The sequence below is a fragment of the Malania oleifera genome, chromosome 4 (assembly GCF_029873635.1).
Source record: "Malania oleifera isolate guangnan ecotype guangnan chromosome 4, ASM2987363v1, whole genome shotgun sequence".
Classification (NCBI taxonomy): domain Eukaryota; kingdom Viridiplantae; phylum Streptophyta; class Magnoliopsida; order Santalales; family Ximeniaceae; genus Malania; species Malania oleifera.
In genome coordinates, this window is record NC_080420.1 from 29095565 (window position 1) to 29167653 (window position 72089).

A 72089-nucleotide genomic window follows, 5' to 3' on the forward strand; every position below is an offset into this window, starting at 1 on the left:
GAGGAGAGAGAGAGAGAGAGAGAGAGAGAGAGAGAGAGAGAGAGAGAGAGAGAGAGAGAGAGAGAGAGAGAGAGAGAGATACTAGCCTGTGGGTGTATTGGAGAAGCTGCACGGCTATGGACCTCCAACAGCAGCAACACAATGAATGGCAAAGTGGCTTCTTGGATCCTTCAATCAATAGCAGGTACAACAACAGATTCTAGGAGCTCCTCTTGGCTTATCGGTAGCACAGTAGCAGGGCAACAACGGTGGCTGGTTCACTGAAGGAACTTGAAGACGCAGGGACAGCAGCCGCAGCAGCAGAGTTCTCGACTGAGGCAGGTTAAAGGTTGCAGCAGGCAACAACAGAAGAAGAAGGTAGAAAGAAGAAGAAGAAGACGACAACAGCTGTGGCAAGGAGTAAAGGCAGCAGGGAGCAGAGGAAGAGAATGAAGGAAAAAAAGAGAAAATAGAAGAGAGGGAGAGAAAGGAGAAGGAAGAGAGGGGGCCGAGAGGTTAAAGAGGGTGAGGGAGAAGAGAAGAGTGAGCTAGGACGAACGGGTATGGCAATAGACCCAGAGAAAGCAAGGCAAAGGAGAGAGAGAGAGAGAGAGAGAGAGAGAGAGAGAGAGAGAGAGAGAGAGAGAGAGAGAGAGAAGAGTTTGAGAGTTAGAGAAGGAGAAGAGAGGGGGTGTGGCTTGCCTAAAGGAAAAAAAAAAAGAAGAAATATATAGGGAGAGGGGGGAATGCCCTATGCAGCAAAGTACCCAGACCCGACTGCATGGCCAAGTCACATCAAGTGGGTTTATATTTTTTTTCCGTTTTCTTTTCCTTCTTTCTTCTTTTTATTTCTCTGTGAACGAGGTCAATCTTGACCCCCCTAGAGCCCGTTTCTCTTGAAGCTTAAAACACGGAAGTTGTATTTAATCTTCACGTTGGTCTTACAAGGTTTAATATCCTGTTTTGATGCTAACAAACAAGCAGAACTTAACATGCTTTGTTTAAGTGATGTATTTTTAGGACTCAATAATGAATGCAAGGTTAAAGAATTCATGAAAGTTTATATTTCAAAGAAGGATGATTAATATGAAGATTAAAGCATGGATTCAAAAATGGATTTAAAGATAAATTTTTAAGATCATGAGAGCATGCGGATTAAAGAGAACTTGATGAAAGCTCAAAGAAAGATGAAACAAGTATAAAAGCATCAAGGAATTCAAGACTTAAAAATTCGAAAGAGTCTAGGAAATTTCATGTAAATACTTCAAAAAATTTTAATATGAATGCATGAACCTCTTAAGTTAATTTATTGGACCTACATACCTTTTAATATACTTGGAAAATATTTTTATAAGGTCAAAAATTGTTTCAAAAAGGTTAGAATCATTTTTGGAATGAAAAGCACCAAAAAGAGGATTTCTCAATTGCTGTCAATTTTTCTACATCTGCATTGATGTACATTTATCTCCATTAAAAAGCCTTTATTTTAAAATGTGTTAAACATGAACGTTTTAGGTTTTTATATTAGCTTTCATTTGACACCAAGAATGTAAAATTTGGAGTTACATAGAAAAATTTATGATAAAAATACTGAAGGGTGCTCGAAACTAACAGCATGACAGACGACTTTCAAGTACTTGACAGACGACTGTCTGAGTGTCTGTGCATTTTGAGACACCTGTCCGTGTTTAGATAGGCAACTACCACCTTACTGTCCCTTTAACTTAACTAGACAGCCGACTGCCAAAAATGGACAGTCAACTATCATGCGGTTGTTTTGAAATTTTCATAACGGTCAAATTTTTAAATAAGTTTGCTTGGGGCTCAAATTTTGTGAAAACTTGTGGAATACTCCAAGTCACTTGGGGATCAAGTTACATACATTTTCAAGTCTATAAATAAGCCTCAAAGATCATTGAATCAATGAACCAAGAATTAAATTCAGCATCTCTCTCAATTGCTCTCAAATTCCCAAAGCTCTCTCTTGCTCTCATCTTGTTTACGAAGTTTGCTGAGGTCTTGCTAATTCTCACTCACCAATCTTGTGCTAAAAATTCTAAATCTTTCAATCATTGAAAGAATTAATCAGTGATATACTTCCTTGAGCTTCAAGTTGAATTCCATATTGTTATTTAATTTGAAGTATATTATAGTGCTGAATTGTTGTACTAAGCAGCTCTTTGTGTGAGCATTCTTTGTACGTTTATTTCATTTTTATCTTGTAGATATTGACGGTTCAAGGTTATTTGGATCGTTGGCTACGGAAGAGGATATTGCTTAGAGAGACGGACTCTAGCCTAATTGAAGGAGTGACCGAACGAGGGTACTTTGTTTGAAGAGGCGGGCTTTATCCTTCTGAAGGAGTGTGTAAACGGTATTGTTCCTCCCGGAAAAGGAACTGAATTTAGTAAACCTTTGGTGTTTTGCCAAAGGCGATGACGTAGCCTGGGTATAAGCCAAACCTTGTAAAAATCCCGATCTCACTCTCTCTTTCCCTTACTCTTTATTTTTCAGCATATATAAATTGCGTGGATGTTTTAAATATCTAAATCATACAAACTACGTAATTTATAAGTTAAATAAACTTAAGGTTCAATTTTGATTTGGGATTGTAGAAACCGAAAGGGAGTATGTTGGTTGATCAAACTTTTGCGGAAACCTCAAAAGGAAGTACATTGGTTGGTTAACACCCAAAGAAAATTAACCAAGAAGTTATTTAAATTCTGAGTTGTTTGGGATTTGAGTTTTGGATTGCATTGAAGAAACCATTTCATATATACAGGGCTTGATTCAAATTTATATACCTAGGGCTGACAACAAAAGCTGAAAGTTGAAACTAATATATAGATTAAATTATGGTTGAATGGTTTAAAGTTTGATATTGATTGGATTGTGTTTATATTCCAAAGAGTGTTGAATCTTCAATTAATCAAATAGTGTTGTAGTTGACTTATACTTGACAAATCATTTGGTTGTTTAGTTTAAACATTGTGTTTGATTGATTTAGTTGAATGCTTGATTACTTGTTTGGCTAAGCAATAGTGTTGTTGATTGGATAAAAGAATCTAAGTTCTTTTGTGATTAAAGAGTTAAACAAACAAGTCAAGAATTTGTTAAAAGAAATAAAAATAAGTTTAAGAATTATCAAAAGGAATTAAAAGAAAGTTTTAAAATCCAATTCACCCTCCTCTTGGGACTACACCTTGCTTTTCAATTTGTATCAGAGCTGGGTTATAGCAAATATTAATTAGTAGCTATAAAAAGATCCTAATGGCACACATAGGAGCAGCTCCCTTCGGAGAGGGTCAATCCTCAACTCGGCCACCCATCTTTTGTGGTTTGAACTATACTTTTTGGAAACAGTATATGAGAATATATCTTCAAACTATGAATTGGAAAGTTTAGGAGGTTGTCATGGAAGGTGACATTCCTTTTAAACTAGTAGATGGAAGACAAGTTCCTAAGGAGAAAATTGATATGATAGACTTAGATCATAAGATGCTACAAGTTAATTCTAGTGCCATGAATGTTTTATATTGTGCTTTAGATACTAATGAATTTAATAGAGTAATGACTTGCAAATCAACTAAGGAAATATGGGACAAATTGGAAGTCACTTATGAAGGCACTATAGATGTTAGGGATAATAGGATCGATATGCTTACAAGTGAATATGAAGCTTTTAGGATGAACCCGGATAAATCCATAACTAATATGTTTTCTAGGTTCACTCACATTATAAATTCCCTAAATGCACTAGGAAAAACCGACACTACTTATAAGATGATAAAGAAAATTCTTAAAGGGCTGCCACCTAAATGGGAATCAAAAGTCACTACAATAACTGAAGGAAGAAACCATAAAAACACTTCCTTAGATGAGCTTATAGGTTCTTTACTCACATACGAAATATCAATGAATGAAAAGAATGGAAAAACTTCAAAGTGTCAATAACCTTCAAAGTGTCAAAAGAAAACTCAAGTAGTGAAGAAGAAATAGATAAAGATGAAGTTGCCTTCATATCTAAAAAGCTAGTAAAAATCCTTAGAAGGAAAAATAAATTCAAAAGAAACCAAATCTGAATCAGATGAAGAAGAAGAAGAAATCAGCAAAAATAAATATAGAAGTAAAACTCCTACATGCTATAATTACAACAAAGCTGGACATTTAAAATCGGAATGTCCTTTACTTAAGAAAGACTCTAAGAAGAAAATGAAAAAAGGCCATGAAAGCAACTACTCGGGACATGATGAGTACAAGTAGTTTGGAAAATGAATCAAGTGACCAAGAGGTTGCTTATACTTGCTTTATGGCTTGGGATAATGAGAAAAGCTCCTTATCCAAATCAGATAATGAATATGATAGTAATGAATCAAATGATAAAAGCATGCCATCTTATGAAGAACTTCAAAATGACTTATTCAAAGTACATAAGATGCTAATCAAAGTAACCAAACACAATACTTTATTGAAAATAAGAATAAAGGAATGATGAAAGAACTAGAATGCCTTAGGACTTCTAAAAGAGAAAAGGATTCAAAACTCATGAAAATAGAAAATAAGTGTGATGCTACAATAAAAGAGTTAGAATCTAAAAATCTTGTTGAAAATGAAAAGGATTTGAAAATCAAAGAATTAGAAAGAAAAAATGAAAAAATGATAGAAGACCTTCGATCCCTATCCTCTATAGAATATAAAAAAGACATATATATATATATATATATATTTATATATATTTATGAATTAGAGGATAAAATTCGAAACTTATCTCTAGAATTAGAGAAATCACAAAAAGAAGGTTGATAACAAGAAAGACATTAAAATAAATGATCTCAAAAATTAAATTGAAGATAAAGAAAAAAGCATTTATAACTTTACAAAAGGAAAAACAAACTTTGACAAAATGATAGGCTCACAAAGAATGTCTCTAAATAAAGAAGGCATTGGCTTTAATGGAATTGAAAATAAAAAGAAAAAGAATCTTTACATGAGTTATTTTTCGAAAACTTCCAAAGATTATACTAACACATCCTCTAATGCCTACACTAACACCATATGCTATCTATGCAAGAAAAAGGATCATATAAAGTTTGAATGTCCATTAAAGAGAAAAGGTGTGAAAACTAAACAAGTATGGAGAATTAAGGAAGCATCCTTTATTAAACCAATCGGACCCAAGAAAGTATAGGTACCAAGATGAAAGACTAGTTCATAATGAAAAACTCCATGGATTAAGTCATTCCCCTTTAAAAATTGAGAAAGTAACTTAATTCATGATCAACAAATAAACTAGTTGGAATAGAAAAACTTAAAGATGAGTTTAAGATCTTATTTTAACAAATTCAAAATGACATTGTTGGTCAAAATCATAAGATGATTTTTTACAAGGCTTAACTTAAGAAAATATCAAATTGAGCTTCACTACAAAAAAACTAGTTTTTAGAGACGAATTCAATTTTGTCACTAAAAGTTGGTATTAGTGACGGTTTTTAGGAACTGTCACTAATAGTTTAAGCATTAGTGACGGGTTTACTAGCCATCACTAATACGACACTATTAGTGACGGTTTTAAAATTGTCAATAATACTTTTGTCACTAAAAACAGCGCGGTAAACAATTTCTGTGCAAAAATTTTTCTAGGAGAATATTGGCGACGATTCTAGGGTATTAGTGACGGTTTCAGAACCGTCACTACTAGTGTTTTTATTTAAAAAAAATTAAAAAAATAAATAATTAAGGATATTAGTGACGGTTTGGGAGAACCGTCACTACTAGTTTTTTCATTTAAAAAATTTTAAAAAAGAAATAATCAAGGGTATTAGTGATGGCTTGGGAGAACCGTCACTAATAAGGGGATATTAGTGACATTTTGAAACTGTCACTACTAATGTTTTCATTTAAAAAATTTTAAAAAAGAAATAGTTAAGGGTATTAGTGACGGTTTTGAAACTGTCACTACTAGTTTTTTCATTTAAAAAATTTTAAAAAAGAAATAGTTAAGGATATTAGTGACGGTTTGGGAGAACCGTTACTAATAAGGGGGTATTAGTGACGGTTTTGAAACCGTCACTACTAGTGTTTTCATTTAAAAAATTTTAAAAAAGAAATAGTTAAGGGTATTAGTGACGGTTTTGAAACTGTCACTACTAGTTTTTTCATTTAAAAAATTTTAAAAAAGAAATAGTTAAGGATATTAGTGACGGTTTGGGAGAACCGTTACTAATAAGGGGGTATTAGTGACGGTTTTGAAACCGTCACTACTATTGTTTTCATTTAAAAAATTTTAAAAAAGAAATAGTTAAGGGTATTAGTGACGGTTTGAGAGAACCGTCACTAATAAGAGGGTGTTAGTGACGGTTTTGAAACTATCACTACTAGTTTTTTTATTTAAAAAATTTTAAAAAATAAATAGTTAAGGATATTAGTGACGGTTTTGGAGAACCGTCACTAATAAGGGGGTATTAGTGACGGTTTTGAAACTGTCACTACTAGTGTTTTCATTTAAAATTTTTTTAAAAAGAAATAATTAAGGGTATTAGTGACGGTTTTGAAACCCTCTCTACTAGTGTTTTTATTTAAAAAATTATTTTAAAAAATTAGTTAAGGGTATTAGTGATGGTTTGGGAGAACCATCACTAATAATAGGGTATTAGTGACAGTTTTGAAACTGTCACTACTACTTCAGACTTCAGTTAACACAAAAAAATCCTAAGGGCCCCTAACCCGCATCGCGGCTCTTACCCTTTCCTCATCTCTGACCTCTTAGCTCTCACTCTCTCAAATCTTAATCCTCTCCTCTCCTAAGTCGCCTCTCCTCTCCTCTCCTCTGGTGCGCTACTACTTGTCGGACCTGCCGGTGCTGCGAGCCTACGAAGTGCGAACGATCCCCAGCTCCAGTCGTCGTCTCCTCCAGGCTCCATGGACCACAGCCATAGGCATTAGTCATCCCCAGCTCTGCAGACGAATTGACTCCACGCCTCTAGCCTCTAGCTGCTCCACGATAAGATTAAGCTCCCTCAGGCCTCAGGGATCAAGCTCCTTCACGATCCACAGACGCAGAGGACCAAATGGGGAGCCGTGGAGGTGAGTTGCAAATTTTTATTTTGTTTTTTAGGTTCTCTGTTACTGGTAGCTTGTTGGGTTTCATTATAATTGAGTCATACTAATGCATGTTTTTGGGATACAATGAGATGCTATTGTTGTTTCTTGATGGGTTTGTGTTGATATGTCAATGTTGCAATTTTAGGATGCAGAGTAAAACTATTGATACATTCAATAAAATATTATGGTATAAAAAGAAAATTTACTAACTGAATAAATATAAATTTTATGATATAAGCATGTGAAATTATTGCAAAATGATTGACATTGCTATTGTTTTGGGTACTGATATACACATGTTTGTGTGTGTGTGTGTGTGTGTGTAATGAGTCCCTCCCGCCCCTTGACTTTTTGGTGATATCTGCTTTATTAATTACATTTAGTTTGTTATTAGAAGTAGATGGGAATCTACGAACCCTTTTCGAGTGCGTCAAACAGTCAAATTATGATTTGGGACACATGCGGACCTTCTTGTAAGGATTGGCTAGTTAAGTTGTTTTCTATACTAGTTTTGTTTGATTTTAAAGATTATCCATATTGGTGGTTCACATATGTTTAGGGTGAGTTTTTTTCTATATTAGTTTTTCTTGATTTTAGAGATTCCAATCCATATTGGTGGTTTACATATATTTAGGGTCTAAATTCTTCCTCGTCATGGAACTTTTTTTTTTTTTTCAAAGAGTGACTGTTTCAGTTTATACAGACCATCATATAAAATACCACATCTAGTTAGGAAGTTAGCTTCATAATCCTTTCAGAGCTAAGCTAACTGACCCAACACCACTTTTTTTTTTTCCCGTAGACCTAAAAATTTGAAGAATTGTGAGGATGTTAAAAAATGTGTTAACATGCCATCAAGTAAAATAATTGTATCATGAGTGAACTACAAATGAGACAGTACCACCTTCTCTCTGCTCACCTTGATCCCCCTCACAACTCCCTATCAGCAGCCCTTTCTATCATTTCGCTCAAAACATCCTCCATAAGAAGCAAATAAAAATGGGGAAAGAGAATCTTCTTGCTTAAACCCCCAGGAAGATCTATAACTACTATTGTACCCATTAATAATCACAAAAAAATAAGCATTAGCCATTAGATAAACAGCCCCCTATCCAATTTCTCCACGTAACACCTGACCCCTTCCTCAAAGGCACTCTATCCAGGAACTCCCAACTAGCTCAATCACACGCCTTCTCAAAATCAGAAAATCTAATTTGAACACAATGCCCTTTTTCTTTGTACGACAAACTTCCTACCAGTTCAATGTCTACTAAAAATAGCATACACAATCTGCCTCTCTCCCACAAAAAACACTTTGTGCAAAAGAAATAGTATTACTAAGGAGGAGGTTAGACTTCACATTCAAAGTCCAGTACTCCAAACTTCAAATTGTGTTGATCGAATTGTGGTACATGTCCAGAATATTAATAGTTTGGAGCTAGAAGTGTTTGAAAAATGGGGAGGTAAGATGCAAAAACCCAGGAGCAACTATGGGGGAGATTGATGATATCTTGTGTCTGAATTTTGGTAGATTTGACTGTGGTGGGAGGTTGCTATTGAATGAGATTCTCCTATTAAGAAGGAGGTTGGGTGCATCAATGTGGAAAGGGAAGAAAAGGAGGTTAAGAAATTAGGAGATATATTGGATGAGAAAGTGATGATTTGAGTTTTGACTGAGGTGGAGGTTTATTGTTGGATGAGATTTGGAAACAATATAGGAATAATTGGGAGTTGTATCATAAATCTCGAAAGTAATATGAACTTTGCAATTTTATAACTTTCTCTTGGCTTGATTTACTTAATGAATTTAAGTTAGTATTTTGAATGACTAAAAAATAGTTTAAAAAGTATATTTATTTTTTACATTGCATTTATAATTATGTAGTTTTTCCCTTATTTTTAAAGTATATGTAATTTATTTATGTATTTTTATCTAAAAATTGAAATTCTGAAAAGGATTACACCTTAATGCCATAAGGCTTATGCCTTGCCTACTTATCACGGGCTCCTTATGTAAAAATTAATTATTGTCATTTCATGAGTGCATCGAAACTTAGACCCATTCAAGAATGGTTACTATACATTCATATCTCATCGTACATGTGGGACAAATCAATTGTTAAAATTCAATTGATTATTAGTCATATTATGTAGACTAATAATTAATTGAACATGTTGATTATTTATTTCATTTACAATTAGTGATGTTTGTATTTCAATCATTATTGAATTGTCTAATGTGGACAGTTTAGGAAGTTGTATTTACATTCTTGTCATCGTTCGTGCTTTCGTCATTGTCATTATATATTTCGATTGCGTCTCTACTTATGTTCTCTGGGTGCATAGTGGGGTGTGGTGACAATTTGTTAGTGATGGAAAACTAGCAGTTGATGTGCACTTCTCCCATCTCGTGTACTTGGAGAGCCATGGGGAGATGCTGCAGAAATTTATAATGACTACGACGAAGGAATTTGAGCGATTGATCGCAATGTAATTGCAACATTCTTGAATGAGATATGATTCGTACCCTTTAGACGGAAGGTGGTTGATTATAGGATTCACAATGCATGCGTCATAAACATTCTGACAATGTAATCAACACCATTTACTTGAACATATTATAGAGAATTAATGAACATGGATAAGAGTTGGATGAACGCTCGGGGTAGGTTTTTGTCAGAATATGTGAAAGGAATATAGGATTTCGTAGAGTTTGCGCGTCCTTGTGCTGACAGTGCTAGTAGAATAAGGTGTCTTTACAAGAAATGCCAAAACATAACATTCAATGTTATGTTTGGCTACCATGGAATGTTCAATGTCTATTTTTTTTCATACAAACAAGTTTGGGTGAAGGCATGGGAAAGGTTGATTAATTAAATTATTGAAAAGGTAAATCGGGTGCAAAAAACATTGAAGTCATCTATTTGTATTTACTTGAGATTTATGTTGTCTTCCCTCATAATTTAAGGTGTTTCTATTACACATTGAATTAGTTGCCCCATTGTCAATTTTTTTTTGGTTGCCTTGCATGGATATGTTAATAGGAGCTGATTATCTAGATATTACAGCTCTCTCTCTGCTCCACCAAGCTACCATTCACGCCTATCCATACACACTGAACATGAGAGAGATAGAGAGGCCTAGAGGGGGGGCGTGGTGGGGGAGTGTATAATTGGCAAATTGGGTTTGCTTTTGTGCTACCCTTTTGCGTTTGGAGTTGGAGCTCTAGCCGTGGAGGCGTTTTGTTCCATCACCATCACCGATTCGCAGACGCGGTTTGAAGCGTGGCCTTCGCTGTAGCGCCGCAGCGGTGGAGGTGTACCGACAGTTTGGTCAATTAAGGAGACTTCACAATAGCGGGCCCACTTCACCATCTATTTGTACCACAACTGTTTTTATTATATTTCCATTTGTTCTAGTTCATTTCCATGACATGGTTCGCTTTACTCTGTAGACTCTGTACCATGGTGTCCATGGTGGCGCCCTCACTGTGCCTTGTCAATGCCATGCTGATTCAATTAAAAAAAAAAAAAACTCGTACAACATATGATCTTTAAGCACACATGGACTGAGCAATCCAATAAGAAAATGAGAAGCATGCATATGCTTGATAGTAAACAACCAATTGATGAATACATAAGACAAATCGCTTTAAAAACACCACTGCTACATCAGATGATCCTCTAAGTGTTTCCAGAATACATGAAGCAAATAAATTCAGTCATTGCCAAGAAGGTGATCACCAATTTTTATAAATAAATAAACAAAGGATTCTCATTTTGGACAACTAAAGAGTTTGTTATCATCCAAATATACTTGTCTTTTTTTGTTGAGTTGAAGAGTCAGCAAAATATCAATATACCATTTTAAAAATGATATTTTGAGACGAGCAGTTTTTGTTTTGTCTTTCTCATGGTCAATAATTAAAATTATCTTTTTTGCATTCTTTGCGCCATGTAGTACAATAACATTGTAGCGTGGTAGGATGAGGTATACAATGATAAATCAACCTCAGTATTTCTGGCAGCCAATAACCATATTCAATTTCTTCATGGATCACTCATTACAATCTAATATTGAGTATAGAAAATAGTGCTACTGTTTGTCCTTTCGGTACTGTAGGTGTTAACCAGAGAAATGCATAATTGTTGGATGTAGAGAAACTCTATAGGTCTTATTATAACTTTTGCTTCCTAGGAGCTTAGGATTGTCTTGCAGTCAAAAGAACATTGAAGTCTATTTATAGCGTATCAGTTTGCCTTTGAACATTCGATTTTCTGTCTTCTGGTGGATGCTGCGACCATATTTCACAGTCCTCGTATGTTCTTGTGCAGATTTCAGCATGCATTGAATTAGTTAAATTTATAGTTCGAATGAAATCCGTTCGTATTTGGTCAAATGATTGAAGTACGTGTAGAAGAACACAACAAAAATAAACTAGAAACAACAAGACCAACTGAGTTATCGAATTACTTGAGAAGAGCAACTAGAGAGTGGCATATACAAGGGTTCTAGAAATGTGATGGCATTGTGGTTGTGGACCAACTCTTGTTTATCATGTTTTGCCAGCCATCGTGTTTAGAATCTTTAGATGAAGGAGAGAGTTCATACTAGTGGCTGTAAGTCTTTAACTTTTGGGTAAATTGAGGTCCATTGATAATTGTTCATTAGTAGTTTATATTTTTAGTTTTTTAGCATGTGTCATCTAGGTGACTAGGTTTGGGGTACTTGATGTGGATTAAAATTTTTACAAATTATAATTTGTAGTATACAATCGTATTTACTTTAGTGGAATATATGAATATTTTTTATGGAAAATAAAAGTCGTCTTCACCAAGTAAACATACCATTAATTTTTGGTTATGTTATATGATTTTTTTCCCTATATATAATTTTAATAATTTTTTTCAACGACAAGAATATTTATGTGTAGAACTGCAAATGAACTAAGTCGCTCACAAGCCACTTGGGTTCGTTTATTATCTAAATGAATAAGTCCCAAGTCAAATTTTACTCAATTTGACTTTTTTTTATGATAATTGACAAGAGAATGAGCGAATCAAGTTGTTTTTCTTCTTATCGAGTCTCTTAATTTTAAATCCTTTTTTCTGTGTGGGTGGTTATGTTAGGAATATACGAACAAATTCCCGAAACCTGTGAGAAACAAAATGAGAAAGAATAACGCCAAAGAAAAATTCAATCACACGCACAAGACAATATTTACGTGGTTCAACAATTTTGCCTACGTCCACGGAGTTGCAGGGATTTCAATATTATCAGGAAGAAAGCACAGAGAGTGTGGCGATACAATTCTCTCACTCTCGCTCTCTCTCGCGGATACAACCACTCAAACCCTAATCACCCGAAAGCACCCTTTTTATATGTTGCGCCTAGGGTTCCGTTCCTAATGGACTAAGCCTTAGGATAGAAATCTCTAATTAAACAGAGGTCAGGTCGTCATCTAAATTAAGACACAACTAGGCTCCACGAAAGCCCAACAAATCTCCCACTTGGAGACTAGTTCAATCACCAATATCAACTGCAATCCTCCTGAAAAACAATCCCTCATCCTTGCAACTCAACCTCCTCTCCTTAAGCTAGAAGACCAACTGAAGCTGCACACAGCTTCAGTTTCTCAATAGTAACACCCTTAGTCAACATGTCTGCTGGGTTCTTAGATCCACATATCTTTTCAAGTATTACTAGCTTATCTTCAACAAGGTAACGGATAAAGTGGTATTTTGTTTGTATGTGTTTCGACTTTGAATGAAAAGCCAAATTTTTGGCAAGAAAAATTGCACTCTGACTGTCACTGTGTAGAATGCCCGTCTTCTGCTTCTTACCCAGTTCCTCTAAGAAACCATGTAGCCAAATCATCTCCTTTCCAGCTTCAATTGCTGCAACATACTCAGCTTCTGTAGTAGACAAAGTAATAATCTTTTGCAAATTAGAAGCCCAAGATATAGCTGTACCACCCAAAGTAAATACAAATCCAGTAGTACTCTTTTTACTATCATTATCACCAGCAAAATCAGCGTCTACATAACCCTGCAGTTTCAAACTTGCACCAGTGAAGCAAAGACATGTGTCATATGAACTCCTCAAATATCTCAAAATCCACTTTACTGCCTCCCAATGCTGCTTTCCTGGCCTACTCATGAATCTGCTCACGAATCCCACTGCATGTGCAATGTCTGGCCTTGTACACACCATAGCATACATCAAGCTGCCAATAGCTGAAGCATAGGGCACCTTGCTCATATGGTCCCTTTCTTCTTCTGTCTTCGGTGACTGTTCCTTGCTTAGTTTGAAATGACTCCCTAAGGGTGTGCTCACTGGTTTAGATTCATTCATGTTGAATCTGCTGAGAATTTTCTTCACATACTCTGATTGTGAAAGCTTCAATGTACCAGTAGCCTTGTCTCTAATAATTCTCATTCCAAGGATTTGCTTTGCAGCTCCCAAATCCTTCATTGGAAACTGTTCTGACAATTGCTTCTTCAGATTATTAATCTCCTCAATGCTAGACCCTGCAATAAGCATATCATCTACATATAGCATTAAAATGATATAAGAATTGTCAAAGAACTTAACATAACAACAGTGATCAGCTTCACATCTCTTGAACTCAATTTTATGCATAAAGCTATCAAACTTCTTATACCACTGTCTTGGAGCTTGTTTTAGACCATACAAGCTCTTTTTCAGTTTGCAGACTAAATTCTCTTGTCCCTGGACAATGAACCCTTCTGGCTGAATCATGTAGATGTCTTCCTCCAAGTCACCGTGAAGGAATGCCGTTTTCACATCTAACTGCTCAAGATGTAGATTTTCTGCAGCCACCATTCCCAGTACCAGTCTAATTGTTGATATCTTCACAACTGGAGAAAATATTTCTGTAAAGTCAATGCCTTCCTTTTGCTGAAACCCTTTGACAACTAATCTGGCTTTGTAGCGCTTGCTACCATCATGTTCGTTCTTTATTTTGTATACCCACTTGTTATGCAGAGCCTTCTTCCCTACTGGCAATTCAGTTAGTTCCCATGTCTGATTCCCCAACAAGGAGTCCATCTCATCCTTCATGGCTAACTCCCACTTGCTTGAACTCTTGTCCTCCAAGGCTTCATCATAACACTCTGGCTCACCACCATCAGTTAGCAGAAGATAATTTAAAACAGGTGAATAACGCTGTGGAGGTCTAGTGGCCTTGGAAGATCTACGGACCGCAGCTACAGGTGTAATTTGAATTTCCTGCAATTCTACATTCTCCCTATTATCTTCACCCCTTTCCTGGACAGTATTTTCAGTCAACTCATCTAAGTTAATAAACTCAGAATTTTTCTGATCTATCGCTGTGACATCTGACACTACAGTTGACCTATCCTTGTACATAACCTGTTCGTTAAATATCACATTTCTACTTCTGATGATTTTCCTATTTTGTTCATCCCAAAACCGATAGCCAAATTTCTTATCACCATAGCCAATGAAATAGCATATTTTGGACTTTGCATCAAGTTTACTACGAGCATCAGAATCAACATAAACATAAGAAACACAACAAAAAACTTTTAAGTAAGAAAAATTTACCTCTTTATCGCTCCAAACCTCTTCAGGAAGTCTAAACTCCATGAGAACTGAAGGTCCTCGGTTTATCAGATAAGCTGCAGTACTGACAGCATCAGCCCAAAAAATTTTTGGTAATCCAGCATGTAGCCTCATACTCCTGGCACTCTCGTTGAGAGTTCTGTTCATGCGCTCAGCCACACCATTCTGCTGTGGTGTCGCAGGAATGGTCTTTTCCATTTTGATTCCATGTGCAGCACAATACTCTCTGAACCCTCCATTTATGTACTCTCCTCCGTTGTCCGACCTCAAACACTTTACTTTCAAACCTGTCTCAGTCTCAACCATAGCCTTCCACTTCTTAAAAGTTTCAAATACATCATATTTATTTCTCAGAAAATAAACCCATACCTTTCTGGTTGAGTCATTAATGAAAGTAACGTAGTACCTTGAACCCCCAAGGGATGCAACAAGAGAAGGACCCCATAAATCTGTGTGCACTAACTCCAATTTTTCAGCCTTCGGTGTTCTGCCACTTTTCAAGAAACTCACCCTTTTCTGCTTTCCTAAGATGCAGCTTTCACACAATTCAAAATCAATAGACTTCAATTCCGGCAGTTTCCCTCTTGACAGCAGCATCTTCATCCCCTTCTCACTCATGTGACCAAGTCTGCGGTGCCATAAGCTTGTATCAGTATTTGCTTCAGCAACTGCAATTGTATCTCTTGGACTTGACGTCATGTATAAAGTACCAGATTTCTTTCCACGAGCCAATACTCTGGCTCCCTTTGTAACCTTCCAAGTGCCACCAGCAAACAACATCGCATGCCCTTCATCATCAAGCTGTCCGATAGAAATCAAATTCCTTCTCAGGTCAGGAATATGTCGTACCTTCTCTAGTAACCAAACAGACCCATTTGGCAGTGACATCCGGACGTTTCCCATACCCACAACATCCAAGGCTGTACCATCAGCCAAATATACCTTACCAAAATCTCCTGCTACATAATTCTGTATGATTTCATGGTGTGAAGTAGTATGAAATGAAGCTCCTGAGTCCAAAACCCAATCATCAAGTGGACTGTCTACTGCAAGAAGTAGTGCATCCTGTACCTCTTCTGTTACAGCATTAGCGGAATCATCCTCACTCTTCTTCTTAAGACTTTTGCATTGTCTCCTAAAGTGACCTGTTTTCCCGCAGTTCCAGCATTGTCCCTTTTGGCCAGGTTTGGACTTACTTCTGTTTCGATTATAGTTTCTGGATTTTGATCTACCCCGATCTGAATTTTGGTCATTACCTCTGCCTCTGGTCTCAAGATTTAGGGCAGAGCCGGATCCTGAGGTTTCGCCTGCATCTCTTCTGCGAATCTCCTCAGCCAGAATTAAATCCCGTATATCATTATACTTCAGTTTTTCCTTTCTAGTAGAATTGCTTGCTGCCATCCTCATTGCCTCCCAACTATTTGGCAACGAAGCCAAAACGATCAGTGCATGTATTTCATCGTCAAAATCAATTTCTACCGACGATAATTGATTTGTGATAGTATTGAACTCATTCAGATGTTGTGCTATAGATGCGTTTTCTGTCATCTTTAAATTAAATAATTTCTTCATCAGATGTCCCTTGTTATTTGCTGATGGTTTTTCATACATACCAGATAGAGCCTTCATCAAATCTGCTGTAGTTTTCTCCTTCACGACGTTGTGTGCAACAGACCTAGACAGAGTTAATCTTATAACTCCCAGTACCTGTTTGTCAAGGAGTGTCCATTCCTCGTCCTTCATAGTAGCAGGTTTTTCTCCTAGAAGCGGTAGATGTAACTTCTTCCCATAGAGATAATCCTCGATCTGCATCCTCCAGAATCCAAAGTTTGTGCCGTCAAACTTTTCTATTCCAGACGCCCTTCCTACTTCCTCTGCCATTACTCCCACTCGAACCTAACCCTAGGCTCTAATACCAGTTGTTAGGAATATACGAACAAATTCCTGAAACCTGTGAGAAACAAATAGAGAAAGAATAACACCAAAGAAAAATTCAATCACACGCACAAGACAATATTTACGTGGTTCGGAAATTTTGCCTATGTCCACAGAGTTGCAGGGATTTCAATATTATCAGGAAGAAAGCACAGAGAGTGTGGCGATACAATTCTCTCGCTCTCGCTCTCTCTCGCGGATACAACCACTCAAACCCTAATTAAACAGAGGTCAGGTCGTCATCCAAATTAAGACACAACTAGGCTCTACAAAAGCCCAACAGGTTAAACAAAACGTGGGAATTAGCTGCATGTAATATTAGATCGAGCTTGTCTTATATAGGAAAATTATATATTAAGTCATAAAGTTCGAACTTCAGTTGAATAGATGATTTAACTTTTGGACTGCATGTTTGGATTAATATATCTTATGAACTGCATGCTGATAGTGGACATTAGGACTGCATGCTTGATTGGAACGCCACCTGTATGGCTGATGCAGTGATGTGTATTGCCCGTTGGTAGATACTTTTAGGTTATTGCATGTTTTAATCTAAATGACATCTGTATGATGCAAAAATATTATGAATTCCATGCTTTTGTGACTTGCAAGTTTGGGAAATGTTCTATTTATAGATGGCATACTGCTGAAAATTTGTTGAAAATTTTAGGGAAAGGAAATAAAAATTCAAAAGAGACCAATTTTGAACTATGTGATATAATTTTTCTTTGATTTCTTGCTTGCTTGGTGGTTATGCCAATTTTGGTTGGAGTCCGTTATTTATGTTTGAATGTTTAAATTTAATTTATGTGCAACCAAAAATTAAATGTTAATTGCCAAAAAAGGAGATTAAAAGTAATATAGGGTCCATCAAAATGGATGGAACACTAGAGTAAGTGGCATTGTTTCTCATGCAAGTCTGTAAAAATTTGTTTCCCATTTTGCTTGTTTGTTCCTTCCTCCCACTCATTTGTTTCCCATTTTGCATTGTTTCCAAAAGTTTGATTTTGGAAGGATGCTTGGCCTGGTTACAGTCGTTGGAGTAGATGATGCTTCATCTTCTTAAGATTTCCACTCTTCACAACGCACGTATCATTTCTTTCTTTTCTTTGGAGAGGAGCTCTCTTTCTTGGGATTTTCATTTTATAGTGAATCTCATACCAACGGTGTCTACTCTATGAAATATGTTGTTTATGGGATAATCCACTATATTTTGATATATGTGTTTTATGGGATGCATGAACACGTTACATTATTTAATGGTTATTATATGAAGCTCCCGTGCACTCGCAAAATTCATTACTAGTTGGATTATTGTGAACTGTTTATTGTAAACACCTAGGTTTGGAGTATATCTCTATGGAAAATGTCATATTTACACAAGAAATGCTGCCCAAATTTTTCAAAAAGCGTATACTAATTTTTTTAATTTTCTGAATTTGTAGGGTTTGCAACTGTGACAACGTCAAGATGATGTCATGCACTACGGATACAGCTTTTCACTTTCTTTGTTATCTGAACAGATGAAATGTATTTGAATTTGAATTTGTATAATGTATTTGTATTTAAATTTGAATTTGTATAATATATTTGTTTTGAATTTGAATTTGTATAATATATTTGTATTTAAATTTGAATTAGAATTTTGAATAATTTATAAATTTTATTGCAATTATGGTTTAATGTTATGTATAAAAAAATGTAATTTAATTACAGATTTTTACAGGAATTAATAATTGAAAAAAAAATTAAATTCACTACTAATTGTCCAATTTAGGTATTAGTAACGGTTTTAAAATCGTCACTAATAGCCTTTTAAAAAGTTTTAGTGAAGATTCTCAAACCATCACTAATACTATGGCTTTAGTGACGATTTTAAAACCGTCACAAAATCCATAAGTGACGGTTCTGCAGAGCAATAGTGACGATTCTAAAATCGTCACTAATAATTGAGCAATAGTGATGGTTATAAAACCGTCACTAATAATAAAACATCAGTGACGGTTGTAATAACCGTCACTAATAATAGATCATTAGTGATGATTTTACAACCGTCACTAATAATAGAGCAATAGTGACGGTTTTAAAATCGTCACTAATAAGGGAGCAGTAGTGACAATTTTAAAACCGTCACTAATACTATGGCTTTAGTGACGATTTTTGGTCGATCCGGTGTAGAATCTATAGTGACGAGCTTAGGTTTTTAGTGACGGTTTTAATCCGTCACTAATACTCTATTATTAGTGACAGTTTGAAGAATTCGTCACTAATAAGTATTAGTAATGGTAGGTATAACGACTAATTGAAAACCGTCACTAATAACCTTATTTTTTGTAGTGCTAATTAAATAAGTACCTTGATTAAGAAAAAGATATTTGAGAGCGAAAGCCTATATGCTACATGCTTACATGCCTATATGATATGCTGTATGCTTCATATGTATGACTTGACTTGACTTGGCTTATGTTGATAATTTATGGCTCACTATGTTGAAAATTTGAGCATGAGACTATTAGGCAAAAGCATGAATTTTGATATGAGATTAATTCTTGACCAAGCATGCTATTGATGAATCACATGGATAAACTTATTGCTCTTTATATTGATATCTATGAGCTATGAAAGATATAATAGTTATATTGGTATCCATGAGCTATGTATGATGTGATAATGATTTTTGTATCTATAAAGTACTTTGGTATCCATGAATATTTTAATTGATATCAAAATTTTAAAGCTCACTTGGTATCACAATCTAAAAGATAAATTGGTTTTTGAGCATGTCAAGTATGATTATATGAAGCGAGGAGGCAGTAGGCGTCCAGATTGATGCACCTCCCAAGGATGGAGAAGCTAACGAGGCACTTCTTGATTGCATGTGCTCGGTTATAGGGGTAAAAAGAAGGCAGGTATCTTTAACTTCTGGTTCTAAATCTAGGGACAAGGTTGTGACTCTGGAGTAAGTAACGTTGCAATGCGTTTTTGATGCTTTGGACAAGGCTTCGAAGTCCCACTGATGAAGGATTAAAGGATTATGTGTAGTGATGCCCAGCTATTAGAGGAAGTCTTTGTGTTCCTCTCGACGTATGCCAAGATACAATGATATCGAAGACTATTCCTTCATTGTTCCACCGTTAGTTATCCCATATTGATGCTTGGATACTTTAACAGTAGTGTCATTTCTCATAAATCTGCAAAAAGCAGTTGCTTCTTGTCTTAATAAGCTTATGTGTATAATTATATGATTTCTCATCAAAAGAATAAATGAATGGTTTCCCATTTCATAAAAAAAAAAAGTATGATTATATGAGCATGGTATGACATTGATGATATTGACATGATATTGATATTTGATACATGATGTGAATTAATGTTTTGAAACATAAGATGATAAAAGCAAAATTGGTAACAAAGTTGAATGTATTAAATTCAATGGGAGTGTTATGATTTATTGCTTATATTATGATCGTTTCCCTATTAATCAATTGGTATCATGAATTAATAAAATTTTTAATTGATATCATACATTAAATTTTAAATTGGTATCATAAAATCAACAATTGGTATCTTGAATATTGTCAAAGGGAAAAAGCTATTAGTAAAGATATGCTATTAAAACATACTACACATGCTATATTGAAAAATAATAAATTGAGTGTGTACATATGTTTGATATGCGTGTTTAACAATATGCTCAGAATATGATTTTATTTGAACTTAATAATTTTTTTCTCTTTTTGATTGATGTCAAAAGAGGGAGAAGTTTTAAGCAAAAATTGAGCATGGTTTTACAAAAATTGAGCATGAACAAAAGAAGGAGAAGTTCTTGAACTTGATTGATAAACTTGAACTTAAATAAAGTGATGAGCATGATTGTAAAAGAGTTTTTAAAATTGATATTGATCTTGCAAATATTGTTAAGATGATGCTTATTAAAAGGGGGAGTCTTTTTAAGGCTCACTCCAATTTTTGTTTTTTATTTGTCATCATAAAAAAATGGGAGATTGTTGGCCTTACAAGACTTAATATCCTATTTTGATGCTAACAAACAAGTAGAACTTAATATGCTTTGTTTAAGTGATGTATTTTCGGGACTCAATGATGAATGTAAGGTTAAAGAATTCATGAAAGCTTATATTTCAAAGAAGGATGATTAATATGAAACTTAAAGCATGAATTCAAAAATGGATTCAAGATAAAACTTGAAGATCATGAGAGCATGACAATTAAAGAAAACTTGATTAAAGCTCAAAGAAAGATGAAACAAGTATAAAAGCCTCAAGAAATTCAAGAATTAAAAATTCGAAATAGTCTAGGAAAATTTCATGTAAGTACTTCAAAGAATTTCAATATGAAAGCATGAACCTCTTAAGCTAATTTATTGGACCTAGATACCTTTTAACATACTTGAAAAATATTTTTATAAGGTCAAAAATTGTTTCAAAAAGGTTAGAATCATTTTTGGAATGAAAAGCATCAAAAAGAGGATTTCTCAATTGCTGCCAATTTTTCTACATCAGCATTGATATACATTGTTATCCATCAAACAGTCTTTGTTTTAAAATGTATTCAACATAAAAGTTTTAGGATTTTATCTTAGCTTTCATTTGACACCAAGAACATCAAATTTGGAGTTACACAGAAAAAGTTATGATAAAAATACTAAAGGGTGCTCGAAACTGACAGCATGACAGACGACTTTCAAGTACTTGACAAACGACTGTCTGTGCATTCTGAGACGCTTGTCCATGTTCAGATAGGTGACTGCCACCTTGCTGTCCCTTTAATGGTCAAATTTTTTAAATGAGGAGGATCAAGTTACATCCCTTTTCAAGTCTATAAATAAGCCTTAAAGATCATTGAATCAATGAACCAAGAATTAAATTCAACATCTCTCTCAATTGCTCTCAAATTCTCAAGGCCCTCTCTTACTTTCATCTTGTCTATGAAGTTTGATGAGGTTTTGCTGATTCTCACTCACCAATCTTGTGCTACAAATTCTAAATCTTTCAATCATTGAAAGAACTAATCGGTGATATACTTCCTTGAGTTTCAAGTTAAATTCCATATTGTTATTTAATTTGAAGTATATTATAGTGCTGAATTGTTGTACTTATCAGCTCTTTGTGTGAGCATTCTCTGTGCATCTATTTGATTTATATCTTGTAGATATTGACGGTTCAAGGTTATTTGGATCATTGGCTAAGCAAAGGGATATTACTTAGAGAGGCAGACTCTAGCATAATTGAAAGAGTGACCAAACGAGGGTATATCATTTGGAGAGGCGGACTCTAGCTTTCTGAAGGAGTGTGTAAATGGTATTGCTCCCCGCCCAGCAAAGGAATTGTAAACGGTAAGGTTCAATTTTGATTCGGGATTGTGGAAACCGGAAGGGAGTACATTGGTTGATCAAACTTTTGCGGAAACCTCAAAAGGAAGTACGTTGGTTGGTTAACACCCAAAGAAAATTAACCAAGAGATTATTTAAATTCTGAGTTGTTTGGGATTTGAGTTTTGGATTGCATTGAAGAAACCATTTCATATATATAGGGCTTGATTCAAATTTATATACCTAGGGCTGACAACAAAAGCTAAAAGTTGAAACTAATATATTAATTAAATTGTGGTTGAATGGTTTAAAATTTGATATTGATTGGATTGTGTTTATATTCCAAAGAGTGCTGAATCTTTCATTAATCAAATAGTGCTGCAGTTAACTTATACTTGAAAAATCATTTGGTTGTTTGGTTTAAACATTGTGCTTGATTGGTTTAGTTGAATGATTGATTACTTGTTTGGCTAAGCAAAGTGTTGTTGATTGGATAAAAGAATCTAAGTTCTTTTGTGATTAAAGAGTTAAACAAACAAGTCAAGAATTGATAAAAAGAAATAAAATAAGTTTAAGAAATCTCAAAAGGAATTAAAAGAAAGTTTTAAAATCTAATTCACCCCCCTCCCCTTTTGGGTCTACACCTTGCTTTTCACTTCTCATCTTTCTCCAAAATTTCGAATCATCTTGATCGGAGCTCGAACTGAGAAATTATGCATGAATTACGAACTGGGGCCGTTTTTAACTTCTGATAATTTTCCTGCGATAAAAAAATGCCAAAAAATCATAAAATACTCAATAAAATCCAAATATTACAAATAGGATACCGTATTAAAATATTGAGAGTAATTAGGTATTTAATAAAAAATATAAACCCCAATGCATGAATTAAACCACCTAATTACGCAGTTTAAGCACGTAATCAAGAAGTATCATGGTGGTTTGTTGGCTTGTGTTGATGTGTTGATTTTTTTTGTGGTGATTTGTTAGTTTTTGTTTGATGTATTTGTCTTTCTAGTAAATTACGCACAAATTTGTAATGTTGGTCAAACATGTTCTCAATGAAAATGTTCAGATTTGTTACTTAATTTGTTTTGATAAAAGTTTAGTTCATTTGTTGTTTTGTCTTAACATAACATGAACTTTCTAGTTTGAATAAATTGTATAGCGCCAATGAAATATCAATTTGAATGAATTATTTATGCCTCATATGCATATAGTAAGGGGAAGCAAAATTATATCTTATTCAACCACATGCATAAATTAAGGGGGAGCCTTCAATTATATCCTATAAGAACACCAATGGTTTGCCATCATAAAAAAGGGAGATATTGTTAGCCTTAGTAGCTACATAATCCGAATTAACATATTTTGATGATAACAACGCATTAGTGATTCAAAAATTAAACTATTCTTTGCATATCAAGTTAGCAAAGATCTAGTGAACATTCAAGAAGCAAAGATCAAAGTAGACACTCACTCAGAAGAATTCAAGAACAAACAACTAAAGCAAATGTAAAGCCATAATGTAAATGGGAAATGTTTGAGGTAGGAATTGATTGTAACTCCTGTAGTTCTGATTCGCGCAAGTCTATTTAGTAAGAGTTGAGCAATTGCACGATCATGCTAGTATAGAGGATATCACCAAACTCTTAGAACAAAACTTAATGAGTTTTCTTATGTATTTTGTTAGCTTTGGTGTATTCCCAAGAGGGGGGGGGGGGGAATTGGGTATTTAAAAAATTATTGCCTAGGTCAATTGGTTTAACAACAGTATTACACAACCTAGGGTCTTTCTATATACATATAAACCCAAATGCGCAAATAATGTGCAGAAATTAAATCATGCGCTATACATACACGTGTAGGAAAATAAAGTGCTGAGAATTTAAAGTAGATGCACGATATGTTATCGGGATTTGGCTAACTGTGCCTACGTCCCCACCTCTAACTTGCAAGATCGAGGATTCCATTAATGGCTCACTTAACGGGTGAAGCGGCACTGATTACAATCAGGTCAATTCAATGGGCTGACCTCAACCAATATGCCTTACTAGGATGGTGCACCTAACTTTCTTAACCGAGTCTAAGTCAGTCTGGGACTATTCAATAGGGCTAGTCTCCCTTTTCAGGCCTGTGCTTAAAATATAACAAATGTGTAATACAATTTTTGAGTAAACGGAAATATGCTTCTCACACTAAGCATATATGTACTACAATATGCGCAAGTAATAATCAATCCACACCAAACATGTAAGAACTGTAAGGTCAGTGGTGTATATATGCAATCAACACTCAATATAATGATTATACTCAGTAAAAAACAAGAGTGTTCAAGCAATCGTATTCAAACGAACTCAAAAATACTTTCTTAAATTGTATCAAGCACAAGAGTTGTTTGAAAATAAGCTTTGAAAAATATTTTGCACACAAAAAATAATTACTTAAGGAATCTTTCAATGACAATGCAAAGATCCTCAAGTTAAAGAGTTTTCCGAGCACAAGATTTATCAAGTTAAATCTGTGGGAAGAACTCTAGTCAAACTCTTAACAAAAATCAAACAATACAAATATCAATGAGAGTATAGGGTTATTTAGAATGAAGCACTAATATTTTAAACACTCTCTTTGGGCTTGGATGATCAAAGAGAATGAAGTAGATGAGTATTTGGGATAGTATTTGACAACATAGGCTTTTTAAATTTGAGAGGATTTTTCGTTAATGATCTTACTAATCTCTTGCTAATTATTCCAAATGAGGAAGTATATATAGACTTCCCCTTAATTATGACCATCCAGGACACATGGGAAATTATTATAAATGATTTAATATATTTTAAGAAAATTAAAACCGTTTAAATATTTTAACCACGGTAAAAATGATGGGGCAACCCGAGAGCACTAGTCGACCAAAGGAAGGTTCGGTTGACCGAGCTGTGCAAGTTTGGTTGACCGGACATATATTGAACTAGGAGTTCAATCGATCAGACATGGTGTCACAAAGGCAATTTTCCTTTTTAGCACAATTCGATCAATCGGGAGCTTTTGAACTAAGAAGTTTGGTCGACCGAATAGTTGAGTTCTCACACATGGGAACTCAATCGACTAGGGCGTTGACATGCAATTTGGGCTTGGTCGACCGGGTGGTCAAAGTGTTGACTCAGATGGAGTTCGATCGACTGGGAGGAATATACTGGCCATGGCTCGGTCGACTAAGCTATGGTCAAATTGTTGACCCAGTCCCGGTTCAATCGATCGGGAGGTTTTTGTACTTTTAAGTACAGTCGACCGAACAAGCAACTTAAGTGCATTTGGGTTATTTTTAATTATGTAATCACCAATTCCATTTAACCATATATATATATAAATATATTTGTGCATGTATGAGTGTCCTAGGGTCATTCTAGGTCTTCTTTAAGACACCGAAAAAATCTGGCGTCGGTCAACCGAATCCCTAAGGTCTTTCTAAGGTCATGATTTTGTGTAGGGACCTAGAGTCGTTCTAAGGTCTTTGAGCTTTATAGTTTTTACATGCATGATATGTATTAAATATTATAGACCTTTCCTACTTAAATATTATAGACTTGAATTAAATAATAATGACATACAATAAAAATGATCTTCAGGGTCTTCAAGCTTTACTTCATGTGTCATTAGTGTATCTGCTAATATAAACCTGCACATGAACTAGATAGCCATTAAATACTTGAGTATTTGTCATTATCAAAACCGGGATATGACCCATAGGGTCAACATATTTCAAAAAGAATATTCTATCATCAAATGTATTTTATTAAGGGACAAGTTTTAAACTATCTTAGTATTATAATCTTTCAGATACTTGGTCTTGGTAAAGTTTAAACCAATATTAAGCACCTAAGTAAAGAAATAGGGAAAACCGTTGATAGTTTGGTTACGTGCTTTGATGGTTTTAGGCAATAAGTTAAATGTAATTTGGCCTGAGTGAAACCATCCACAGTTTGAGCTAACCATCGACGATTTGGGGAAATCTGTTGACGGTTTGCATCGAGATTCTAAACCCAACGACCATAAAATGGCTAGTTTTCAATGTATTTAACTGTTTTAAATCCCAACGGCTAGTTCATACATTTGCCTATAAATACAAGCTACTAGAAATAAATATATACCTTTGACATTTAGTGAATATCAATCTTGCATTCAGTGCTTCATTTATTGCTCAAAAGTCTCTCTTGCTCTTCACACTAGCTTGTGAAGATTCATTACTAAAGAGATTAGTGTGAGGCTTTGTGTTGTAATTAGCTTATAGAGGGAGCATCATTTATATCAACCACATTTTCTTTTCTTTCATTTGTTGTAAAAGGGTTTTCTTGGTGAACGAAGGGTTGAACCAATTTTAAGGGGTTCTTAGTGAACCATTGCTATAAGGCTCTTGGAGAGCAAGAGGGAACTTGTTCCCCAATTGTGTAAAGGCTTCTCCATCCTTGAAGGAGGTTGGTTAGTGGATTTTGGAATCCTTGAGTGTGTCTCAAGGCGTGAACATAGGCAAGTCGAACCACGTTAAATTTGGTGTTAAGCTTCTCTTCCTTATATTTATTGTGTTATTCAATTTGCTTATATTTTGATTTAATTTCTTGTATCTTGTGACATCTTATTATTTTGTAGAAAAGAATAATAATCCTCAAAAGAGTCTATTCAGCCCCCTAGACACAACTTTAGGGCCAACATGATCAACCGAACCCTAAGGCAGAAAGCTGCAACGGCTAGAAAGCGGCTAGTTTTGAATGTAATGAATTATCTTTTAAAGCCCAACAGTCATAAAACGGTTAGTTCATTATCTTGCCTATAAGTACAAGTTTCTAAACTTGTCTTACATAATGAGAAAATAGATCGAATATACATTTATCATACACATCCAAGTTTTTTATCTTTGTTGAAAAATATTTTCAAGCACTTTGCAAATTCTTTGTTTATCCTTCAACTGCTCACCTTCTAGACACTCTTTGAGCTTCACTCATAATATATTAAGAGTACATTAGTGTGATAATTTATTGTACTTATCCGCTCAAGTTTGGAGCATTCTTTGTAAATCATTTTCATTGATTCCACATTGTAAAGGCATCTTTGCCTATTGAAGGAGAGAGACATTTCCATGTATTAAAGGAGAGAGGCGACTCTGCCTAGTGAAGGAGAAAAGGCAACTCCACCTAAGTAAAGGAGAAATGCATCTCCGTTTAGTGAAGGAAAAAGGTAACTCCGCCTATAGAAAGAGGGATTGTAAAGGCTACTCCGCCTATTGGAAGAGAGATTTTCTCCACCTATTGAAATAGTACATAGTGGAATCCTAAAGTGGTTACTTGAGGTAAGGACGTAAGCAAGAATTGCCGAACCTTGTGAAAATACGGGTTTTATTCTCTCTTCCCTAATCTCTTTAAATTAAGCACACTTATATTTGTTTATGTTTATTATGATTGTTGATTGCATTTTCTAATTTATATCACATGCTTAAATTGTGGTTAAAATTATTAAAGCATTAACTTCAATTTTTAAAGTACTTAATTCATCCCCCCTCTTGGGACGACACCTTTTCTAACATAATTTATTTGTCATCGCTATAAATGCAGTATTAATGACAATTTTATGTTTGTCACTAATATTTTCATCACTAAAAAGAGCATTTTTTATAGTGTTACTTGAAACCTTGACAACAACTAGCTTATCAACATATGCTTAAGCTAATTAAACTAGGAGTGAGAAATGAATGAAAGAGACATCCATTGGACTCACTGCCTTTTTAACTAAAGAAGACAATTATGTGTCTCTATCAACATAGGGGGTAAATATGAAAGTTACATTCAATAATCACGGCATTGTCAAAAAGGTAGTACAAATCAATAGTGAAAAGCAATGACATCTCTTAGATCTAGGTTCAAAACCGAACTACTTTTAATAGACAATAATGTCATGTTGACTCACTGAGTAGAAAATCAATGTAATATTTTATTACACTTAGGAAATAATGTTAATAGATTGAACTTTTAAAGTAAGTTTAAGTGCTTAAAACACACAAATATATCGATATTTTGAAAAAATAAAAATTATACTCAATTATGACGCCTCCTTGTCACATAACATATGCTACTTTTTTTTTTTTCTTTTCTTATTCAATGCACTTGTTGATGTCCCGCTATCTTTATCTATTAATGCTATTTAAAACCTTATCTATTACATGCATTGATGATCATTGAACTTTATGAAATTTGTTCTTTTGAAAGATCAATGGATAAAAATAAAAAAGACATGTTTGAAGAAAAGAAAGGATTTAGCTCTATTTTCCTACTATATTAATGACAACCCACCTACATTCCTGCTTTGTGTCCCATATATCCGTAGCCATTGACCTATTAAACTATAAAAATAAATGCATGAGACACACAGAGATAGAAAAGTTAATGTTCCCCTCTCTCTTACACTTTCTTGCCCTTTAAATTCATAGCCATTGACCCAAAAAAAAAAAAAACAGAAGTTATTGACCTACCAAAAAATCCAAGGTTGAAGATACATTGGACAGTGCAAAGTCTCTTAATTTACAGCTCTTATTTAGCCCAACTCCTTTTGCCAATTCATATAATGTAATTAATCCTTGGACAGCCCTTAATTAATTAAGTTGCCTAGCCTTCAACTGAACCTGCAAGAAGCAAACAATTAATAAGCTAGCCAGCTTGACCGAAGACCTCAGCTCCATATGCATAATATATATATATATATATATAGATTGGCTTGCATGTATGCGCGTGCCTTGCTATCCAGGGCAGCTGCCGTTTTGGAATGGAAGTGGGGGAGGGTTGTGCTTAATAAAATCAACAGCACCTGCCTAATGGACCGCTAATTTGACGTCGGTTTTGACTATGGAACTAGAGAAACTCTAGGTAGGGAGGTAGCTAGTGGGGGTAGACTGCTGGCTGGGTCATGGTGGTTGGTGGTTCATGAATGAGATTGCCCCTTGTGAATTCTTGCGGTCTCGCGGTGAAACGCATATCCCAATTTGCCTGCAAGACCGCTTCCGTGCCCATATGTCCATTTACCGCGTCATCAGCCACCTCCACCGGACCACCGCCCTCCCTTCTGCCTTTCCTCCTTTCTTCCTCCCTATTTTCAAAAGCTAAAGTCACTCTTGTCATGTTTAGGTCCCACCTGCATACTTGGAATGTCGGTCTCATTCCTTCCATCACCCACCCTCATTCTCTCACTCTCTCTCTCTCTCTCTCTCTAAAAGAATCAATTTCTTGGTCTTTTCTTCTCTCTCTACTAGCACAAGAGGAATCCATGAGTAATTAAGTTTGATACACATGGGTGGCCACCAACTTAACTCAAAAGTTTAAGCCTGTTGAGTCATGAGTCTAATCATGCATATAAGAATTCATTATCCACTCAATTTTTTCAATATGGGACAAAGTCACAGGTGAAATTCTCAACCATTTTCCTCTCACTTGTGAGTTCTAACTGCTCCCGCTTGAACGAAAATTATTTCCCTCATAGGTGGAAGTTCAAGTCTCCAACAATTGCTCAAGTGGGCTTTACCACCGTATCTTACGTGCTTCGTATTGTATTTCACGTGTTTCTGAACCAATCCTATCTCATATATCTTGATCCTATTCGAATTCATATTTTAGAATTTGATTATCCTGATTGGTCTCTCTCTTCAAAATACACATATCTTGATTTCTTCTCTCTCTTTCTCTAATACCCATTTCATAGTTTATCCCATAAAATAATATTTAGAATTATAACTTTTAATTTTAAATAATATCTTAATATTTAAGTAAAAAACATCATTTTGATAGATTAATGAGGACATACAGGCTCTCAAAGATCATATTTTAAACCAAAAAAAAAAAAAATCTCTACAATGACCCATTTTCTTGGTTTCTTCTCTCTCTAAGATTACCCATTTTCTTGGTTTCTTCTTGACATTAACTAGCTCCCCAATTAGATCATCAGACCTTCACATCGGAAGGGTTGACTTGTAAACAGGCTAATAAAAAAAGGCACCTACCCCGCCGGGCCACTGCCAACTGCGGCCTTCGCGGATACCGCCACGTCTTCACCATGCATTCCTCGCGTTCCAAGTGGTGACGGTGGCCTTGACCCCCTCACTCCTTTGCTCCATGGCAGCATTATTATTTCTATTATATAGTTCGGGTTTTCTTAATAATCGTCTGTGCATATTAAATTATTGCAGTATGCATTTTTGGTAACTAGAGTTGCATCATACATTTTCCACGCCAATGATGCAATATTAATGTGAAAAGCTTGAACCGTTCCTACATCTTCGGGTTCTTCAGAAACATTTTTAAACAATTTAGATTTTATATTTACAAGTCTTAAATTTGACTTTTATGAAGAAAAAAAAGAAGAAGAGAAATGAGATGGATGGATCATCTCTTGTAATATATGTATAGCTTGAATTCAACTGGATTGACTTAAGTGGTAAGAGCGGCTTGTGATTTTGATGATCCCAAGGTTACGATTTCAATTCACTCTTGAGAGCTTATCCCAGTAAATTACCAAGGGTGCGTCAATGGGGGATTGAGTTTCACCCTCTCAGATTTGGTGTCGTATCATTGTATCCAAAGTGGCGCGATGATGGTGGAGTCCTCGGGTCATCCATATATATCTCGAACCCAATGTATTTTTGTATAACAAAAAAAGAGAAAATCTTATATTTGTTGAAATTCGAGAAAAATTCTCACTTGAATTTAAGATTGCGAGTGTTAAGAGAGAGAAAAAAAAGTATACAAAATCAAAACAAAAAAATATCTTGCATAAGTTATGAGATAAATTTTGAATTCAAGTTATCTATGAAAAAAGTACTAACCCATTTTTTTAAATGAAATAGTGCTAAACATACTGATTATGTTGTTCATGAATACTGTATTTTTTTTACCTAAACTTATATATTGTATAGATTACAAAGAATGATACGTCAAAGAAGAAATTGAAAATATTGTAGCATAGAGATTAATTTATATAATTACTTTTAAATTAACATAAATCAAAGTCCAAATCTAAAAACTTATGTTCGACTACATCAATTGAATATCAAAGCAGAATTCTCAATTATAAGCTTACAAGTTTTAAGGAAACGTGCATTATGAAGCATACGAGTTAAAACAGATGATAACGTGCATGAATTACATACCAAACAATATATTTTTAATGCTAAAAATTGACTCGATCGATGAAAATCCAAAAAAGAAAAAAGGGGGGCCTCCTAATTAAAGATATTAAGTAGTTGATATGCATAGTTTAAGCAAATGAAGTTGTAATGCACAAACTATATATAGACAAATGTCAACATTAAGACAGCGGGGTTTGATATCAGTTTGGTACAAAAATGGAGTAGGGTGGCATGGCACTGAATTAATTTGATCTTGACATGTTATTATATCATATGCATAATGAAGATAGCTAGGCAGCGAAGTCTATCAGTGTCAAGTTGAATGTTACGGTGTAGTGGATTGGATGAGTGGACCCTTTCAAGTTCATTTCTTGTAGCAGCTTCGCACGCAAAGGATCCCTCTTGCTGATAATATATTATTGAACCACAGCCCATGCCTACCTTCCTATATATATATAAAAGGGAAGAACTACTAAGGATAATTTTTTGACTTTGCTAATTTTGTAGTTTTTTTTTTTTATATAGAAATATGAAGATTTTAGCTTAATTTTAAATTTTTAAAAAATTCACATTAAAAAGAAAAAAATAAATAGTTTGTTTAAATGTAAAAAACATTTTTTTATTTTTTATTTTTAGATTTTAAAATAATTATTAAAAAAATAAGGGGACACTTTTGCAATTATTTAAAAATTTGAAATTTTAAAATAAAACTATTTCTTCAAATAAATAGTGTCAAAACTATTTTTTATTATTATTCATTTATTTTATGCAAATGTTGTGAAGATAAAAAGGTAAGTATTTTTAAAATTTTTGAAAAATTAAAATAGGAAATAAAAATTCTTTTCCATGAATAAGCGGACCTTAAGCTCCCCTGACTGTGAGGTTGAGTAAAATGAAACAAATTTTTCCTAAAATTTTAAAAATCACAGTCTCTATTAGTACTTGATTTTTGTAACATTTATATCTTGTCGATCAATTTATTTTCAAAGAATCAAGTAAAATTTTAGAAATTAATTATTTTATCATTTTTCACTTCGACATACGTAAATTATAATAAACTAATGTCTCGAATTTAAATTTGCACAACTACATACCAAATTTAGTGTAAATTTGTATTGCTTTTTATTTATATATTCACACAAATTCAAATTCTACCTTTAAATCCTAAACTTCCAAATATAGAGTAATGTTAGTGTTTACGTAGATGACGAATTGTGTTCTATTCAAACTATGCACTAAATTCAAATTCAAATTTTCGAAAGTTCAATATGATGTAAGATTGTATTTTGAAATGAAGTACCCAAAATGTTACTTGAAAAAAAAAAAACACTACTTGGGTCGGTTGGCATATATACATATATATACTTCCAAGCATGCATGGATAAAATTTCCTATACTAAATTAAGTACATAAATCTCATTTTTCTAAAATTGTACATGTTGATTGATCAAGCGGATGACTAATGATCGTTCGTGGATCAATGCACTTTGTGCAATAAACAAAACTGTCATGCTGCGTACACTATGCAGCTTATCATGTCACAATCAAGTTCCCAAAATTTCTGGGTTTCGGCAAAAGAAAAAAATTTAAAATTTAAAAACAGAATTAAAAATAAAATCAAAACGAAAACTGGTAGGCTCGGAAAAATCTGACACTTTATTTCTAATTTTCCAACCGTTGACATTCAAAATTCAGTAGTCGTTGGCGTGCAGCTCACTCCTCCCCTCTCCTTCCTGCTCTGTACGCTGCCATTTGCCAACCCTCCCTTGTTTCTTCATGCACATATAAACACCCCCTTCCCCTCGATTCAATTTTATTAGATTTAATCCAAATCATCTTCTCATCTCCACCTCCAAATTAAACAAACCCCTCTTCAGATTACGCGTTAATTTTGCTACTATGATGGTTTCTTCTTCCAAATCCATGCATGTTTCCTTCAACCTCCTCTGTTTCCTACCTCTCCTTTTGCTCTTAATTACCAGCAATCACTGCGCCGCCGCGGGTCGGCCGGAAAAAGCGGGGACGCCGGCGCAGGAGGGAGGGTCTGCGAACCCCGCGGCGGTGCATTTGAAGCTTTACCAACACAGGAAGCTCGGAATGGCTTCTCCGTACAGAGGCACGGTGTTCAACTTTTTCCCAAAGGGAAGTCCCATTCCACCCTCTGGTCCTTCCAAGAGGCACAACTCAGAGGAGGACTCTGCGCCTGAAAATTGAATTGAGCGTGCGGGGATATATGTATAATGTTTTGGCTTTCTTTTACTTAATCTTCCCAGCTATTCATTCTGATCTGCTCGTCAGATGGGATTAAGTTGCAATTTTTTTTTTCTTTTTTTCTTTTCGGAAGGCCTAATGGTCAGTTCAGATCATGAGGAGCTGAACCTGTTTGGGTGGCTTGAAACTGTGTTACACTGTATAGAAAATTTTTATTTGTTCAAACACATATACATATATTTTTCTACATGGTAGTCTTCCAAGTTCAAGTTCAATTTCTGATGATATATATGATAGGGGTGCTGGGGTGCTATTAATTGCAGGATGACTTGGTTCTCTCTCTCTCTCTCTCTCTCTCTGGATGATTCGGTTAATTTCTGTGTTCAAGCGTGTAAGATTAAAGGAAATGTTACTCATAATTAAGTTATCAACATTAATTAGAGAATGGGATTGAAACCAGAGATCTCCAGCAAATGTATTTGCATACCTTTTAAAGGACTCTCTCTCTCTCTCTCTCTCTTTTGGTTACGCCAGGTGTCCCGGGATCATTGGGTGCCACCCCCTCCTTCATAGTAGTCCCACGCGTACGCCGACAATGTCCTTCACCTGCGTAGGATGTAAATCACGGATATGATCTCCGCTGACAGGATTCGAACCTAACTATATACCATCAAGCAGCCCACCACAGTCTCGTCTTTACCACCCGAGCTTATGCCCTCTCTCTCTCTCTCTCTCTCTCTCTCTCTCTCTCTCTCTCTCTCTCTCTCTCTCTCTCTCTTCTCTCTCTCTCTCTCTCTCTCTCTCTCTCTCTCTCTCTCTCTCTCTCTCTCTCTCTCTCTCTCCTCCTCTTAAGAGAGCCTTTGTTTAAGCTAAGACTGTGTGGACAGGCCTGGCCAACTCCTTTGACTCTTACCTTTCCATTTTCAAACTGAGGTTAATTTAATCAAAAATATGATTATTCTGTTATCTATCCCACCTTAATTTCCCTCTCCCATGAACATCACGACCAGTTTTTCTTTTATAAAATTTAACCGAAGTCGTATGCGGAGACGTGCTTGTATAAGGTTAGGTCATTAGCTACTTCCACATATTGACATTATAGTAAGCAAACTATTTTTTAGCTTTTTAATTTTAAAAAAATTATTAGGTGCATCATAATGACGATATATTTTAGAGAATCAATCACATTTTTAATTAGATTATGAATAATTTTAAGTCAAAAAAATTATGAATTTAATTTAAACTTTCTTAAAATTAGTTAAAAGCATGCACCCACTACAACTTAGCCAGGCTAGCCTAATAATTTATGGTTCCTTGATTTGTGGCAAATTCCCTTTCTCCTTCAAACTCCTTTCCTAATAAAATTGAAACACTAGACTAAGGTCTGTTTGACAAGCCTAGCAACCCCCAATCACTAATAGTCATAGTCATGGATTCACCACCCCTGCCTAACCTAATAATTTCTCTTGATTTTGGGATATTGGACCCCACACTTAGATATGAAGCTTATCCCTGTGACTGTGAAATGTGTGAATGGTCGAGACAGCCTAAGTTGGAAAGTATAATACAATCCTTTAATATATTTATGTAGTTGGTTTACTAAAAAGGTCACTGAATAGTGTATGAAGTACTGTGCACGTTCTAAGGATTGTTAATTTGACTTTCCAGTGCAAACAAAAACATTTAAGTAACAGGGAGCATGAATTACAAATTTTGGATTTCGAAAAAATTTAACACAATTTTATACTATATTTTATTCAAATCTATACAAATTCAAATTCAAATTCAAGACTCGATTTCCATATATGCTCCAAAATGAAATTTCATGAATGTAGTTTACCCTTGTAATAAATAATATAACAAAAGGCACTAATCTCCTCAGTAGTTTGTCAAAAAAATCATGGACCTTCTTCACATTTTAAAACTTTCTCAAACATCCCTATACATTTGACTTAATAATGCTAATACCCTTTTTATTCAATCATTGTACGTTGAACAATTAAAAAGAAGGAGACATTGACCTCTCTTTAGATTCACAAAAACTACATGCACATTTATCTCACTTTGACATTTTAAAATTTTGACAAGTCTCTCCAAATACTTAGGAATATTTATGCATACCAATTTCATCATTAGTGTACACTAAAAATTTGAATATACACTAAAAAAATTGATTGTTTTGCCTTTTCGTACCTTAACACAATTACAGTTGAAAAGAATGCCCTTAGTAAGGCTTTCTTAGAGTGTAATGCCTCTCCCTCCCTCCTCTTTCTATCTTGAAAAGGAAAAATATCTCTCAGTTTAGAATATATATATATATATATATATATATATATATATTTATTTATGTATGTATAGTATAGTATTTTGAATATGAGTTACAGAGTATGGTGTTGACTTTATAAGTCTTATCTCATTTTGATAATGACAAATCACAAGTATCTTATGTGTGCATTTAGTACTTGAACAGGTTTACATTTCAGCACACATATATGGAAGGCATGAGGAGTGCTTGAAGGGCAAAAGAGTGAAGACAATTCTATTTTTTCAATTGTATTGTTTCTGGTTTGAATTGTAAATGTATGCATTATATGATTTGATTTATTGTTTAATAGTGACCTTAGATTGACCCTAGGAAATCAATCTTTCCATGGAAAACCTTTTTTCATAAAATGTTAAACTCATACAAAAAGGTTTGAAGTACTTTTGATGTCAAAAAACGGCTTAAACTCATTTTTTTCATGGAGACCAGTCGACCAGCCTAAGAAGCCCAGTCGATCGACCAGAGCACTCAGCCAGAACTTCAATTTTGTGAAGCCCCAGTAGACCGGACCTTAAAGCCCAGTCAACCGGCAAGACACATGGCTAGAATTCAAGTATTCAAAAAGCCCAGTCGACCGGATCTTGAAACCCAGTCGACCAGACTTCTATTCGGCAAACCAGATCAAGAGGCCTAGTCAACCAAACTTCGCGGATTTGAAAAATCGCCTATGGTCATTCAATCGGAGCCTACCCTAGTCGACCGAAACTCTCAGGTTGAGTTATTTTTAAGCTGAAAACAGTTGTAAAATTCAAAGTTAATATTTTAACATTGCCCAAACGGTCACTTAATGACTAGTTTTTGAAAATCTCTATATACTTTGCCCTAAGCTCATTAAATAACTTTTGATCTCAAGATATTATACTCTTACAATATTGGGCTCATTTTCACTCATTTTTTTCAAAAACAAGCAAGCTTTTGCTCTCATTCAATCATTCATTTTAAATTTTCACTTGAGAGCAAATCTACAGTTTCTTCCACATCTTTCCTTGGAAAATATTCTTTGGAGAAATCATTTGTAGCTTGTGAATCTTTGAGCATTTCCATTACAAGATTCAAGAGCCCACTTAATCTTTTCATTGCAAAAATTATTTTGAACAAAACCCTAACTTCTCCAGCACTTATTTTTGAATTTTGTTTTTGGAGAAATCACTTGGAGGTTCTAGATCCTTAAAAAGAATTTATTGCATATTTCATTTTTGAATCAAAGATCACTTACTCACATACCCTCTCATTTACTTCAAAACATTTTTGAGAGAGGAAACCCTAAAACTCTATTGAGCATAAATCTCATATTGGGAGAGTGCATATAAGATTTACATTGTACAACCTAACTTTTTGAGAAGCATACATTTGTACGTAAAAAATTATTTATCTTTGGTATCCCTACGGTTCGGATAGTGAACCATGCCAACCATGGGGTATAAGGAGGGCTCCATCCTGCTGAAGGAGTGGTGTAAAGGGGGCTCCACCCTATAAGAAGTGTTGTAAACGGTTTACTCCGCCCGGTTAAGGGAGCAGTTTAGTGGAATCCTCGAGTGAGTTGGCTTGAGGCGAAGACATAGGCAAGGTTTGCCGAACCTCATAAAAATCCTTGTATTTTCTCTCTCTTCCCTAAACTATTTACTTTTCTACACTTGTATGCTTTCATTTAATTTGTTGTGATTACTGTATGTGATTTATAGTTTTGCATACTTGAATATTTGTGGGATTTGAGATTGTTAGAAAAACCCTAGTTTTGTGAAATACTAATTGTGTTTTAAAAATATGACAAAAAGAGACCTAGATTTTAAAATATCCAATTCACCTTCTCCCCTTCTTGGGATTACATCATAAATCACACTTGGTATCGTAGGCTCGCTGTAAAATAACTTAACCGTGTTTGTTAAATATCGCAATGACTTATCTTGGTGTATCCCCTTTTCATAAGGGACAATTGTCCACACATCCACCGATTTTTTGTGGTGTTAACGACACTTTTTGGAAACAAAGGATGAGGATATTTCTTCAAAATCTAGATTAGAAGGTGTGGAGGGTTGTCTCCAAGGGAGATTTTGTGCCCGTTGAAATTGTAGAAGGAAAAAGTGTTCCTATAGATGATAATGATTTTACTGATGATGATATGAAAAAGGGTCAAGTAAATGCTACTACCATGAATGTTTTATATTGTGCATTAGATGTAAATGAGTTTAATAGAGTAATGACATGTACATATACTAATGAGATATGGGATAAACTTCAAATAACTTATGAAGGTACTAAGGATGTTAAAGATAATCGTATAGATATGCTTACAAGCGAATAAAAGGCCTTTAGAATGACTTCTTGCGAATTTATACAAGTCATATACACTAGGTTCACACATCACTAATTCTTTACATGCTCTTGGTAAGAGTTATCCTACATATGAGATGATCATGAAAATACTCAGAGGTCTACCTTCAATCTGGGTGCCAAAAGTTACGGACATAGTTGAGGGGAGAAACTTGAAAGCAATTACGCTAGATGAGCTCATCGGATCGCTCATCACATACGAAATGGCAATCACTGAGAGGGTGAATGAGCAGTGCAAAGCAAAGAAAATTACAGCTCTCCAAGCCTCAATGAGTAGCTCCAGTGAGGAGAGTTATCAGGAGCCTGACAAGGACACGACCTTGTTGACCAAGAAGTTCAGCAAGTTCTTCAAAAAAAGGAAAAAAACAGGTGATTCAATAGAAAATACTAAAGCTCAAGATTAGAAAATGGAGAGTCGAGCTGGAGGAAACAAAAATCGGATCCTCCTATGTGCTATAATTTTTGTTGGCTTAACATGACTTTCGAATCTTGTTTTGATGATAACAAATAAATGATAATTTAACAAGTTATGGTTTAAGTGATGATATTTCAGAAAGCCTAATATGTCAAGTTCAAAAGGTTCAAGAATTGAAAGTCCAAAGATCACAAGTACCATAAAGCTATACTTTATTCACAAGGTGATCAAAATGAAAGCTTAAAGAGGTCCAAGATAGTCAAGACAAATGAAGCTTAAAGAATACTCAAACTCAAGGCCAAGATGATTCAAAGCAATGATATACATGAAAACTTCAAGTTTTGAGAGTTTTAAAGTCCTTAGGAAGTCTTAAGTAAGTACTTCACTTTAAAATATCATTTTGAATGCTTTAAAGCTCATTAGGGGTTCATATAGACTTAGAGACCTTACTTTGAAAACCTCAAAAAACACTCTTTAAAATTATCAAAGCAAAATGGCTAAGGCTTTTTGGAAACAAACTCAAAAACAACATTTTTATCTGTCTAGGCGACTCACCTATGCTTGATCAGGCGACTGACAAATATCCGGAATTGAATTTGAATAGGTAGTGAAGGATCAGGCGACTGACCCCTAGAACATCAGGAGATTGACCCTATTTTGAACTGGAAAATTATACTGTGTTCAAAGGTTAGGCGACTGACCACGATGGGTTCAGGCGATTGACCCTCGTAACGGCTAGTTTTTAAACAGCTTTTAAAATCCAAATTTTGAGTTGCTTGTGCCCCAAACTTTATAAAAACTTGGGAAACACTCCATGTAACTTGAGCAACACAAATTTATTGCTTTTTGAGCCTATAAATACATGGTTTCTCAAATCAAATCAGATACCAAAAATTGAAAATCGGTTTTCAAGCTATATTGCTCATACTCTCTCAAAAGCCCTCTTGCACACATATTCTTGCTGAGAATTTTCTGAGATATACTGAGTTTTTGATCACTGATTTGAGAGCAAATCTTCTGAGTTTTGATTCAAATAAAAAAAAAAAAAAAAGAATTCTGGTGACACATTCTTTGAGCTTCAAATTCATTCTTATTTGATATTTTTTTTGAAGTATTAGTTGCGCTTAATACTAGCCTGCTCTATCTGAGAGTATCTCTTCTACACAAAAAAAATCTTTCTTATCTCTTTGTTTTCTTAAAGGTTCAGGGTTATTGGATCATTGTACCAAGCGTGGGGTATCACCTGGAGAGGGTGCTCCACCCTAATTGAAGGAGGGATTGTAATGGTTTTCTTTGCCTGTAAAGAAGCGTTATAGTGGAATCCTTAGGTGGTCTTGCCTAACGTGAGGACGTAGGCTAGTATAAGCATAACCTCATAAAAGCTCGGTCTCACTCTCTACCCTTACTCTCTAATTCTTTTACATATATAAATTACGTGGTTGTGTATCTAAGTGCAGGAAGCTGAAATATTGAGATTGAGAAAATTTTTAATTTAAAGAAGTACGTTGATTGATTTTTTTTGGAAACCTTAAAGGGAGTACGTTGATTAATTGTTTAAAAAAACTTTGGTTAAAAGGAAGTGCATAAAATTCATAAATACAGGGCTTTTATCAAACTCTACGCTGAGCTATACAAACATTGAATCATGAAAGTGCTGCTGCAACTTTTGTGTTGGTAACTTGTGATTGGTAAATTGGGTTGGATGATTTATTGACATTGTTGAAAGTATCACATTAAGAAATATTGGCTTGTATTTGATCAATTAATTTATTGAGTGTGGTTTGTGATTGGCTTAATTAAGTATTGAAAATAAAATCATTCTTGTGTGATTAAGAAACATACAAAAGGTTGTGAATTTGTAAAAATATTTAAAAGAAACTTTTTAAAACCCAATTCACCCCCCCCCCCTTTTGACTACACCTTAGTTTTCAATTGGCATCAGAGAGGGGTTATAGAAAATCTTAATTAGAAGCTATATAAAGATCTAAATGGTACACATAGGCTTAGCTCCCTTTAGAGAGGGTCAATCCTCAACCAGACCTCCGATCTTTCGTGGTATTAACTATACTTTTTGGAAACAAAGAATGAGAATCTACCTTCAAACCATAGACTGGAAAGCATGGAGGGTTGTCACACATGGTAATCTTATCCCTACCAAACTTGTAAATGGAAAATAAATACCCAAAGAAGAAAAAGACATGACCGAAAACGACCATAAGATGTTGCAAGTTAACTCAAGTGCTATCAATGCCTTATATTGTGCTCTTGACATAAATGAATTCAATAGGGTCATGACATGCAAAACAGCAAAAGAGATATGGGACAAACTAGAGGTAACCTATGAAGGTACCGTTGATGTGAGAGATAATAGAATTGACATGCTTACTAGCAAATATGAAGCTTTTAGTATTAATCCGAATGAATCTATTACAAAAATGTATACTAAGTTCACTCATATCATAAACTCCCTTAATGCCTTAGGAAAAACCTACTCTACCAATGAGATGATCTGAAAAGACCTTAGAGGTCTTCCAACCATTTTGGAATCCAAAGCCACAACTATAACGAAAGAAAGAAACCTGAAGAATACCTCACTAGATGAACAGATTGGATTCCTTCTCACCTATGAGATGGCTATGAATGAAAGGAATATTGAAAATAAAAAACAAGAAATCTATAACCCTTAAGGCTGCCAATGAAATCTCTAATGAAGAAAAGGGAGATGCAAGTGAATTAGATGATGAAGAACTAGTCTTCATTACTAAAAGACTTGGTAAATTCTTAAAAGAAATAAGAACTTTGCTAGAAAGTTTAGAGGTTCAAAAATTGAAAAAGGGGATACAAGCAAGAAAGAAAATAAGAATAAGAATAAGAATAAGAATAAACCCCCTACTTGTTACAATTGTAAAAAGGTTGGACGTATTAAACCTAACTGTCCATAACTGAAGAAAGACAAGAAGAAGAAAAAGAAGGCAATGAAAGCTACATGGGATGATACAAGCTTAAGCAAATTGGAGAACAAATCAAGTGAACAAGAGATGGTCAACATATGCTTCATAATCATAATGAAGAGGTAAATTCCTACTATACTTCATCCGAAGAATCAAGTAATGAATCATGTAGAGATTCATGTGGTTGTATGCCGTCATACAAAGAAATTAAAGCTGAATTATTTGCCCTACACAATAGGTTCATAAAAGTAAAAAAATGGAACATTGCCTTGAAAGAACAAAACGAATCACTTAAAAATCAACTAGATACATCAAAATCACTTGAAAAAGAAAAAGACTCACATATTGATGAGCTTATGAAAAAAATAAATGACATGTCTCAAGATTTAGTTAAGTTGCAAGTAAATGGTGAAAGTAAGAAAGACTCATAAATAAAAGACCTCAAGAGTAAAATTGAAGACAAAGAGAAAATTATTTACAATTTTACTAAAGGAAAGGAGAACTTTGAAAAATTTCTTGGAAAACAAAAAAAATGTCATTAGATAAAGAAGGAATAGGATTTAATGGAATTGAGAACAAAAAGAAGAAGAACCTTTATATGGGATACTTTGTTAAAAAATCAAAGCATTATGCAAGCAAATCTTCAACTAATATTTATCAACGCACCACATGCTTCTTATGCAAGAAAAAGGGACACATAAAATTTGATTGTCCATTCAAAAGAAAGAATGTGAAAGTCAAGAAAGTTTGGAGAATTAAAGAAAACAAATATGAAATGACGAAACCTAAGAAGGTTTGGATACCTAAAAGTAACGTATTTGTTGGCCTAACCAAGGCTTACGACTCTTGATTTTGATGATAACAAACTAAGGTTATTTAATGTTCTTTAAAGTTGTGATATTTTAGATATTGAAACAAAAGCCTACTTCATGAAGACAAGTGATCAATTCTGAAAGCTCAAGAGACCAACATGGAAAGACTCAAAGATCACAAGAACACTGAAAGCTCATATCAACTCAAGTGATCAATATTGAAAATTCAGGAACTCAAAGAAACAACTTGATGAAGTTTTTCAAAGAGTTCAAAAGAAATGAAGATAGTCAATAGGAAATGTATTGTAAGTACTTTGAGTATTTTCAAATTATGAGATTTCATTTTGAAGCTCATTACGAATGAAAAGACCTAGAGAAACTTTTAAAAAAAAAATCTTGGAACATATTTTTCAAAAAAAATAAATTAACATTCCAAGAATAGATTAGAGAGAGAGAGAGAGAGAGAGAGAGAGAGAGAGAGAGAGAGAATAATCATATTTTAAAAGTAAGGACTTTTACTTGACAAACGCCTTACTGCACATGATCAGTAGGCTGCCACTTTAATGGCTTTTAAAATATACAAACAGAAAATCGTCAGGCTACTATTTGGGTGTTGATAGGCACCTGACGGTGCAAAATGAGAAGCCTGACAAGGTTTTACTAGGCTACTGTCACCCTTCTGCCCATTTTTTTAAAACAGAGAATTTCAGTGACAGGCGCCTGACCCCAAGGCGACTGCCACCCTACTGCTTGTGTATTTTATCTGTGTAATTCATGAACAGACAACTAATGAGAACCCCTCAGGCTACTATCACGTGGAAGATTTTAAATTTCATAACGGACATATTTTTTGAAAAATAAATTACTTGGGGCTCAAACTTGTTCAAAACTTGGACACTACTCCAAGTAAACTTGGGGAACAAATTAGAAACTTTTCTAAATCTATAAATACCCCTCAAGATAAATTAATTCAATGACCAAGAATCAATTACAACACTCATATTCTCTCAATTGCTATCAAACTCTCAACGGCTCTCTTGCTCTCAACTTGCATGAAAATTACTAAGGCTTTGTTGTCTCTTAATTTCTAGTATTGTGCTACAATTCTAAATTCTTTCATCGATTGGAAGAATCCTTCGATGATATACTCTTGGGGCTTCAATCTGAATTCATATTTAATTTGCTTTAAAGTATATAACTCTGAATTTGTACTAATCAACTCTTTTGAGAGCATTTCTTGTACACCTTGTTTCAAATCTTGTCTCGTAGATTCATTGACAGTTCGAGTGCTTGAATCGTTAGACCGAATGAGGGAATATTGTTTGGAGAGGCAAGCACTGGCCTAATTAAGGAGTGGTTGTAACGGTGTTATTCCACTCGGCAAAGGAACTAATATAGTGGAATCCTTTGATAGTTTGCCAAAGGTAAGGACGTAGGCTGGGGATAAGCTGAACCTCGTAAAAATTTAGTATTTTTCTCTCTACTTTACTATTTACTTTCTACATGATATTTTTATTTGTTGAATGCATATTGCTGATTGCAGGGCTTAAGTAAAAAATTAAGAGAAAACTCTTAATTTTAGAAAGTATGTTTTTTATTAATCTTTTTGCGGAAACCCACAAGGGAGTACGTTGGTTAATTTGTGGAAATATTGCTTAAGAAAGCGCATTACAAATCAAAATCAAAATAGGGCTTGCATATAAACACAGGGCTGCTACCAAAAGCTGAAAGCATCAAGTTCTTGATTGATTGATTGATTGATTTTGATATTGTGGTTGATTGGATTGTTTAATTTTCAGTACTTTGTGGTGTTTTTTGGTTGTGATTATAAATTGATTGATTTAGTTACATTTTTTTTGTTGCACTAAAACAAATAAAGAAGTTAAAAATAACTTAAATTTTTAATTAACCTAATTCACCCCCTCTTGGGACACTATTCTAATTTCAAATGGTATCAGAGCCTATATAGTAAATCTTTACAAGAAGCTATATAAAGATCGAAATGGCACACATAGGAATAGCTCCCTTCAGAAAGGGTCAATCCTCAACCCGACCACCAATTTTTTGTGGACTAAACTATACTTTTTGGAAATAGCGTATAAGAATTTATCTTCAAACTATGGATTGGAAAGTTTGGGAGGTTGTCATGGATCGTGACCTAATTCCCCTCAAACTAGTAGATAGAAAACAAGTCCCTAAGGAGAAAAAAGACATGACTGACTTAGATAACAAAATGTTGCAAGTTAATTCAAGTGCTATCAATGCTTTGTATTGTGCTCTAGATATTAACAAATTCAATAGAGTTATGGCCTGCAAAACAGCCAAAGAAATTTGGGATAAGCTAAAGGTAACCTATGAAGGAACAGTCGATGTTAGAGATAATAGGATTGATATGCTAACTAGTGAATATAAAGCTTTTAAAATGAACTCAAATGAATCCATTACTAGTATGTATACAAGGTTCACTCACATAATCAATTCTCTCAATGCCTTAGGAAAACCCTACACTACTTATGAGATGATTCGAAAAATACTTAGAGGTCTTCCACCCATATGGGAACCAAAGGCCACAGCAATAACGAAAGGTAGGAACCTTAAAACCACATCACTAGATGAACTTATAAGTTCACTGCTTACTTATGAAATGGCCTTGAAAGAAAGAAATCCTGAACCTAAGCACAAGAAATCTGTTGCTTTAAAAGCTATTAAGGAAAGCTCAAGTGATGATGATAGTGAATCAAGTAACTTAGACCAAGATGAATTAGTATTTATTACTAAAAGACTTGACAAGTTCTATAGAAGAAACAAAAAGTTCCCTAGAAAATTCAGTAAAACGAAATTTGAAAAAGGGGGAATAAGTAGGAAAGAGAGAAAAATAAAAATGACCTACCTACGTGTTATCATTGCAAAAAGCCAAGTCATATAAAGCCGAACTGCCCTCAACTCAAAAAGGAGAAGAAGAAAAAGAAAATAGCCATGAAAGCAACATGGGATGACACAAGTTCAAGCGAAACGGAAAACGAGACAAGCAAGCAAGAGATGGCAAACATGTGTTTTATGACACATGATGAAGAGGTAAATTCTTACTACTCCTCGTTGGAAGAATCTAGTAGTGAATCGTGTAATGAATCTTGCGATAGCATGCCCTCCTACAAAAAACTTCAAGCCGAGTTCTTTGCTATATATAAAAGATTTATCAAAGTTTCTAAAAGAAATATAACTTTAAAAGAACAAAATGAAAATCTAATGAAACAACTTGAATCCTCTAAATCTATTGAAAAATAGAAAGAATCCCACATTGAAAATCTAAAAGAGAAAATAAATGATATGTCACAAGAAATAGTAAAAATACAAGTAGATGATTAAAGTAAGAAGGATTTATAAATAATTGATCTTAAGAAGACAATTGAGGATAAAGAGAAAATTATCTACAACTTCACGAAAGGAAAATAAAACTTTGAGAAAATGGTTGGACAACAAAGAATGCATGGAAATAAAAAAGTAATCGGTTATAATGGAATAACAAATAAAAGAAAGAAAAAGTTGTTCATCGGGTACTTTGTGAAAGAAGCTAAACACCATGCTAGTACTTCCTCAACTAATGTACATGAACATACCACTTGCTACATGTGCAAGAACAGAGGACATATCATGTTTAACTGCCCTCTTAAAAAGAAGTATGTTAAATTTAAATAATGAATGGAAAGAAAACAATGGAACTAGATATGATTTAAAGAAAATTAAGAGAGTTTGGATTCCAAAAGTAACATCTTAAATCCTTCAGTATAGGTATGCTTTAGGACAACACCATCAAAGGAAAAGTGGTACTTGGATAGCGGGTGTTCAAGACACATGACCGAAGATAGAACCAAGTTCACCACATTAACTCAAAAAGATGGGGGATACATAACCTTCGGTGACAATGCCAAAGGTAAAATTGTTGGAATTGGTAAAATAGGTAAAAAAAAACCCTCTCTAACTATTGATGATGTGTTGTTAGTAGATGGTCTAAAGCATAATCTTAAGTATTAGTCAACTTAGTGATAAAGGATTTGAAATTATCTTTAAGGAAGACAAATGCATAATACAAAACCCTAAGAATAATGAAATTCTATTCGCAGCACATAGAATAAACAATGTGTATTGCATAAACCTTGATAATCTAATATCTCAAGATGCAACTTGCATGGCTGCCCTAAATGAAAATAGATGGCTTTGGCATAGAAGATTAGGACAAACTAGCATGGACATCCTATCTAAACTATCAAATAAAAATTTAGTGAAAGGTTTACCAAATACTTAAGTTTATCAAAGATAAAATTTGTGATTCTTGTCAACTAGGAAAACAAGTCAAGACAAGTTTTAAAAAGAAGAAACACATATCAACTAGTAGACTCTTAGAACTCATACACTTAGACTTGTTTGGACCTTCTAGAACTCAAAGCTTAGGTGGAAAATAATATGCTTTTGTGATTGTTGATGACTATTCTAGATATACATAAGTATTGTTTTTAGCCAACAAAAATGAAGCTTGTGATGTGTTAATAACTCTATGCAAGAAACTTCAAAATGAGAAAGGTTATAATGTCACTAACTTTAGGAGTGATCAAGAAAGAGAATTCAAAAATAAAGATGTCGAAAAATTTGTAACGATCATGGCATAAACCATAATTTCTCAACACCTAGAACTCCACAACAAAATGGAGTTGTTGAAAGGAAAAATAGAACCCTTCAAGAAATGGCTAGAACCATGTTAAATGAAAACAATTTACCTAAGTATTTTTGGGCTAAAGCTGTAAATACAACTTGTTATGTAATAAATAGGGTATCTATTAGATCAAGTCTAAACAAGACACCTTATGAATTATGGAAAGGGAGAAGGTCTAACATAGCTTACTTCCATGTATTTGGGTGTAAATGTTTTGTTCTAAATAACAAAGATGACTTAGGGAAATTTGATGTCAAATCAGATGAAAGTATTTTCTTAGGATATGCTACAAATAGTAAAGCCTATAGGATCTATAATAAAAGAACAATTACTATCAATGAATCAATACATGTAACTTTTAATGAATCAAATCCCTTTGAAAATGAAATCAAGAAAGATGAAAACGAGGATATCTCACAAAAGGTGGAAAATCTTGAAATTAAAGAAGAAAAATGAGAAAACAATGGAGAAGCTTCAAAAGAAAAACCCACAGAAAATCAAGAATTACCAAAAGAATGGAAATACGTAAGAAACCATCCTCAAGATCAAATCATTGGAGAACCTTCAAGAGGTGTAATCACTAGATCATCATTTAAGAATATATGCAACCATTATGCTTTCCTATCTCAAGATGAACCTAAAAATGTAGAAGAAGAATTAAATGATGATTTATGGATTATGGCTATGCAAGAAGAGCTTAATCAATTTGAAAGAAGTCAAGTATGGCAATTAGTTCCCAAACCTAAAGATCATTCAATCATAGGAACTAAATGAGTCTTTAGAAATAAGAAAGATGAAAATGGGACAGTTGTTAGAAACAAGGCTAGGCTAGTAGCTCAAGGATATAATCAAGAAGAAGGTATTGACTATGATGGAAACTTTTGCCCCTGTAGCAATAATGGAAGCAATTAGAATGCTCCTAGCCTATGCAACCCATAAGGAATTCAAGCTATATCAAATGGATGTAAAAAGTTCTTTCTTAAATGGGTATATAAATGAAGAGGTTTATGTAAAACAACCACTAGGTTTTGATGACCTAAAACATCCCAATCATGTATTTAGATTAACTAAAGTCTTGTATGGTTTAAAACAAACTCCTAGATCTTGGTATGAGAGACTAAGTAAATTTTCACTTAATTAAAAATGATTTTTTAAGAGGAAAGGTAAACAGTACCCTTTTCATAAAGACCAAAAATAAAGATATGTTAACAGTTCAAATCTATGTTGATGATATCATATTTGGTGCTACAAATGAAGAACTATGTAAAGATTTTGCAACATGTATGCAAAAAGAGTTTGAAATAAGTATGATAGGAGAGTTAAATTACTTCCTAGGGTTACAAATCAAATAAGCCAAAAATGGAACATTCATAAATCAAGCAAAATATAATAAAGATATACAGAAAAAGTTTGTTATGGAAGAAAGTAAACCCATAGGAACCCCTATGAGCACCTCAACAAGCTTTGATAAAGATGAAAAGTGAAAACGGGTAAACACAAAACATTATCGAGGAATGACAGGCAGTTTACTATATTTAACAACTAGTAGACTCGATATCATGTTTAATGTGAGCATGTGCGCTAGATTTCAATCAGCACCTAAGGAATCTCATCAAATTGCAGTCAAAAGAATTCTAAGATACTTGATAGGAACCCTTGATCTAGGTTTGTGGTATCCAAAGAAAACTGATTTTGAAATGATAAGCTATTCAGATGCGGATTATGCCAGATGTAAAATAGATAAAAAGAGCACTAGTGCTACTTGTCATTTTCTAGGACACTCACTAGTCTCTTAGTTTTCGAAAAAGCAAAATCCATAGCATTATCCACGGCTGAAGCTAAATACATAGCAGCTGGGAGTTGTTGTGCACAAACACTATATATGAAACAACAACTAAAAGACTTCAATCTTGAATACCAAACAATTCCAATTAAGTATGACAATACAAGTGCTATAAATATTTCAAAAAATCCAATATCTCACTCAAGAACTAAACACATTGATATTAGACATCATTTCTTGAGAGATAATGTTCAAAAGGAGGAAATAATTCTTGAGTTTGTCAATACAAATGATCAATTAGCTGATATATTTACAAAAGCATTACTAGAAGATCTATTTGTATTTATTAGACGAGAATTAGGAATGTTACATATACGTGAAGTCAACTAGAAGAGACAACAGAAAAATATGCAAGCAGCTTGCATAGCAGGCGACTGCTAGCTGATTAGCAGACGCCTGATAGGCTACTGCCTGTTGAAATATAACTCAACAGGCGCCTAACCCTTCGAAGACAAGCGTCAGTTGAGTGGTAATTCAATTCTAAAACACGTGAAAAACACAACTTTTTAAACCCCAACCTCCTATTAACTCTTCTATACCTCTCAAAAATCCTTTCTTTCCTCTTTACTTCTCCATTCTCCTTCTTAAATATGTCCCTTACTCCATCACCACCTCACCACATCAAACCCTTATCCTCCTCAACCTAGGGTTTCGATTTCAAAATGCCAAGAATAAAACCACCGAAAATAAGGAAAAAGCTTCCTCCTCCCACTCAACAAGCAACGATGAAGTAGAGAAATGGTAGGTCTCCTCTCACACCAAATCATTGTATCGAAATCACATTTCAACCATTGATCCAAAATTTGGTAAAGTCCTGGATATTCCCTTCTTTGAATCAAATTTTCCTGAAATCCTAGATTTGTTCAAAGACATCGGATGGGATAAATTTATTAAACACCAAGCCAAAGGGTATTATCCTGATTTGACCAAAAAATTTTATATAAATTTGGTGAAGAAGAAGGAAGGTATTTCTACCAATCTCCTAGAACAAACCATCACCCTTACAAGGTATTTCTTCGCATAAAGAGTGGTGAATTCAAGTGCAATCCCATTGAAAAACAATGGATTATGGAACAGGGATTCACTCCACAAGAGTTTTTGCCACTTGTAATGATTGATCCTCTTATTTAGTTTGGCAATCCTCCACTCTATAAGCAGCTCAATTTACAAGCTTTAATTATATACAAACTCATTGCCTACAATGTCCTTCCTAGAGCGAGATCATATGATCATGTGTCCTCTTTGGATTGTTTTGTAATGTGGTGCCTACTCAAAGGAAAGAAGTTGGATTTAGCAAGTTTGATGCTTAAATGGATGGTCATAAAGTTGGAAGCTCCTAGAATTGTACTTCCTTATGGAGGAATACTCTTTTTAATTTTTGCTCACTTTCAAGTCCTCACACCATCTTCCAAACAAGTGAAAAGAACCCATTATGATTTATTCTCCTCAACCACACTAAAATTGATTGGTTACAAGAAGTACACTCAAGGATGGTTGTATAAAGGAAATAGGCCTGCACAACCGGGGCCAGAAAACTCTAATCCCACCCCTGAAGAAGCTAATATTCCTGCATGGTTCATTCCCTTCTACTAGCATTATTCTAGCTTTAGCTCTGACATGTGAACTGGTCTCACTTCACTTCAAGAAAAAGTCACCACTATGGACACTAAGTACTCATCACTAGATCAGCGTCTGGAAAAGATAGAACAACATATCACTAGTGCAGCCCCCATGGATATCAGTTCATCACCTGTTAGTGAAGCTGAATCCGATGAAGAATCAGAGAAACGTGATGAAGCATCTAAAGAAAAATCTAATGAGGACTCTTTTGAAGAGACTGAGGAAGAAGGAGAAGCTTCTAAAGGAAAAAGTTCCAAAGGAAAAGAAGTAGCTAAAGATAATACTTAAGAATCTGATGCTTATTTATGCTTATCTATGATGTTTTGTAGCTTTTAAAAACTTTGACTTTTGTTAATATTTTGCTGATGTATTGTACACTTACTCTTTTTATGGTTGTATTATTTCCTTTTTGATTGATGTCAAAAAGGGGAGTATATGTATGAGCAAAATATGGTTATGGTATGTATGTTTTGGAATATATTATGTTTATGGAATATGTTGGAATATGTTTATATTTATGTAAAATGGGGGATTATGCATGATGATTATGAAATGATGATTTTATATAGAAGCATCTTTAATTGTGAAGTTTTTGAAATTGTTCTTTAATGTTATATTATCTTTGAAAATTTATGCTTATTGTAAGGAGGAGACTTTTAAAGTTCACCTATCTTTTCTCCTTATTTGTCATCATCAAAAAGAGGGAGATTGTTGGCTTAACCAAGGCTTACGACTCTTGATTTTGATGATAAAAAAGTAAGGTTATTTAATGTTCTTTAAATTTGTGATATTTCAGATATTGAAACAAAAGCATACTTCACGAAGACAAGTGATCAATTCTGAAAGCTTAAGAGACATAAATGGAAAGACTCAAAGATCACAAGAACATTGAAAGCTTATATCAACTCATGTGATCAATATTGAAAATTCAAGAACTCAAAGCAACAACTTCATGAAGTTTTTCAAAGAGTTCAAAAGAAATGAAGAGAGTCAATAGGAAATTTATTATAAGTACTTCGAGTATTTTCAAATTATGAAACTTCATTTTGAAGCTCATCAGGAATGAAGAGACCTAGAGATACTTTTTAAAAAAAAAAAAAAATCTTGGAACATATTTTTCAAAGAAAATAAATTAACATTCCAAGAATAGATAAGAAGAGAGAGAGAGAGAGAGAGAGAGAGAGAGAGAGAGAGAGAGAGAGAGAGAGAGAGAGAGAGAGAGAGAGAGAGAATAATCATATCTTAAAAGTAAGGATTTTTACCTTACATGCGCCTGACTGCACATGGTAAGTAGGTTGCCACTTTAAAGCCTTTTAAAATAATAGAAGGTCACAGGCTACTATCTAGGTCTTGACAAGTGCCTGACAGTGCAAAATGAGAAGCCTGACAAGGTTTCACCAGGATACTGTTACCCTTCTGCCCATTTTTTTAAAATAGGGAATTTTAGTGACAGACGACTACCACCCTATTGCATGTGTATTTTATTTGTATAATTCATGGGCAAGCGACTGACGAGAACCCCTCAGGCTACTGTCACACGACAGATTTTAAATTTCATAACGAACATATTTTTGAAAAATAAATTACTTGGGACTCAAACTTGTTCAAAACTTGGACACTACTCCAAGTAAACTTGGGGAATAAGTTAGAAACTTTTCTAAATCTACAAATACCCCTCAAGATAAATTACTTCAATGACCAAGAATCAATTACAGCTCTCGTACTCTCTCAATTTCTTTCAAACTCTCAACGGCTCTCTCACTCTCAACTTGCTCAAAAATTACTGAGGCTTTGCTGACTCTCAATCTTTAGTATTGTGCTACAATTCTAAATTCTTTCATCCATTGGAAGAATCCTTCAATGATATACTCTTGGGGCTTCAATCTAAATTTCATATTTGATTTTCTTTGAAGTATATAGCTCTAAATTTGTACTAATCAACTCTTTTGAGAGCATCTCTTGTACACCTTGTTTCAAATCTTGTCTTGTAGATTAATTGATGGTTTGAGTGCTTGAATCATTGGACCGAATGAGGGAATATCGTTTGGAGAGGCGGGCTCTAGCCTAATTAAGGAGTGGTTGTAATAGTATTGTTCCGCCTGGCAAAGGAACTATTATAGTGGAATCCTTTAGTAGTTTGCAAAAGGCGAGGACATAGGCTAGGGATAAGCCGAACCACGTAAAAACTTGGTGTTTTTCTCTCTGCTTTACTCTTTACTTTCTGCACGATATTTTTATTTCTTGAATGCATATTGCTGATTGTAGGGCTTAAGTAAAAAATTCAGAGAAGACTCTTAATTTTAGAAAGTACATTTTTAATTAACCTTTTGCGAAAACTCATAAGGGAGTACGTTGGTTAATTTGTGAAAATCTTGGTTAAGAGAGCGCATTACAAATCAAAATCAAAACAGGGCGTGAATATAAACACAAGGCTGCTACCAAAAGCTGAAAGCATCAAGTTCTTGATTGATTTATTGATTTTGATATTGTGGTTGATTGGATTGTTTAATTTTCAATACTTTGTGGTGCTTTTTGGTTGTGATTATAAATTGATTGATTTACTTACATTTTTTTTGTTGCACTAAAAAAATAAAGAAGTTAAAAAAAAACTTAAATTTTTAATTAACCCAATTCACCCTCCTCTTGGGAACGCTATTCTAATTTTAGTATTGAACCCTTCTTGTAGGTTTGCCTTAGGACAACCACATCTAAAGGCAAATGGTACTTGGACAACGGGTGTTCTAGACATGTGACCAGGGATAAATCCAAGTTCACCTCATTAAAGCCAAAATATGGTGGATACGTTACATTCGAAGACAATGCAAAAGGAAAAATCATTGGGATCGGTAAGATAGGTAAAGAACCTTCCCTTACCATTGATGATGTGTTATTGGTAGATGGTTTAAAACATAACCTATTAAGCATAAGTCAATTGAGTGACAAAGGATTTGATATACTTTTCAAGTAAGACAAATGCATTGTTGAAAATAGATAAAAACAAAATATTCTATTCACCGCTAGAAGAATTGACAATATATTGCATAAATTTTGAAAAGTTAAAATACCAAAACATCACATGCTTAGCAACTATGAATGTGGCAAGTTGGTTATGGCATAGAAGGCTAGGTCATGCAAGTATGGACTTACTATCAAAACTAGTTAAGAAGAACTTAGTTAGAGGACTACCTAGTACAAAGTTTGTTAAAAAATAAAATGTGTGATGCTTGTCAATTAGGAAAACAAACTAAGACTAGCTTTAAGAATAAGAAACACATCTCCACTAGTAAGAGCTTATTCACTTAGACTTATTTGGTCCCACTAGGACTCAAAGTATAGGAGCAAGGCAATATGCTTTCGTCATTGTTGATGACTACTCCAGGTTTACCTAGGTACTCTTTCTAGCCTCAAAAGATGAAGCATATAACACCTTGATAAACTTGTGTAAAATACTTCAAAATGAAAAGGACTATAGTGTCTTAAACATAATAAGTGATCAAGGAAGAGAATTTAATAATAAAGATGTTGAAAAATTTTGCAATGAACATGGAATTAGACACAACTTTTCAGCGCCTAGAACTTCACAACAAAATGGACTCGTTGAAAGAAAAAATAGAACCCTTCAAGAAATGGCTAGGACAACGTTAAATGAAAACAAACCACCTAAATAGTTTTGGGCTGAAGCGGTTAACACCACATGTTATGTAATAAATAGAGTGTCAATTAGATCAAACCTAAATAAAACCCCCTATGAATTAGGGAAAGGAAGAAAACCTAACATAGCTTACTTTCATGTTTTTGGATGTAAGTGTTTTTCGCTTAATGACAAAGATGACTTAGGGAAATTTGATGCTAAGTCAGATGAAGGAATCTTTCTAAGATGTGCAGCAAATAGTAAAGTTTTTAGAGTCTATAATTGGAGAAAACTAACAATTATTGAATCAATCCATGTAACCTTTGATGAATCTAATCCTTTTACAAAAGAAATTGAGAATGAAGAAAAAGATGATGCTTCACAAAAACTAAAAGATCCAGAAATCAAAGAAGAAAAAGAAGAGAAAAACGAAGGAACTCCAAATGATGATCCTATAAAAATTTTGAGTTGCCAAAGGAATGGAAATATGTAAGAAATCACCCTAAAGATCAAATCATAGGAGAACCTACTAGAGGAGTAACTACTAGATCATCATTGAAGAACTTATGTAATCACTATGCATTTTTATCACAAGAAGAACCTAAAAACATAGATGAAGCTTTAAGTGATGATTCTTGGATAATGGCTATGCAAGAAGAATTGAATCGATTTGAAAGAAATAGAGTATGGAAACTAGTTCCTAGACCCGATGACCACTCAATAATTGGAACTAAATGGGTATTTAGGAATAAAAAGGATGAAAATGGCATATCTGTAAGGAATAAAGTAAGACTTGTAGGTCAAGGATACAATCAAAAAGAAGGAATAGACTATGATGAGACTTTTTCTCCCATAGCAAGAATGGAAGCTATTAGAATGTTGTTAGCATATGCATCTCATAAAGAATTCGAATTATATGAAATGGATGTAGAAAGTGCTTTTCTAAATGGTTTCATAAATGAAGAAGTTTACGTGGAACAATCTTCTGGTTTTGAGGACATAAAGAATCCCGATCATGTATTTACATTAACAAATGTACAGGTTAAAACAAGCTCCTAGAGCTTGGTATGAAAGATTGAGCGGATTCTTACTTGAAAATGGCTTCTCAAGAGGAATGGTGGATAACACATTATTCATTAAAACCATAAATGAAGACATGCTTATCATACAAATCTATGTTGATAATATTATATTTGGTGCCACAAATGATGAATTATGTAAGGAATTTGCAAAGTGTATGCAAGATGAGTTTGAAATGAGTATGATGAGAGAGTTAAATTACTTCTTAGGATTACAAATCAAGCAAGCTAAAAATGGAACGTTTATAAATCAATCAAAATATATAAGAGATATGCTTAAAAAGTTTGACATGGAAGGAAGTAAGCCCATAGGAATCCCCATGAGTACCTCTACAAGCAAGACTTGTCACTTTCAGGATGGTTTCTTGTTTCTTAGTTTTCCAAGAAACAAAATTTTGTACCTTTATCAACCGCTAAAGCTAAGTATGTGGCAGCAGGTAGTTGTTGTGCACAGACACTCTATATGAATCAACAATTAAAAGACTTTAATTTAGAGTACTCGGCCATACCAATTAAGTGTGATAATACAAGTGTAATAAACATTTCAAAAAATCTGATGTCACACTCAAGAACTAAGTATATTGATATAAAACATCACTTTCTAAGAGATCACGTACAAAAAGAAGACATATTACTTGAATTCATAAATACAAACGATTAATGGGCGGATATTTTCACAAAACCCCTTCCCGAAGAGAGATTTATATCAATTAGAATAGAACTTGGTTAATTACACAGTGGGTAAGTTGTTTAAGAAGAGTTCATGTTAAGTGAAAAGGAAATTTTTAAATAATTAAGGGGGTCAGCGACTGAGCTTGAAAGCTCAGTCAACCAAGTAGTGTAAATTGGAGGGTCAGGGGCCTGAGCCATCTGACCTTAGGCGACTGATGTATCACTGCCTATTAAAAATTGAATTTTATAAATTGTCAGGCGGCTGAGCCTAAATCATCAAGCGCCTGAGCTTGTGGGGCTATATATATTTTAAGCGCTAAAAACCCTAACTTTTTAGATTCTAGGCTACTAACCTCTGTCCTATCACTCACCCAAGCCTTCTTCTCTTGGTCTCCCTCAATTCTTAACATAAAATCCCTCGAATCAAAGCCTCACAATCACTCTCCTACAGATTTTCCCACGTTTTCTAGGGTTTCACTTGGCTAGTTCGGTTGCTCCTCCATAATCAAGATGCCTCGCACCAAAACAAAGGCAAACCAACGTGCTTCTTTAGAAAGAGATGATGGTAACATCGAACAATGGCTCGTAACTCTTCCAATGAAGCATCGATACTGAACTCACCTTCGTTCTATAGAACCAATCTTCAGTAAAATTCTTGATACCTCCTTCTTTCGTTCTGAATTTCCTAACATCCTGCCGATGTTTCAAGAAATTAGCTAGAAGAACTTTGTTGTTTACCAATCAAAATGGTTGTATCCTAACTTAGTGAAAATATTTTATGCGAATATGATACATGGAGAAAACGTATTAGCCACTAAGGTTAGGAGAAAGAGGATAGTCCTAACCCCACAACCTTTGGCTCCTATTCTGCAAATCAGCCCTGGAGAATTTAAATGTCCAGCACTTGCTCAAACTTGGATTTTGGAGCAAGGTTTCACTCCTGAGGAATTTTTACCGCTGATAATGGTAGAGGAACCGATATACTTTGGACATCCTCCAATGTATAAATAGCCAAACCTACAAGTTCAAATCCTTTAGAAAATCATCACAAACAATATCCTACCCCAAGCCAGTTCATATGATCACATCTCCTACATTGATTGCTTTGTGCTATGGTGTTTGCTGAAAGGGAAGAAACTCGATCTGTAATGCCCCAGCCCTTAGTACGGCCCTAGAGTGCTACTATACATACATATCCTGTACAAATCCTGATAACATACATAACCACCCACCCTAAACAAGGACATACGAGTATTCAATAATGATCTGTACTCACACATATTGTGGAAAACATAAATCATTCATATGGATTCTAATAGACATACTAGAGTATCTAAATGTTCTTTACATATATTCAACCATACGTAAAGCATAAACTATATTACATTCCCAAAAACCAACCAAGCTGACAACCCAGTACTCGTACAGAAACTTACGCTAACTAACAAGACCCTACACTCCACGGCCTCTCTAGACGACTAAGACCGATATCTTGTAGCTCTTGAAAAAAAGGTTGTAAGATTGGGGTGAGACACTTCTCAAAAAGGAGGAAGATATTACATCATTGTGTGACTGTACAGTTATATTGTTATTTGAAAACAGTTACACAGATTACACATTCTCAATACTATAATATGTATATATATTCCTGATAATATAAAACCAAGCATCATTACAAGTGAGAGTTCCCAGGAATAGGCTAGGGTACAGGCCCATACACTGTACGATCCCTCCGCCGGTACTCATACCTGTGACTCTACCCAATAAAGCCTTTAAATCATGTATATGCATATTTAGAATACCGACCATCTCAAAACTATCATAATTATGCCAGTAACTCCCCGTGGCAAGGGGTTGTGAGCTAAGAAAACACTGATCGAGCCCTATACGTACAGGCATCGTTAGGCTTCCTATCATACTGCAGTCCAACTTGGCCATCACCACGCTGATCCCTTTTGACCAGTGGCCTTTCTTACCAAGCTTACTACTAGGTACCCACACTGAACAATAACTACATGTGGTTGCACTATACCTCTGTTTTGGCAACGGTACCAAGCCTACATAATATAAGTGTTTTAAGGTTTCATATATTATTGAGACATGCTGCGGTCTCAATATCATATATACAATTTACTTTAAAACTTAATAACTTGTGCAATTCCAGTATTTTCACAATCTCATTCATGCATACTTTCATTCATATTGTGGTAAAAATCGGCTCATAACCTCTCGATTTTACCCTTTTCTTATACTTGGCACAGTATCAAACCGGCACCTATTTTTTGCAATTTCTGATAACCACTTGGAACTTTAGTCCCAATAGTTCATATACATGCATCTCAAATCAGTATAGAATCAATTCATATCATACGTCACAGTTATTTGCTCATATATATACATTTCATATTAACTAGATCGTAAAATATCATTTATGCTGCTATTAAGAGTTTCAAGCATCTCCTACTTTAGTTCTAGTACAAATAAAGTAGTTTATGAAATTTGGAGATCATATACCAAAAATCCAACTTTTGCCAAAATCGTAAAATCTTGAAAATCGTAAGAATCAGCATTTATACCCAGTAAAACTTTGCAAATAAGCGGTCAATAAGTACATATAAACATAAGCTACATATCCTGTGGTTTCTTTTTTTAAAAATACTGATGTAGACAAATCCCCTTACATTAATCCCAAAAACCAAACCACGAACAAATCGTTCCAAAACAACAACTTGGGATCCCCGAAACCTAAAAACCGAAGAACATTACTTCGCTATAATCTCGACTACTACATAACTACCGAATCAAAAACGATATCAAACCCTTACCTTGATTTTAGGAAAAAACTTAATAATCCTCAGATTGAAAATTTGATCCCCTATAACTGTAGAGATTCTCCTCCTAACCCACGTGGTGATGTCGGATTGTTGATTTCGACAACTGCATGGAATCTTAAAGAGAGAGATGGTTGGTTGGTGTCCTAGAAATAGAGAGAGAGAGAGAGAGAGAGAGAGAGAGAGAGAATTGAGTTTCTTCTTCAGTAAGCAACTAAATGATATTTATAAATAAGGTTGACCCAGCAAGCCTCGTCGACGAGTCAGAGTTCTCGTCGACGAGCCGAAGAAGGTCACTCGTGGCCGAGAACATTACCTTGTCAACAAGCTTGAGATTTCAGAATCTCTAAAAATCCCTCGGTATCTTCTCGTCAACGGGTCCCTACATCTCGTCACCGAGCCACAGAAGAGACTTTGTCGACGAGAAATGGAGCCTCATCAACGAGCTCCGCTATTTTATCTTTTTTACTTTCCCTTCTCTTTTCCTTTATTTATTTTCCGAATTCGGGTCCCTACAATCTCCCCTCCTTATAAGAATTTCATCCCCAAAATTCACCAACCAATCCAAACTCACTCTACCTTACATCAGAGACCTACAAAAAAAGTCAACAGCTACCCACAAAGCAGCTGCGGCCTAAATTTATTACCTACCCTCACTTATAGCGGAGGAATACCGTGGTTACAACATAAAGCTTTGGTAGCTTACAATATACAAACAAAACTCTCCCGAAGGTCATATCTACTTACCAAACACACTAACATACATACATTCACAAACCTGACTAACTTATCCATCTCTGAACAACTGAGGATACTTCTGATGTATCTCAGTTTCTAACTCGTATGAAGCTTCTTCTACTGCATGGTTCTGCCACAATACCTTCACTAGTGGTATTTCCTTAGCCCGTAACTGCTGAACTTTCTAATCTAATAACTATACTGGTACCTCCTCATAACGGTAGATACTGTATCCAACTATCCCCGAACTCCAGTACACAAGCCTGCAACATATCCTCTAACCTTTGAATTGTCCTCTAAGACTGCCCATCCGTCTACGGGTGGAAATACGTACTGAACGTCAATTGTGATCCCAAGGCATCCTATTGGTTCTTCCGATCCAAAACAATAGAAACAGGAACACCATGGAGTCATACAATCTCCTGCACATATAGCTCTACCAGCCTATTCAAGCAATAACTGACTCTAATAGGAATGAAATGTGTAGTCTTTGTTAGCCGATCAACTACAACCCCTATAGCATTCTACCCATGCACTGCCGTAAGTAATCCCGTCACAAAATCCATCGAGACGTGCTCCCACTTCCACTTGGGGATGTCAAGTGGCTAAAGTGATCCTGATGGCCTCTGGTGCTCTACCTTGACCTACTAACATGTCAGGCACTGCTCTACAAAACGGGCTATCTCTTTTTTCATGTTGGACCACTAGAATGGTTCCCTCATATTCCAGTACATCTTCGTACTGCCAGGATGTATGGTGTAGAGCGAACGGTGTGCCTCCTCTAAAATGACCCATTTAATCTTAGCGTTGTCTAGTACACATACCCTATTATGGAATCTTAAAATCCCATCACCGAAAATACTAAAATCCGACTTCAACCCACTCTAAACTCCTTCCATAACTTCCACCAACTCTGGATCCTCCCTCTGCGCTACTCGGATCCTCTCCTATAAGGTCGATTGTACCACCAAGATAGCAAGAATAGTCGGATGACTTCCTTCCACTACCTCCAAGCCCAACCTTTCTAGGTCCATACAAATCTGATGCTGAACTCCCACTATAGAGATTAACATATCAACTAACTTCCGACTTAGAGCATCAACTACCACATTTGCTTTTCCTCGGTGATATCTAATGGTACATTTATATTCCTTTATCAACTCAAGCCACCTACGCTGTCTCATATTTAGTTCTTTTTGGGTGAAAATGTACGTAAGACTTTTTTGGTCAATAAAAATCTCACACCTTTCACCATACATGTAGTGCCTCCAGATCTTCAATGGAAACACTACAGCTACCAATTCCATATCATGGGTCGGGTAGATCTTCTCGTACTGGTTAAGTTGACGAGAAGCATAAGCAACCACCATTCCTCGCTGCATTAGAACACAGCCAAAACCCTTCTTAGAGGCATCATTGTAGATAAAAAATCCACCTTCCCCAGATGGAATGGTTAGAACTGGAGCAGTAACCAGTCACCATTTCAATTCCTGGAAACTCAGCTCGCACTCGTCAGTCCAATCATACCTCACGTTCTTCCTCGTGAGTCATGTCAAGGGACCTGCTAAACTGGAGAACCCTTCTACAAAACAATGGTAGTAACCTGCAAAATCCAGAAAACTTATGACCTCCTAAACATTCTTCGGTCTCGCCCAGTCCACTACTGCCTCTATCTTACTCGAATCCACTGATACTCCTTCTTTGGACACTACATGCCCTAGAAATGCAATCTATTCTAGCCAGAACTCGCACTTCTTCAGTTTAGCGTATAACCTCTTCTCCTTAAGCACTTGCGGTACTAGTCTTAAATGAACTTCATGCTCTGCAGCACTCCTAGAATATACTAGGATGTCATCAATGAATACTGCGACAAACTGATCTAAGTATTCGTGAAAGACCTTATTCATCAGATCCATAAATATTATAGGTGCAATTGTCAAACCAAATGGCATAACCATGAATTCATAATAGCCGTACCGAGTTCAAAAAGCTATTTTCGGAACATCTTCCGTTTTAACCTTCAGCAGGTGATACCCAGACCGTAAATTAATCTTAGAAAAGATATGTGTGCCCCGAAGCTAGTCAAACATATCATTAATCCTAGATAACAGGTATTTGTTCTTTATTGTCACCTTATTAAGTTCTCTTTAGTAAATGCACATCCTCATTGGCCCATCCTTCTTCTTTACAAATAGCATAGGTGCTCCCCAAGCAGAAACACTCGGTCGAATGTACCCCTTATCTAACAGCTCCTAAAGTTGTTCTTTCAACTCTCTCAGTTCAATTAGAGCCATACAATACAGAGCTTTTGATATTGGTGCCATACCTAGAGCTAACTTTATACCGAGATCTGGAGGTAATACTGGCAAGTTCTCTGGGAACTCGCACACAATAGGAATCTCCTCTAGTTCACGTTCCTTTACTGGCGTGTCCTTCACAAATGCCAGATACCCTTGGCATCCCTCTAAAAGTAATCTCCTAACCTGTAAATCTGAGAGGATCCATGGCATAGAGTACACGTTGCAACCCAAAGAATCTAAATTCCTACTTCCCCAGAGGTCTAAACACCACTTCTCTCCTGTGGCAATCGATATTAGCATAATTGGCAGACAACCAATCCATACCTAGAATAATATCGAAACCATGCATATCAAACAAAATAAGACTAACTAGTAGTACTATCTCTTGAATTTCTACTGGAAAGTCACGGATTACCCTACTACATACGACTACCGACCCTGAAGGCGTAGCCACCACCAGTTCATAATCTAACTGTTGTGTCTCAATCCCACACAGTTAACCAATCCTCGAAAGATAAAGGAATGCGTTGCCCCGAGTCAAATAGTATAACAACTTTATTGGAAAGCATGTAAATGGTACCTGTGACAACATCTCCTGCATTCTTTGCATCACCAGGAGTCAGGGAGTACACCATAGCCTAGGTTGTCCCCCTGTGCTGACCACCCCACTGTAACTGAACACCTCCTCTATATGACTGTTGTGGAGCTCCATTGTTCATCGGCATGTGACAATCTTTCTTCTAATGTCCCATCCTACCATAATGAAAACAAGCTCTAGAACTCGACAAACACTTCCTTGAGTGAGGTCACCCACACTTGGAACAAGCCGGAGTAGTTTTGGTACTCTGAGACACACCACCACTGTTCTTCTTCCAGTTGCCCTGCTTTGCTCCTCCATAAGAACTTGAAGGCGCAGGTCTCTTCTTCGGAACCTGAACCTCAAGGTCCTCCTGTAAACTTTCCTCTACTACTGTGGCCTTTTCAACCAAAGTGACAAAGTCTTGCATTAGCCAGATCGCAGTCTGCTTCCCGATCTCCTTCTTTAGGCCCCTCTAAAACTCCCAAGCCTTCTTTACCTCATCTGGAATCATGAATGGAGCAAAATGGGATAGTTCCTAGAATTTGGTAGTATACTTCTGAACTGACAGCTGCCCCTGCTCCAGACTTGGCATTTCTAACCGTGGCTGGAAAATACCAGTCAAAGAATAAATCTTTGAATCGAGCCCACGTTAGAACCATAGAAGTAGGTCGGTGCTCTTCAAGCATCTTAACTGACTTCCACCACCTCTCTGCTTCACCCATTAGCTTGAACGTCGCAAAGGCTACATTCTGCTTCTCAGTGCAGTTCAGGACGTCTAGAATCTTCTCAATCTCCTTGATCCAATTCTCAGCCCGAATCGGATCCGCACTCCCCACGAAGGCAGGAGTTTCAGTCGTGTGAACTGGTCAATAAAGCATCCCAACTCAGCAAGGGAATGATCCTGACCCTTATTTGTCTAGACAACCTCAACCATAAGTTACTGAACGAAGCCCCATAGCACACTAGTAGAGTCACTACTAGCCTCATGGCCAGCACCCTCACTACTACTGCCTCCTATGTTGGCAGTAGTATCCCTGGATTCCATCCTAAAAAGCAATTGCGGAAATCAATAAGAAGCTTAACCAACTAATACTGCAACACTACAAACTCACTTCCTATAATAACATTCCCAGTATCGACGTACTCTAATGACCCACATTCTCATTCTAACTCGAATTCCGCCCTTCCACTTAGAAACAAAACCGCCAATAGATTACCGTGATTTTCTGAACCCTTTGAATGATCTAGAAAAATACAGAAGTCTGTCAATGGATTTATGTCCTCAGGTACTAAGCTAAACTCAAAAATCATACTCACATTCTAAACTCTAGTATAGTCTAATCTACAGAACCTAGCAACCTATGCGCTGAGCATATCCATAAACAGATAGTGCAATTCACGTCACACTTTCGGCTTGGTATGGGCTCTAATACCAAACTGTAACGCCCTGGTCCTTAGTACGGCCCCAAAGTGCTACTATACATACATATCATGTACAAATCATAATAACATACATAACCACCCGCCCTAAACAGGGACATACGGGTATTCAATAATGATCTGTACTCACACATCTTGCAGAAAACATAAATCATTCATATAGATTCTAATAGACATACCAGAGTATCTAAATGGACCCTACGCTCCACAACCTCTCTAGACGACTAGGACCAATTTCCTATAGCTATTGAAAATAAGGTTGTAAGATTGGGGTGAGACACTTCTCGGTAAGGAGGAAGATATTATATCAGTGTGTGACTGTATAGTTATATTCTTATTTGAAAACAGTTACATAGATTGCACATTCTCAATACTATAATATGTGTGTATATATATATATATTATATTCCTAATAATATAAAACCCAGCATCATTACAAGTGAGAGTTCCTGGGGTTAGGGTAGGGTACAAGCCCATACACTGTACAATCTCTCCGCCCGGTACTCAGACCTGTGACTTTGCCCAGTAAAGCCTTTAAATCATGTATATGCATATTTAGAACACCGACCAGCTCGAAACTATTATAACTATGCCAATGACTCCCCGTGGCAAGGGGTTGTGCGCTAAGAAAACACTGATCGAGCCCTATATATACAAGCATCATCAGACATCCTATCATGCTGCAGCCCAACTTGGCCATCACCACCCTGATCCCTTTTGATCAGTGGCTCTTCTTACCATGCTTACTACTAGGTACCCACACTGAACAATAATTACGTGTGGTTGCACTGTACCTCTATTTTGGAAACAGTACCGAGCCTACATAATATAAGCTTTTTAAGGCTTCATATACTATTGATACAAGTTGCGGTCCCAATATCATATATACAATTTACATTAAAACATAATGACTTGTGCAGTTCCAGTATTTTCAAAATCTCATTCATGCAAACTTTCATTCATATTGTGGTAAAAATCGGCTCATAACCTCTCGATTTTACCCTTTTCTCATACTTGGCACGGTATCCAACCGACTCCTATTTTCTACAATTTCTGATAACCACTTGGAACTTTAGTCCCCATAGTTCATATACATGCATCTCAAATTAGTATAGAATCAATTCATATCATACGTCACACTTATTTGCTCATATATATACATTTCATATAAATTTGTTCGTAAAATATCATTTCTGCTGCTATTAAGAGTTTCAAGCATCTCTTACTTTAATTTTAGTGCAAATAAAGTAGTTTACGAAATTTGGAGATCATTTGCCAAAAACCCCATTTTTGCCAAAATTGTAAAATCGTGAAAACCGTAAGAATCAGCATTTATACAAGGTAAAACTTTGCAAATAAGCAGTCAATAAGTACATATAAATATAAGCTACATATCATGTGGTTTCTTTTTCTAAAAACACTGATGTAAACAAATCCCCTTACATTAATCCCAAAAACTGATCCACGAACGGATCAATCCAAAACAACAACCTGGGATCCCCGAAACCTAAAAATCGAAGAACATTAGTTCACTATAATCTTGACTACTACATAACTACCAAATCAAAAATGATATCGAACCCTTACCTCGATTTTAGGAAAAAACGCAAAAATCCTCAGATCGAAAATCTGATCCGCTATAACTATAGAGATTCTCCTCCTAACCCACGTAATGATGTCGGATTGTTGATTCTGGTAACAGATGGCACGAGATCTTAGCAAGAGAGAGGGTTGGTCTGTGTCCTAGAGAGAGAGAGAGATAGAGAATTGAGTTTCTTCTTCAGTAAGCAACTAAATGCTATTTATAAAGAAGGTTGACCCGGCAAGCCTCATCGACGAGTCGGAGTTCTCGTCGATGAGCCAAAGAAGGTCGCTCGTGGTTAAGAACGTTACCTTGTCGACGAGCCAGAGATTTCAAAATCTCTGAAAACCCCTCGGTATCTTCTCATCAACGGGTTCCCTACATCTCGTCACCAAGCCACAAAAGAGACTTTGTCGACAAGAAATGGAGCCTCATCAACGAGCTTTGCTTTTTTATCTTTCTTACTTTCCTTTCTCTTTTCCTTTATTTATTTTTTGAATTTGGGTACCTACACGATCTATCTAGCTTAATTCTAAAATGGATGTTGGTAAAATTAGAAGCTTAACGAGTCACTCTTCTATATGGTGATGTTCTAAACCTCCTTTTTGCTCATCTTAGTGTCACTACCCTTACTGAAATGTTCATAAAGTGCACTCGGTACGACCTTTTCAATTATACAGCCCTAAAGCAAATGGGGTATGAAAAGCATGAGCAAGGATGGCTCTTGAAAGGGGGATGGCCACAAAGGCCTACAACTGTACCTCCACCTCTAGATCAGCACCAAGGACCTACATCTGATACTCCTTCTTCCCTTCAACCATGAGTTCACTACATTTAGCAGAGATATGCATTCAAGCCTCTAGTCACTTCAGGAGAATGTATCCTAACTCCACACTACTTGCTCCTCACTTGACCAGCGCCTTACTCATATAAAGCAGTATAAGGATAGTTCTTCTCGGAGTGTTGATCCTATGGATACCAGTCCTGTTCCCCATAGCGATAATTTATTTTATGAAGAATTTGACGAAGGAAGTGAAGAGGGTATTAAAGAAGATGATGCAGCTGATGAAGAAGCTAATGATGATAATGCTACTGATGATGATTGATCTATTTGACATTTTGTGTGTATTGCAGTAATATTTATGTATTGGCTTTGCACTTTTGTTTGTTTTTATTTTGGTTTGGCTTGTAACTCCCTATGATTATGACTTTTTGTACTCTTTGATGGCTATGCTTATTATTATGTTCTATCCTAAGACTCCTTGTGACTATACTACTTAACTCTTTTTGATTGATGTCAAAGGGGGAGAGATATCTTAGAGAGCAAAAATGAGAGCATGAAAAAGCATGGAAACAATGAGAACACATAAAAATAATTTTGACAATATTACATAGCATGGGGGAGAAAACACAAACACTACTATACGAGCATAAGCAACTAGCAACTATATGATGAAATGAGCTATAATGCATTGAAATATGATCTTAATACTAGTATGTTGAAATGAGCAATAATGCACTAATACTTGATTATCACATATTAATTTTTGCACTTATATTTGAAATCATCATTTTGATACATATTGTTAAAAGTATGCTTATTGTAAGGGGGAGCCTTATCAAGGTTCTCTTATCTTTACTCCTTATTTATCGTCATCAAAAAGGGGGAGATTGTTGGCCTAACACGGCTTTCGAATCTTATTTTGATTATAATTAATAACGAATAATTTAACAAGTTATGGTTTAAGTGATGATATTTCAGGAAACCTAGTATGTCAAGTTCAAAAGGTTCAAGAATTGAAAGTCCAAAAATCACAAGTACCATAAAGCTATACTTCATTCACAAGGTGATCAAAGTGAAAGCTCAAAGAGGTCCAAGATGGTCAAGACATATGAAGATTAAAGAATACTCAAGCTCAAGGTAAAGATGATTTAAAGCAATGACATACATGAAAACTTCAAGTTTTGAGAGTATTAAAGTCCTTAAGAAGTCTTATGTAAGAACTTCACTTTAAAATATCATTTTGAATGCTTTGAAGCTCATTAGGGGTTAATATGGACTTAGAAACCTTACTTTGAAAACCCCAAGTATCAAAGCAAGATGGCTAAGGCTTTTTGGAAACAAACTCAAAAACAACATTTTTATCTATCCAAGCGACTGACTGGTGCTTAGTCAGGCTAATGACAAATATCCTAATACTACTTAGGGACACTCTTATACTTAGGAGTTATTCTCTAGTGTTTTCAGAGTGAGTCAGTAGGTCAGCTAAAGAAATTTGGGATAAATTGGAAATTACATATGAAGGCATAAACCAAGTTAAGAAAATTAAAATTCACATGCTTGTATATGAATATAAAATGTTTAAAATGTAACGAGTGTTATAATTGGTGATATCTCAAGAGGGGGGTGAATTGGATATTTAAAATTTTAGGTCAAATATTTAACCGATTAACAACCTAAATCGAACTTGAGTTTAGCATAAGTAAGACAATCACAAACAATGCATTAACATAAACATACAAGTGTGGAAAGTTAAAGAGTGTAGGGATAGAGAAAACAAGACCGCGATTTTACTAGGTTTGGCTATACCCGCCTACATCCTTGCCTCAAGAAAACAACTTGAGGATTTGCACTATTCACTCCTTCAACAAGGTGGAGCTACCTTTTACAATCCCTCCCTATAGGCGGAGATACCTCTCCAAACAATATCCCTTTACTTGGCACGATTCCAATCCAAACTGTGAATGAACAAAGAAAATACAAGGGTTTGTGTACAAAGAATGCTCCTTAAAGAGCTAATGAGTACAATGAAAGGACAAAAACTAACACACTCTCAATGAATAAGATTTGAAGCTCATAAGAGTAGAATGATATTCTCTAGGGTATTTTTGAAAAATAAAGGTAAGAGAACTTACAAATGAGGTGAAAGATATTTATCAATATTGCTCAAAGATTCAAAGAAGTTCAAAAGTGTTCTCTAACTCTCCAAGCCTTATATTTAAAGGGTAACTTGAAATATGGTCGTTTTATGACCTTTGGAGGTTTAATATATATTTTATTTCAAAGTTTTTGACCATTTTAAAGCTAATTATTGGCTTTTCCCGAGAGTATCAGTCAACAGTTCTGAAGTTCAGTCGCCCGAACTGAAGGAGATTTCTAGAAGTAAATTTCAGTCGCCCAACCTTGTGCTTCGATCTCCCAAATCATACTTCAAGAACTTTGGTCACCCAGACTAAACATCCGGTCGCCCAACTGCCTTGCAATCTTTGAGTTTTGGGCTTTTTCATGTTTCAAACTTATTTTAGACCATTTGAAATAGTTTTTTTATTTTAATAAAGTTATTTTTCATAAAAATATTAACTTCCTGAGGTCCATCTAAGGTCAGGTAAGAGTTTCACTTCAAATTCATTAAAGTGTGTACTTACAATCAATCCTAAATGATATACAAATGAAAATTCTCTTGAGTCTCCAGTTCTTGCTTTTCAAATACTTCATGGAATATGCCCGGTAATGTGTCATCTTTGAGTGCTTCATGGCTTCCCTTTCGCATCGGTCATTGTGCTTTCTCAAGGTCATTCCTATTCACATACTTAAAGCACAAATGAGATGCTTTGATTTGTCACTATCAAAACGGAAAAAGCTAAAAAAGCCAACAAAGTGATGAAAATATTTCTCAAATGTTTACTCGTTTTACTAAAATTATTAATAATTTTAAGTCCCTCAGTAAAGAATACCTAAACACCGATTTGGTAAACAAAGTCATAATGTCTTTACCAAATAGGTAGGAATCAAAGTTCACTGTCATTGTGGAGTCAAAAAACCTTGCAACTCTTGGGATGGATGAGCTTTTTGGGTCTCTTATGACTTATAAAATATCAATGAGCAAATTTGATCAAGAAGAATCGAGGAGCAAGAAGCCTATCGCCTTCAAGTCTACTTCAAAGGAGAACTCTGAAGATAGCTATGATGAAAGTGATGAAGAATTAACCGAAGTCAACAAAAGAATCTCAACAATAATAAAAATAAAGAAACCATTTAGGAGATTCTCAAAGAAAGGAGATAGACTTGAAGAATCAAGTCAAAAGGAAGTTATATGCTATGAATGCAATAAGCTTGGACACATCAAATTAAATTGCCTACTCCTAAGAAAATACAAGATAGACAAGAAAACAGGGGAAAAGGCAATGAAAGAAACTGCTTGGGATGTGAGTGAAGATAGTAACTTGGAAGATGAATCAAGCAATGAGCATAAGGTCAATCTATGCATTATGGCATTCCAAGATAATGAGGTACTATCTACTTCCTCTTGTTTACTTATGTAGAATTATCCAATGGATGATCTAGAAATTGAATTTACGAGTTTACAAGAAATTTGTAAAGAAGCAAAAAGAAAGTTTTCCAAAATTAGTCTAGAAAATGAAATTTTAGAAAAGAAATGTGAAATTTTGCTAAAATAAAAATATGATTTGACTAATGAAAATGGTTCTTTGAAAACACAATTTGCTTCATGCTCTAAAAATGAATCATATGATGCATTAACAAAAAGGGTGGATGAACTTACAAAATGCATTAGCCAAGTTCACCCAAGGAAAAGAAAATTTAGATAAAATAGGCTATAAGGTTGATCAAGGCCAAAAGTTTTATAAAAACTATTTTGTTAAAGGTTCTCATGAGCATAGCCCTCTTGTAACATGTTGTAATAGTGGAGGAAAAAGACACTACTCAAATGATTATTCTCTAGAGAAAAATTTACTTATAGGACTAAAAAGAGTTTTGTTGCCTAGAAATTTTAAATTCAATGATAAGTGTATTATTGCTACTATTTAGGTTCCAAAAGGAACATATCCTAAGATTCTAGGACCCAAAAAAGTGTGGATACCAAAGAACAAAACTTGACTTTAAATTTGTAGGTACATTACCTTAAGAGACAATGCCAAGGGAAAGATGGAGGGCATGTAACCTTCGGAGATAATGCCAAGGGAAAGATCATAGGCATTGGAGAAGTTGGAATTTCTAACACTCACTGTATAGAAAATGTCTTATATGTTGATGGTTTAATTTGAATTACAATTTACTTAGCATTAGTCAATTTTGTGATAAAGGATATAAAGTAGGTTTTTAAAATAACGTGTGTAAAGTTTTTAATCAAAACAATAATTTTTTTTTTTTTTTGTTTCTCTTAGCGTTGATGATATGTATACTATTGATTTTGATGACTTAATTGGTCAAAATGTTAAGTTCTTAAGTGCCTTGGATGAGGATTCATGGTTGTCGCATAGAAAATTTGGTCATTGTAGCATGGATTCATTGTCAAAACTTTCTACGAAAAACCTCATAAGTGATCTTCCTAAAATCAAGTTTTTGAAGGATAAAGTGTGTGACACTACTAACACAGGCAAGTTTTAGCCAGGCTAATCAAATCCTCATGATTTTTCTTGCAATTTGAAAAACAAAAGAAAATATTTTTTCAATCCAAAAATATGGTTTCAACATCTAAACCTTTGCAACTTGTTCATTTGTACTTATTTAGCCCTTCACAAGTAGTTTCACTTGGTGGAAAATACTATGCATTTGTGATTGTTGATGATTTTTCAAAATTCACATGGGTATTATTTTTGGCACGTAAGAATGAGGCTTGTTCACAATTTGAATTTTTTTGTAAAAGAGTTCAAAATAAAAGAGGTTATATGATTTCAAAAATTAGAAGTAGTCACAATGGAGAATTCGAAAATCATGAATTTGAGTCTTTGCAATAATTATGGGTATGAGCATAACGTTTCTACACTTAGAACCCCATAACAAAATGGAGTTATTGAAAGGAGAAATAGGACCTTACAAGTAATGGCTAAAACTATCCTGAAGGAATACAACCTTCCTAAGTATTTTTTGTGTGAAGTGGTTAATAAGGCTTACTATATTCTAAATTCAGTCGTTATTCGTTCTATTATCAAGAAAACACTTTTTAAATTTTGGTATGAAAGAAACCCCAAAATTGGATGTTTTAAGGTTTTTCTTTGTAAATGTTTTATCTTGAATACTTAGGATAATTTGAGCAAATTTGATGTAAAACCAGATAAAGATATATTTTTTGGTTATGTCACAACTAGTAAATCATGTAGAGTCTACATCAAGAGAACTAGTGTGATAGAAGAATCAATGCATGTTACTTTTGATGAACATGATCATTTTAAGATCGAAAAACCTAAAGATGATGAAAATGAGGAAATTGAAGGAAATATAGAAAATTTGAGGATTAGTGATACACAAAAAGATAGTGAAAATCCTCCTAACATGGTCAATATAGATGAGATCCACATAGTAACCTTCCAAGAGCTTGAAAATACATGTCTAGCCATCTCGCTCAACAAATTATTGGAGGTCCTAATGATGGTAGAAAAACAAGAAGTGACAATAGAAATGTGTGTGATAATTTGGCATTTATCTCACAAATAAAACCCAAAAATATTGATGATACTATTAAGGATGAAAGTTGGGCTTTGGCTATGCAAGAAGAACTAAATCCATTTGAAAGAAGTAAAGTTTAAGAATTAGTACCAAGACCTAATATATATCTGGTTATTGGAATCAACTGGGTATTTAGGAATAAGCTTCATGAAAAAACGAAGCGAGATTAGTGGCTCAAGGTTATAATAAAGAAGAAGGTATTGCTTATGAAGAAACATTTGCTCCCATAGCTAGACTTGAGACAATTAGGATGCTTTTGCCATTTGCATCTCATATGGACTTTAAACTATTTCAAATGGATGTCAAAAGTGCATTTTTAAATGATTATATTGTTGAAGAACCACCAGGTTTTAATGATGAAAAATTTGAAAATCATGTTTTTAAACTTTCAAAAGCTTTATACGGTTTGAAACAAGCTCCTAGAGCTTGGTATGAAAGGCTTTC

General features: G+C 35.0%; 1 protein-coding gene and 1 pseudogene across 1 annotated transcript; both read left to right on the plus strand.

Moving 5' to 3' along the window:
- Positions 1 to 8570: 8570 nt before the first annotated feature.
- LOC131153744 (uncharacterized) lies at positions 8571 to 19640 on the plus strand (annotated as a pseudogene).
- Positions 19641 to 32822: 13182 nt separating this feature from the next.
- LOC131154345 (protein IDA) lies at positions 32823 to 33570 on the plus strand. Its single transcript, XM_058107048.1, has one exon. It carries the CDS (start codon positions 33012 to 33014, stop codon positions 33324 to 33326), a length of 315 nt encoding a protein of 104 aa, XP_057963031.1. The 5' UTR covers positions 32823 to 33011; the 3' UTR covers positions 33327 to 33570.
- Positions 33571 to 72089: the final 38519 nt, after the last annotated feature.

What these genes read in the sequence shown, in the direction of transcription:
- LOC131154345 (XM_058107048.1), top strand. Translation starts at nt 33,012, where the DNA reads ATGATGGTTTCTTCTTCCAAATCCATGCATGTTTCCTTCAACCTCCTC.